The sequence below is a fragment of the Oryctolagus cuniculus genome, chromosome 2 (assembly GCF_051225735.1).
Source record: "Oryctolagus cuniculus isolate XC-2025 breed Fujian yellow rabbit chromosome 2, ASM5122573v1, whole genome shotgun sequence".
NCBI classification, from domain to species: Eukaryota; Metazoa; Chordata; class Mammalia; order Lagomorpha; family Leporidae; genus Oryctolagus; species Oryctolagus cuniculus.
This window is the reverse complement of record NC_142868.1, coordinates 203,714,685-203,786,773: the sequence shown is the minus strand read 5'-3', so window position 1 is coordinate 203,786,773 and position 72,089 is coordinate 203,714,685. Positions and strand designations below refer to the sequence as shown.

The 72,089-nt window shown below is 42.7% G+C and overlaps 1 long non-coding RNA gene across 1 annotated transcript; it reads right to left on the bottom strand.

The window, feature by feature from the left end:
- Positions 1-48,126: 48,126 nt before the first annotated feature.
- Positions 48,127-68,474, bottom strand: LOC149128220 (uncharacterized). Its single transcript, XR_016229704.1, has 4 exons — positions 68,375-68,474; positions 50,535-50,667; positions 49,492-49,543; positions 48,127-48,324 (listed from the first exon to the last, which is right to left on the bottom strand). It is a non-coding gene; the product is annotated as an uncharacterized LOC149128220 (long non-coding RNA).
- Positions 68,475-72,089: the final 3,615 nt, after the last annotated feature.

Sequence of the window (72,089 nt, the reverse complement as noted above, 5' to 3'; positions counted from 1 at the left end):
GAAAGGCTACATGGCAGCCTTAATGCCACCTGCTCCTCGTGGTGTCTCCTGTCCGCCGTCCCTAAAGTGAGTCCCCTGTGCTTCCTCACACAGCAGCCTGAAGCCGGTTCTTAGCAGATGAAGTCACTACAAAGGGATGGGCTTTAAGCATGTGCTTACCGTGCTCTCTTCCTTAGAGAGTAAGCTAGCCAAGAGCAGATCCAGCACTTGGAAAGGGACTTGGCGTATCTGGGTGATTTGTGAGTATGTTTATGCAAACAGTGGTTCTTTCAGACATCCAAGGAGAAAGAAGGATGGCGAGCTGATTCCCTGGGACTGGAGTTCGGTGGACACGGTGGAACTGGCCCTAATACCTTCAGAGTTGGTGACAATGAGGCTACCCAAGACAGCAGCCAGTGATGAAGCTCTCAGGGGGCTGCTCAGTCTGGGGATGTGTAAGAGTGATTAGGAGTGAAATTGGGTGTAAAAGAAGGCTCATCACACACATTGAATTGAAGTAAGTAATACGCAACCCCATGTATCAGTTAGGGATAAATCAGGAAGCCCACTGAGTGAGAGTTAACGTTTGGCTTTGTCCAGACCCTTCTCCAGAACTCTGGGCAGAGGGCAGTGGAGGGATGTGCAACTTTTTTTTAAGATTTCATTTATTTATTTGAGAGGTAGAGTTACAGGCAGTGAGAGGGAGAGACAGAGGGAAAGGTCTTCCCTCTGTTGATTCACTCCCCAGATGGCTGCTGGCAGTAGCTATGCAGATCTGAAGCCAGGAGCCAGGTGCGTCTTCCGGGTCTCCCACGCAGGTACAGGGGTCCAAGTACTTGTGCCATCTTGTACTGCTTTCTCAGGCCACAACAGAGAGCTGGACTGGAAGAGGGGCAGTCGGGACTAGAGCTGGCGCCCATATGGGATGCTGGTGCTGCAGGCAGAGGATTAACCTACTGTGCCACGGCACCGGCACCAACTGTGGAACCTCTGCCCAGGATGTTTCTGCCCTGAGAACAGCCCTCCCCACCACGCAACGCAAACCAGCAGAGCTGACATCATTTGGATTCAAATCCTGCCTGACATGTGAACGAACGGACCTCATTGTGGGGCTGTCTGGCCCTTTGCCCCTTGTAATTCTCCAAATGTGGAAGAAGTCCCTGCAGCCTCCCCTGGCCTTCCTGTCCAGGATGTGCCAGAAGCTACATGGAGCCAAGCTGAGTCTGTTTCCCTGGTTCCAAAGCACCAGGCTTTCCATCCTGACCCGGGCCTCGGCCCCTGTGATCACACCTGAGTCTTTTACCACACATTCTCTTTCCTGCCCTATCTGCCTGCCCAGGATCTCAACATCACACACACTCCAGGCTGCCCCCAGACTGGGCTCCTGCCTCTTCTTGTCCTCCCCAGCTCCAGGGGAGGAGCAGGCCCCTTCTCACTGCTACTTCTTGCTCCCCAAGGCTGACACTACAGTAAAACTCTATAAAGCCCCTCTAAAAATATGGAAAAATAATTTCAATCAAATTCAATATATTTGGAACTGCTATGGGGCCTGGGAAACTCCCTCCCCCAGGGTGAGGATTTACTAGGTTTGTTTCCCCAGCTCAGAGCAGATGCAGGCAGTCCTGAGGTCTATGGAAGGAGCAGCACACCAAGAAGCAGGGCCAGAGGCTCAGCAGCAATGGCTTCAGGAAGGGAGCACGAAATCCGGTGTGGAGTCACTCTGCACAGCACCTGAACGTCCCAGGATGGTGCAGACAGACCGAGAGTGGAATCCAGTGTGGAGTCACTCTGCACGGCACCTGAACGTCCCAGGATGGTGCAGACAGACCGAGAGTGGAATCCAGTGTGCAGTCACTCTGCACAGCACCTGAACGTCCCAGAATGGTGCAGACAGACTGAGAGTGGAATCCAGTGTGCAGTCACTCTGCACAGCACCTGAACGTCCCAGGATGGTGCAGACAGACCGAGAGTGGAATCCAGTGTGGAGTCACTCTGCACGGCACCTGAACGTCCCAGGATGGTGCAGACAGACCGAGACTGGAATCCAGTGTGCAGTCACTCTGCACGGCACCTGAACGTCCCAGGATGGTGCAGACAGACCGAGAGTGGAATCCAGTGTGCAGTCACTCTGCACGGCACCTGAACGTCCCAGAATGGTGCAGACAGACCGAGAGTGGAATCCAGTGTGCAGTCACTCTGCACAGCACCTGAACGTCCCAGGATGGTGCAGACAGACCGAGTGTGGAATCCAGTGTGCAGTCACTCTGCACAGCACCTGAACACCCCAGGATGGTGCAGACAGACCGAGTGTGGAATCCAGTGTGCAGTCACTCTGCACAGCACCTGAACACCCCAGGATGGTGCAGACAGACCGAGAGTGGAATCCAGTGTGCAGTCACTCTGCACAGCACCTGAACGTCCCAGGATGGTGCAGACAGACCGAGTGTGGAATCCAGTGTGCAGTCACTCTGCACAGCACCTGAACGTCCCAGGATGGTGCAGACAGACCGAGTGTGGAATCCAGTGTGCAGTCACTCTGCACAGCACCTGAACGTCCCAGGATGGTGCAGACAGACCGAGAGTGGAATCCAGTGTGCAGTCACTCTGCACAGCACCTGAACGTCCCAGGATGGTGCAGACAGACCGAGGGTGGAATCCAGTGTGCAGTCACTCTGCACAGCACCTGAACACCCCAGGATGGTGCAGACAGACCGAGAGTGGAATCCGGTGTGCAGTCACTCTGCACAGCACCTGAACGTCCTGGGATGGCGGACACAGACCAAGAGTGGAATCCAGTGTGCAGTCACTCTGCACAGCACCTGAACACCCCAGGATGGTGCAGACAGACCGAGAGTGGAATCCGGTGTGCAGTCACTCTGCACAGCACCTGAACGTCCTGGGATGGCGGACACAGACCAAGAGTGGAATCCAGTGTGCAGTCACTCTGCACAGCACCTGAACACCCCAGGATGGTGCAGACAGACCGAGAGTGGAATCCGGTGTGCAGTCACTCTGCACAGCACCTGAACGTCCTGGGATGGCGGACACAGACCAAGAGTGGATTTTCTGTTCCTTTTTTCAGAGCGCGTGCAGGCGTTCAGCGTACATTTACATTTCAGAAAACCCAGTGTTCCTTTCTGCAACAAGAAAGCAGGCCCAGATCTTACAATCGACTCCTGAATGGGAATCATGTCTCCTGCAGGGCCCAGCAAGAGCAGCATCCGGAAGCTAGCTCTGCAGTCAGGTCATCCAGAGGCCAACCTCAGGCACACAAGCTGCTGTGGTTCAAAAATAGACTGCGCCAGCCATTCCCAGAGCCAGACAAAAGTGGCGCTAATCACCGTCTCCACTTCCTGTGTTTTCCTGATTCATGGAAGCAACTCTGCAATTGTGTTCAACTTGTAGCAAAGCAGACATATTCATTCTCTCTTCAGGCAGAATTACCTGAGCACCCTCTGTAGACTGGCACATCCCTTCTATCTTTTCCAGGCTGCCGGATGAGTTTATACGCAGGGAACACACAATAACATGGCAACAGAAAAAGGATAAAGGGTAATTAACTGCTGCTCACTCCAGTTTATTATGCATCTTGTTTTATGCTTTTTCCTTACAGAAAGGAATTGCTATAAAAGCACAGTGGGGCCCAGCACATTCCATAAATTGTCCCCTGAATTGTGAAGGTCAAAATTGAATGTGATGAGATATTATATCATCTAACAAAGGTCCCTAAATCTCACTGGAATACACTGACCACCCAGAAAATATGTATTCATGTAAAAACAAAAATACCATGCCCTCATTAGGTTATTATCCAATTATTTCAAAACAAGATTTATCACCTAGTGCAAATGACTTGTTATAATATGACAAATTTATATCTGTATTTATTGAACAGTTTCTTATTAAAGGAAAGCTGAAAACTCTGATAATTACAATACCTACTATAAAACAGAATAAATCACTAAAACCAGCTTACTGAGTCTTAAACACTGATTAATGTTCAGATAAGAATCTGAATTTTGACATTCTCTCATGCCATGAAAACACAGGAGCACGTAAGCATGCAGCCTCTTTGTCCTTTTGGACTGGAGATTCCTCATATTTCTGTATGATTAAGCCCAGTGTCACGTTCTTGGAGGCTTTTGGTAATAAAGATCTAGGTCCCTCACTAAAAACCTAGGAATGCTATTCTCCACATGGAAATCCTTAAGATACATTTGATAAACTCAGTTGAAATGAGGGGAAACCTAGAGGTTTAATCAGCAATTTTGCAAAAAAAGAAAAAAAAGCCGCAACTTTTCTTCAGGAGAGGAAGATGAACGGGTTTCCTGAGAGATGACCTGGGAACACATCCATTAATGTAGCTCCAACCTGACAGCACAATGGACAGTCTGTGATGAAAGAAGCAGGCCAGCGCAGAGACCCAGGCGGGGGCCAGCACTAATAGCACACACATGGACCATCTCTGGGACAGGAGAGGCAGGCCAGTGCACAGATGCAAGCTGGGGCCAGCACTGACAGCACACGCATGGACCATCTCTGGGACAGGAGAGGCAGGCCAGTGCAGAGACCCAGGCTGGGACAACTTCCTGGCTGTGACTCACTGGATGCACACATGGGGAAGCCAGGGCACTGCTCCTCACCCCAGTCTTCCCTGGGTAAAGCAGGGGCTTAGCTGCACCTGGGCTCATGCGACGCTAGAGGCTGACATTCGGAAACTCTTGCAGTGGTGCCTGGCACTTGTGTCTATGGCACCTCTGGCTACTTCATGTTTCCACCAATCCATGGAGGCCAGGGGCCACATCCTACTGAAGGCAGCACCTGTGGGTACTCTTCTGTAACCTGCAGGTTCACAGATTAGAAAATCATATGCAGCAAACAGCAAAGTCCTGACCACTTGGAAGTGCATAGTGGGGCTTGACAGGAAGCCACTGCAGGGCCAGCACTGCTAATGACAACAGAAAACCCAGCTTGGTGGCTCCAGCCCGTGGCTGCTGACACATGCAAGGCACAGCAGCAGTTCCCACATGCAGGAGGAAAGGATGCGTGTTTCTTGAACTTGTCAAGAACTCTGGGAAAACAGCTTCCTTTCACAGATATGTAAAACTGAATTTAGATCACACCTGGAAGCCACCACATACAACTCTGGCCATTGGTCCCGGGATCCTTGGCAGAGACCAGGCCACAGACAGGCAGGAGTGACCTCCCACCCCCTCCAACACAGCCACGTGTTCTGTAGGCAGGAGGCCCTGCAGGCTCCCAGGGTGCAGACAATCTTTCCCATTATGTCCAATTACTCAAACTGAGGTGGTTTGTTTATTAAGCAGTGTGAGTGAGTAAGGAGTTTCAAGGCTGGGTTTTGTCTCCAGAATCCCAAAGTGGAGCAAATCCAGAGCAGAGGAAGAAGTCCAGCTCAGCCTGTGCCCCTGTTGGCCTCATACAAGACACTGGAAGCACCCAAGACTCCCTTCAAAACGGAGACAACAGGAGCCACAGCTCCTTCCCCATTCTCCTGTTCTACATTAAGAAATATTCAAGCCAGAGAATATTGTGGGAATTTTGTGGCTCGATCCAGGTTGGTGTCCATGAATCTAAGACTGACAAGAGCAGACTCTACAGTAAGAGGAGGGAAGTTTTTTTAGGCAGATTGTAGGAAAGAATCCCAGCTGTGAGGGGGGCTAGCAGAAAGACATTCAGTGTTCAAACTCTCAATTTTCAAGGGAATTTGGGGCAATAATCCATTGGTCCCTGTGTTACCAGGCAAAGGGAAATTTTTGTGTGTCTAACAAGGAACTTTATTTTTCTTGTTCATTGAAATAGGACGTTCTGTGGTTTGTCGCACCCAGGTCTTGACATCCTGTTTTGCACAACTAGTACATGCAGGCAGAGGGCTGTGAGATGGAGATCTGAACTAAGATGGAGTTAGGCTTCTTTCTCTTTCTTACTTCCTGGCTCCAGGGTCCCTCTCAGCAGGATGAAAACAAAGAACACCAGAGGCAATATGGCCTCCTCCCCATCATTCCATGGAAGGTCACAGCTTAACTAACCCTCCTGGCCAGAGTGTCTTGGATGTGTTTCCTGTCTCTCTTCCTCCCCTTCAAGACCCTTATTCTCATGAGTGTCTCTTTCTATCTTTATCCCCTCACAAGGCTATCTTTCAAGATTTCTACTTAGTTCTGAAATTTTCTCAGTTTATATACACCCTGAGTAACTTATTTACCCATAGTTTCAACCACTACAAAAGGCCCTAAACATCCAGAATATTCGGGCTGGCCTAGCTCAGTGGGTTAAGCTGCTGCTTGTGACTCTGGCAGCCCATACTGGAGCACCACCTTGAGTGCCAGCTGCTCCATTTCTGATCCAGCTCCCTGCTAATGCACTGGGAAGGCAGTGGAGGATGGCCCAAGTGCTTGGGTCCTTGACACTCACTTGGATGAAAATGCAGGCTCCTGCTTTGGGGGTGAACCAACGGAAAGAGGAAGACCTTTCTCTCTGTCTCTCTCTCACTGTCTAACTCTGCCTGTAAAAAAAAAAAAGAAAGAAAATCCAGGCTCCTGACTTCAGCCTGGCCCAGCCCTGGCTGTTGTGGCCATTTGGAGAGTGAATAAGCTGATAGAATCTATCTCTGTCTCTGTCCTTCCCTCTCTCTATAAATCTGCCTTACAAATAAATCTTTAAAAAGTTTATGCTGGATAATAACAAAGCCTTACCTCACATTTTGAAGAAGAAAACAAATATATGAAATATATTTCCATGTAGAATTTCATACCTAGCCAAACTATCAAATGACTATGAAAACACATAAAAGAATTTACAAAATTTCAAGGATTCAGAAAATTTTACAATCATGTTTTGTTCCTTAGGAAGAAAATGAAGAACATATTTCAGTGAAACACTGCAGTAAATCAAGAAAAATTTAGGCACAATATTTAGAAAGCACTAACTCTAACACTGGGAATTTATAACTAAGAGTCTGCCTGACAGCTGCACTGTAAGTCTTAACAAAAAAAAACAGCAGAGGGGCCAGCACTGTGGTGTAGCAGATAAAGCTGCTGCCTGCAGTGCCAGCATCCCGTATGGGCGCCAGTTCAAGTCCTGGCTGCTCCACTTCCAATCCAGCTCTCTGCTATGGCCTGGGAAAGCAGTAGAAGATGGCCCAAGTCCTTGGGTCCCTGTACCCATGTGGGAGACCAGGAATAAGCTCATGGGCTAGAAGAAGTTCCTGGGCTCCTGGCTTCAGATCAGCCCAGCTCCAGCCATTGCGGTCATTTGAGGAGTGAACCAGTGCGTGGAAGACCTCTCTCCCTCTATGTCTCTCTCCATCCATCTCTCTCTCTCTCTCTCTCTCTCTCTCTCTCTTTCTCCTTCTTTCCCTCTATTACTCTGCCTTTCAAATAAATAAGTAAATATTTTAAAAATAGAAGAAATTGGAAAGGAATACACAAGTCTGGAAAGAAAGCATCAGGAAATGAAGTGACTGACAGTGCTGTGAAGATCACCTCAGGAAAATCATTGCAAGTACGAGACAACTGGATCACTGGGAGAAAGACCAAGGGAAAAATACGGAAGTAATGAGGCATGCAAAGTTCAACTGTTGCTGCCATGAACATCTGCATGATCACGTATTGTCAGTTAAACTGTGTCCTCTCAGAAGATGTGTAAGTACTTCTGAAGTGATCATATTTGGTAACAGGGTCTTTGGAGATGCCATCTTGCTAAGAGGACATTAGGATGATCACCAATCCAGTATTACCAGTGTCTTCACGAAGAGAAGACAGAGAAACATGGGAGAACAACACCTGAGGACATAGGCAGTGACTGGAGCTAGATAACTGGGATCCAGAAACAGCAAGGATTGCAAACAAACAGCAGAACCTGGGAAGAGGCAACGAAGTTGCTATGTATCAATTTCAGAGAGTATGTGGCCCCACCAACACCTCGATTTTACATTTTAACTACCAGAATTATGAATTAAAAAATTTATGTTTGTATAAAAGATACAATTTGTGTTTTGTTACAGTATCTCTATGAAACTTATATGTAGTAAAATCAATATTTACTAACTTAAATAAAACTTATTATGTAGTCATGTTGGTAGAGACACCCAGGGATTATGATGGAAAACTGCTGCATCCTTACCAGTCATAAAATAATTTATAGATAATGACTAAATTTGAGAAGACACAGCTGTGTAATATTAAATAATTTTATTCACTGAACACCTGATATTTGATATCTAGCATATTTATGTGGAGACTACAATTCAGAATAATAATAGAAAACATAATCTAATAATACATGCATAATTTACTGTATGGAAGATACTGGTCTAAATACACTATATGCATTAATGCATTTGTGGTCTAGCGACTATAACATATTATTATCATTATTTCCATTTTCCCTGGGCAGAAACAGAGAAAAGACAAAAAACTACGTGGAAAAATTCAGATTCAACCCACACACTCTTTGGCAAGTCTTTGCTGATAATCACTACAGTAGACTGCCACTAAAACAACTGGGGAGACATGTGACAATGAATACAAAATAAATTGCCTCCAAAACAGTTTGTAAGGATACAGGTTGTTGGGAAACTCACTTGTGGGTGATTACACAGCTGTGCTGGAAAACTGTGGACATAATCTATTAAATTTATGTTCATAAAAGAAGTAGTGGTGCTATAGACCAAATGGATCTAATAGATATCTACAGAACTTTTCATCCTGAACTTAAAGAATACACATTCTTCTTAGCAGTGCATGGAACTTTATCTAGGATTGACCACATACTAGGCCATAAAACAAGTCTCAGCAAATTCAAAAAAATCAAAAGCATACTATGCATCTTCTCAGACCATAATGGAATGAAGCTGGAAATTAGCAACTCAGGAATCCCTAGAGCATATGCAAACACATGGGGACTAAACAACATGCTCCTGAATGAACAGTGGGTCATAGAAGAAATTAAAGGAGAAATCAAAACTTTCTGGAAGCAAATGAAGATAACAACACAATATATCAAAACTTATGGGATACAGCAAAAGCAGTGTTAAGAGGAAAGATTACAGCAATAGGTGCCTATATCAAAGAAAGTGAAAAGGCACCAAATAAATGAGCTTTCAATCCACCTCAAGGATCTAGAAAAACTACAGAAAACCAAACCTAAAACTAGTAGGAGAAGAGAAATAATTAAAATCAGAGAAGAAATTAACAAAACTGAATCCAAAATAAAAGATTACAAAAGATCAGCAGAACAAAAAGCCATTTTTTGAAAAAATAAACAAAATTGACACACCATTGGCCCAACTAACCAAAAAAAGGAGAGAGAAGACCCAAATCAATAAAATTAGAGATGAAAAAGGGAATGTAACAACAGACACCACTGAAATAAAAAGAGTCATCAGAAGTTACTAAGAAGAGTTGTATGCCAGCAAACAGGGAAACCTATCAGAAATGGATAGATTCCTGGACACATGCAACCTACCTAAATTGAACTATGAAGACAAAGAAAATATAAACAGACACAAAACCAAGTCAGAAATTGAAACAGTAATAAAGGCCCTTCCAACAAAGAAAAGCCCAGGACTGGATGGATTCACTGCTGAATTCTACCAAATGTTTAAAGAACTAACTCCAATTCTTCTCAAACTATTCAAAACAATTGAAGGAGAGGGAATCCTCCCAAATTCTTTCTCTGAAGCCAGCATCACCTTAATTCCTAAACCTGAAAAAGATGCAGCAGAGAAAGAGAATTACAGACCAGTTTCTCTGATGAACAGATGCAAAAATCCTCAATAAGAATCTGGTCATTTGAATTCACCAACACATCATAAAGATCATCCACCCAGACCAAGTGGGATTTATCCCTGGTATGCAGGGATTGTTCAATGTTCGCAAATCAATCAATGTGATACACCACATTAACAAACTGCAGAAGAAAAACCATATGATTAGCTCAACAGATGCAGAAAAAGCATTTGATAAAATACAACACACTTTCATGATGAAAACTCTGAGCAAATGAGGTATAGAAGGAACATTCCTCAACATAATCAAGGCAATTTATGAAAAATCCACGGCCACCATCAAGTTGAATGGGGAGAAGTTGGAAGCATTTCCACTGGCATGGTACCAGACAGGGAAGCCCGCTCGCACCATTGCTATTCCGGACTTCTAAGACCAATCCCATTCACAATAGCCACAAAAACAATCAAATACCTTGGAATAAACTTAACCAAAAATGTCAAATATCTCTATGATGAGAATTACAAAACTTTAAAGAAAGAAATAGAAGAGGATACCAAGAAATGGAAAAATCTTCCATGTTCATGGATTGGAAGAATCAATATCATCAAAATGTCCATTCTCCCAAAAGCAATTTATAGATTCAATGCGATACCAACAAAAATATCAAGGACATTCTTCTCAGATCTGGAAAAAATGATGCCGAAATTCATATGGTGGCACAGGAGACCTCCAACAGCTAAAGCAATCTTGAAAAACAAAAACAAAGCCGGAGGCATCACAATACCAGATTTCAGGATATACTACAGAGCAGTTATAATCAAAACAGCATGGTACTGGTACAGAAACAGATGAATGGACCAATGGAACAGAAAAGAAACACCAGAAATCAATCCAAACATCTACAGCCAACTTATATTTGATCAAGGATCTAAAACCAATTCCTGGAGCAAGGACAGTCTATTCAAAAAATGGTGTTGGGAAAACTGGATTTCCACATGCAGAAGTATGAATCAAGACCCCTACCTTACACCTTACCCAAAAATACACCCAACATGGATTAAAAATCTAAATCTATGACCTGACACCACCATAAAATTATTAGAGAACACTGGAGAAATCCTGCAAGATATAGGATCAGGCAAAGACTTCTTGGAAAAGACCCCAGAGGCACAGGAAGTCAAAGCCAAAATTAACAATTGGGATTACATCAAATTGAGAAGTTTCTGTACTGCAGAAGAAACAGGAAAGTAAAGAGGCAATGAACAGAATGGGAGAAAATATTTGCAAACTATGCAACTGATAAAAGATTAATAACCAGAATCTACAAAGAGATCAAGAAACTCCACAACAACAAAACAAACAGCTCACTTAATAGATGGGCCAAATACTTAAACAGACATTTTTCAAAAGCTGAAATCTAAATGACCAACAGACACATGAAAAAATGTTCAGGATCACTAGTTGTCAGGGAAATGCAAATCAAAACCACAGTGAGGTTTCACCTCATCCCAGTCTGAATAGCTTTCATACAGAAATCAACAAACAACAAATGCCAGCGAGGATGTGGGGGGAAAGGTACCCTAATCCACTGTTGGTGGGAATGCAGACTGGTAAAACCATTATGCAAGACAGTCTGGGGGCACCTCAGAATTCTGGATATAGTCCTACCAAATGACCCAGCCATCGCAGTCCTCGGAATTTACCCAAGGGAAATTAAACTGGCAAATGAAAGAGTTTTCTGCATCTCCATGTTTATTGCAGCTCACTTCACAATAGCTAAGACATGGAATCAACCTAAATGCCTGTCAACCAAAGACTGGATAAAGAAATTATGGGATAGCTACTCTATGGAATACTACACAGCAGCTAAAAAAAATGAAATCCAGTCATTTGCAACAAAATAGAATAATCTGGAAAACATCATGCTGAGTGAAATAAGCCAGTACCAAAGGGACAAATATTATATGTTCTCCTTGATCTGTGACAGCTAACTGAGCACCTAAAAGGAAACCTGTAGAAGTGAAATGGACACTATGAGAAACAATGACTTGATTAGTTCTTGTCCTCTCAAGGAACAGCTTACTATTTTATTCTTTTAAGTATTTTCTTTTTCTATTTAATACCATTCGTTGAACTCTTTAATTAACAGAAAATTATTCTTTGGTGTTTAAATTTAACTGAAAATTTATCCCTGTTAAAAAATAAGAGTGGGAATAAGAGAGGGAGGAGACGTGCAGTTCGGCACCTGCTCCCTCGGACTTACCCCTAATGGTAGAGATAGAAACTTGCCATGGGACTCCAAATTCCATTAAGTTGGCAGGTACCAATGCCATCTTACCAGTTAAAGTAATCAGTTTATGTTCATAACTGGTCATAAAGATAGGATTAATTGTCAAAGGGATCACATAAATAAGACCAGTGTCTGCTAATAATAATTGATAGAATTAAAAAAGGAGAGAACGACCCAAAGTGGGAAGTGGGATACACAGCAGACTCATAAAATGGCAAATGCCCTAAACAGCACTCTGGCCTCAGAATCAGACCTTCAGGAATTTGGATCTGGCTGAAGAGCCCTTGAGAGTATTATAGGCATGGAAAGCCAAGACACTCTGGCAAAAATAAAAGAGACCTAAATGAAAGATTTCTGTGAGATCCCAGTGGAAAGAACAGGCCATCAAAGAAGGAGGTACCTTTCTCTGAAGGGAGGAGAGAACTTCCACTTTGACTATGGCCTTGTCTAAATAAGATCAGAGTTGGCGAACTCAAGAGGCTTCCATGGCCCTGGCAGCTCATGACAAGAGCCTTGGGTGATTACTGACATCATAAATAAGAGTGTCAACTGTTAAGCCAACAATGGGAGTCACTGTGTACTTACTCCCAACGTAGGATCTCTGTCCTTAATGTGTTATACTATGCGAATTAACGGTAGAACTAGTATTCAAACAGTACTTTATACTTTGTGTGTCTGTGTGGGTTCAATCTGTTGACATCTTTACTCAGTATATACTAAGTTGATCTTCTGTATATAAAGATAATTAAAAAATGAATCTTAATGAAGAATGGGATGGGAGAGGGTATAGGAAATGGATGGTTTGTGGGTGGGAGGAACTGCTATAATCCAAAGTTGTACTTTCAAAATTTATATTTATTAAATAAAAGTTTTCTTCAAAAAATAAAAATAAAAAAATTTTAAATGGGCGAAATAAAAAGAAATAGTGGTGGAGCCGGAACTGTGGCACAGTAGGTTAATCCTCTGCCTGCAGTGCCCATATCCCATATGGGCACCCGTTCTAGTCCCGGCCGTTGTTCTTCTGATCCAGCTCTCTGCTATGACCTGGGAAAGCAGTAAAAAATGGTCCAAGTGCTTTTGCCCCTGCACCAATGTGGGAGACCCAGAAACTCCTGGCTCCTGCCTCCTGGCTTCGGACTGGCTCAGCTACAGCCATTTTAGCCACTGGGGGAGTGAATCAGCAGATGGAAGACCTTTCTCTCTGTCTCTCCCTCTCACTGTCCATAACTCTCAAATAAATAAAATCTTAAAAAAAAGTGGTGGTATATGGAGCTCAAAACATGAAAAGTTGAATGAATATGTACATCTGTGGCAAATCATATTATGAAAAGCTATACAGCAAGTAAAATTAAAGAATTATAGTCATGTCAGTGTAGTTTAAAGATTCCAGGGGACATGGCAGTTTCTACCTTACGCTGTGCTTGTACATGCTGAGCAATTCAATTTCCTAACAGAAGAGACACCTGTACTCCCACACTGATTGCAGTACTGTGCACAAGAGCCAAGCAAGGGGATCAATCAAAGTCCATGGATTGGTGATGTGTAATGAAATGTGATACGTATGCATGATAGAACAGTGCTCAGCCTTACAAAAAAAGGGATCTTGTCATTTGTGGCAACACGGTAGAACTAGAGGACATCACCTTAGGTGAGATAAACCAGACACAGAAAGACAAATACCACATGTCCTTTCTCATGCATGGAAGCTAAACACACTGACTTCAGAGTGGAGAGCGGTCAGGAAGTTAGGAGGATGGCAGTGAGGTGAATAATGAGTTTCAAACTCACTTACAAGGAGGAATTGCTTCCAATGGCCTACAGCACACGAGGGTCACTATGGCTCACAATACTTCACTACATATGTGATGAAGAACTATGTGCTTGAAGGTTGTCAATGTGAAGAAAGGGAAAACACTGGGGCTGGTGTTGTGGCTTAGCAGGTTAAGCCACCACCTACAACAACAGCATCCTATATGGGCACCAGTTTGAGTCCCAAATGCTTTGCTTCTGATCCAGCTCTCTGCTAACACACTTGGGAAAGCAGCTGAGGTCGGCCCAAGTGCTTGAGCCCCTGAACCCACATGGCAGACCTGGAAGAAGCTCCTGGCTCTGGCTTGGCCCAGCCCTGGCCATTGCAGACACTGGGTGAGTGAACCAGAGGATTTTAGGTCTCTCTCTGCCTCTCTCTCTCTCTCTCTCTCTCTCTCTCTCTCTCTGGCATTGAAACAAAGAAAGAAATCTTAAAAAAAAAAAAAAAGCTAAACACTTAAGGAGATGGAAATGCTAATTACCCCAGTTTGATCATTAAATACTGTGTATATACATCAACTTATCACAATGTACACCATAAATACTCAATTATTATGTATCTATTAAATCAATTAGTTTAACAAGACTAAGCTATGTTTGTGAAAACTCATATTCCAAAGTAATAACATTGTATTACATACTTGAAAATTGAGTTGATATTAAATGTATTCACCTGAAAAAGATGAGGCAATGTAAATGGCCATCAGCTTGATTTAATCCTTGTATAATAGTTAGATGAACAGATCGTAATCACATGTACCTAAAACACATAACAATTTCTAAAAACAAGAAAAGGAGAGGATAAGAATTCTCATAGAACTGTATTAGGCCCTTCCCAATAACAATAGAAGCATAAACTGTGGTTTATTTCAAAAACAGAGTGCTGTACAGTGAATATATATGGGAACAAAGTGACTCTCAGAAACAACATAAAGCCAGGAAAAAAGACCAGATGATATTTAATTCCATATATATTTAAATAAATACACATATATGTATGTGTGTATTATATATGGGAGTGTTGTGTCTCTCAACCTTAGAGACAGCTTCGTATTTGAGAGCATGTGATTATTAGTTCAAGTGTGCACCCTGAATGCATCCATGTTCTGTACACTCATGTGACAGTGCACTTGGAACTGAAAAGCCAAGAAATGCAACTCCCTGCCCCGTAAAGAGTCACTCTATGCCATGCAGCAGTGCAGGCACACTGTAGCCAACACACACTTTGTAAATGGACAGGGTGTTTCAGTGTGCCTCAGAAGACTGGGATGAAGAGCATCGTGGCACTGCCTGTCTGCAGCTGCACCTCCCGGGTCACCTGCTTAACCTCACCTCTTTCCTCATCAGCACTATGGGGAGGATAGTATCTCAGGGGACTCTGTGAGTATTTGAGCAGGTAGCAAATGTAGCATGCCCAGCAAGAGCCTAACCCAGAGCAGGCACTCATGGGCACATGTCACGCCTCAAGGTGGGCACCATTTCCTTGCAAAATGATGCCTCATACTCTTTCCAATTGCTATGCACCAGTCACTGACTTGCAATATTCTTGACCTGAATGTGTTAAAAAGTTTTATTTACTTTAAATGCAGAGCTCCAGAGAGAGAGACAGAGACAGAGACAGAAACAGAGAGAGTCATCCATTTGTTGTTTCATTCTCAAAATGGCTACAACAGCAAGGACTGGGCCAGGTAAAAGCCAAGAATTCCATTGGTCTCCCAAATGGGTGGCAGGGCCCAATCATTCAGGCCAACTTCTGCTGCCTTTCCAGGTGCATTAGTAGGGAGCTTTGTTGGAAATGGAGCAGCTGGGACTTAAACCAGTGCTCACATGGGATTCCAGCATCAGAGAAGGCAGCCTAATTGTCTTTGCCCAACATCGGTCACAATTAGAATCTTTCTTTTTTTAATTTTTAGTTTTCTTGAACTCTTCGTTTGCTTCTTCCAACAGAGTCAGTGGTTATGTGTCTGGAGGCTACAAGTTGTTTACTCCCACAAGGATATGTTTCCTCCTTGCTAAAATTAGATGAAAAATAGCAGTTTTCCTTCTGTTATTCTTTTATATTACACCCCAAAATACAAAGAACTTACTACTAGTACACATTTTTTCACTCTGGCAACAACTGTAAAATGCCTTTTTGTAGGGTCCAAAACAATGCAACAGATTTTCTTCTGAGCCAGCCTCTTGGTCCTCCCTCTCCTCTGCTTTTCCCTAGTGTTTGTGCTTAGCATGCAACATGAGCAGGCAACAGTTAAAATTTGTTTGATCTTTAGGACCCAAGACCAGGATCTTCTTGGTTTAGTCCATCTTTTCTTCCATTTTTTCTCCTTTCTCAGATTCTTCTCTGTTGAATCACTCTTGATATCCCTATATTTGTCCATTGTTTTGGGAATCCAAATACACTGTTCTTCCAATTTTTAGCAGGGGTTTTTGCCTTGTCTTGATTTTCATTTGGCTCCCCATGTGACAAAGAGAAAGGGAATTCCTAATTGACCCCTTCTCCAGGTGAGATTTTTCTCCTTGGAGTACATGAAGGGGCCCACAAAGGAGACCAGTTAGGGGCAGGGGTAGATCCTGAAACACAAGGAAAGGGGATACCTAGGACTGTGCATTTCCTAGTCAAGGGTAATTTGTTCCCCAGGAGTCCTTGTCAACGTTTGTACTTACTTTTGGTCAATTGCCACTAGTGGGAACAGACCACAGACACTGAAAAACATCCCACAACATACAGGAGATTCACTGGTGGTGAAGAATTATCTGGGAACCCAATGCCAACAGTGGTGAGTGCTGAAGTGGAGAAAACCTGATTAGAGGATCACAGGTCCAGGGGAGCAGAGAGCGAGGGGATTATGAGATTTTAGGAACAAAATGAGAAGCACAGGTAGTTGGACAGGTCTTTAAAATTTTGTAGCTGTTTCCAGAAGAATAAACTTGGAGTAGATGACACATATGTCAGAACAAGATACATGTGTCCAGAGAGGGTCCTGAAGAAGTTATATGTGTGTTCATCAAGGTAACCTCCTTTTGCCAACTCATACGTTTTTTCTTTCCAAGTTTAGAAATCAAATTTTAGTTTCTTTGAGATATTAACACCATATTGAGATAGTTTTAAGAGAAAATCATTTGTATGGTCACCTCCACTGACTTTCACAATTAGCCAATCCGCTAAATCCTGGGTGACCCTGAGTAGAGAATAGAGACCAACAACAGCCCCAGTGTTATGAACTCTGGCACGATAAGCATTTCCTTGTCCCTCTGAAAAAGAAACTGACATGCCGCTTGCATGGTTTGTTGTACCTGAAGACAGGCTTCCAGTGATTTTAGCTCTTTCAGTGGTCTCCAAGTTTTAAGAGTTTCTGCCCCAATGCACTTGAACTCATTTACCCATTCCCTGAGACTGCTTATACTGATCCTAATGGTTGCAGCTAAGTTGTCTGCAACCTTGTCAGGAGAAGGCAGGCTCAATTCTTGCATCTGAAATTTCCTTTTTAATGTAGGCATAATATGGGAAACAACTGCTGCAATCAGAAAAGGTGCCCCCTGGAGGGGGAGGAAAGAGGGCTTTATATTGCTATCCCACACAGTAACAGGATCTAAGCCATGGGTGAAGTCTCTCTTATACAAAGCTCCAGCCTGTTACAGTTCTTGCATTTTTCTCCCCCAAGGCTTATCTTATCCTTATTTTCAAGGGTCAGAAAAATCATTAATCAAAGATAAAATTCCAGGTTAGAAGAAAATGCATTTAGGCTGGTGCCACAGCTCACTTGGCTAATCCTCCACCTGGGGCACTGGCACCCCAAGTTCTAGTCCTGGTTGGGGCGCCGGAGTCTGTCCCGGTTGCTTCTCTTCCAGTCCAGCTCTCTGCTGTGGCCTAGGAAGGCAGTGGAGGATGGCCCAAGTGTTTGGGAGGCCAGGAGGAAGCACCTGGCTCCTGGTTTCAGATCGGTGCAGCACCGGCCGTAGCGGCCATTTAGGGAGTGAAAAAATATTACATCTGTATGTATTATTGGGGGTAGGAAAGAGATACATAAATTTGTACTGTGACATTACATGCATTTAAGTGGAGAACTGTCACTTTAGGTTGTCTACCCAACATTCCTTCCTTATTGATTTCTTATGGGTAGAGCCATGATTTTCCTAAGTATGTATTTACCTTTTAGGTTTAAGCCACTCATGAGGAACTCAGTTCCCTTACTAGTGATAGGTTTACATTTGAGCATCTGACCCAGTTAGGTCAAATCAGTTCCAAGAGGAAGAAGATACATTTTAAAATGGAATTTAGCCCTGCTTGGCTAAAACACACAGGAAAAGTAGGCTCTTGCTCTTCCTAAGGTGTCATCATGTTGGGATGGAAAGTCTGGCCTGACAGCAACCTTGTAACCATGAGGACAGGTAAACCAGGTGCTAATGATGCAAACTAAGAAAGATCAGAAGTTCAGAAGGTTTTTCTCAATGGTATGGTTCAAACATTGAATTAACCAAAGTAGTAATTTTACTTCTGGATTTCTTATTTTTAAGGATAATGTTTAAGTTACTTTGAGTCAGGATTTAAATTTAATTCCATCAAAAATCAGACTAATGAAATAATTTTACATTTTTTTTTTCACAAAAAAAGTACATCATCTTCGTTTCCAAAAGGAATACTGGGCTTAGAAACTGTGCATTGGTGAGTCAGAGGGAACTGGTAAGCACTGGAAGAGACGTCCATTGGGTTCAACTTCCAGCACTTGGAGTGTCCTTGAGCAACATTCCTTTTAACGCCACTATGCACAGGAGGTACTGGCACTGTGCTACACATGTAACATGAGTGCTATTATTCACTAATTTCACAGTTCACTTCAGATTTGTTGAACTGTATTCAAATAGTATCCATTTTTATCCTTACAAGTACATACAATATTTCATTGTCAATATTAGTCTTTTTTGTCCCTAGTATTCTGTATAAATTCTACATATTTTTACATACACCCTGATTATTTCTTGGTCGATAGGCATAAAAACTATAACAATCTTCAGTAAATGATTAAGAACCCTATTATATATTCTGCTATGCACACAAACATGAATCAAAACAAAAGAGTGAGAAACATAAGAGAATAACATTCAGCAATTTATTTTTTAAGATTTATTTATTTTATTTGAAGGTCAGAGTTACACACAGAGAGAAGGAGAGGCGGGGGTGGGGGTCTTCCTCTGATTCACTCCCCAACTGACCACAACAGCCAGAGCTGAGCCGATCAGAAGCCAGGAGCCAGGAGCTGCTTCTGGGTCTCCCATGTGGGTGCAGGGGCCCAAGCACTTGGGCCATACTCTACTACTTCCCCAGGCCATTGCAGAGAGCTGGGTCAGAATTGGAGCAGCCAGGACTCGAACCAGTACCCATATGGGATGCCGGCATTGCAGGCACTGGCTTTACCCACTACACCACAGCACCAGTCCCTCAGCAATTAATTTAATATATATTTACATCATGCCTAATACTATTTTAATCATTACTGACATATTTGTCTAGTGTTTGGAAATTATAATTTTTATTCAGTTTAAATTTTAAGCAGATTAATACACCAAGCACCATGCCAGATACTGAAGGAACTTAAAAAAAAAAAATGCACAACCCACTTGGCCAACTGAAGTAATTCCCCCAAAAAGTTCTACAAGAAAGTTCAATTCTAAGACAAATACCAGTAATGCTAGAAAGTCACATCCACAAACTACTTTGACACTCACATAAGGAAGGAAAAAAATTATGTGATATAATAAAATCATTCTGATGTACGGCACCATGGTATTATTTATTTTCTCCCAACTTTATTTAGGCACAAATGAAAAAATTATAAAATTGAATATTTAAGATTTACAATGGCCAAAATCAAGCTAATTAACATATCCATCCCCTCACATCACATTTTGGTGTGTGTGTGGGTAATGAATGATATTAGAAATCTATACTCCTAATGGTGGAGTTAGAAATGTGCCAGGGGATTCCAATTCAATCCCATCAAGGTTGCATGTACCAATGCCATCTCACTAGTCCAAGTGATCAATTTCAGTTCACAATTGATCACATAAACAAGACTCGTGTCTGCTAATACTAACTGATAGAATCAAAAAGGGAGAGAACGATCCACCATGGGAATTGGGATACACAGCAGACTCATAGAATGGCAGATGTCCTAAACAGCACTCTGGCCTCAGAATCAGCCCTTAAGGCATTTGGATCTGGCTGAAGAGCCCATGAGAGTATGATAGGCATGGAAAGCCAATACACTCTGGCAAAAAAAAAAAAAAAGAGGACCAAAATGAAAGATCTCTGCGGGTGAGATCCCAGTGGAAAGAACGGGGTCATCAAAGAAGGAGGTATTTCTCTCTGAAGGGAGGAGAGAACTTCCACTTTGACTATGACCCTGTCTGAATAATATCGAAGTCAGTGAACTCAAAAGGCTGCCATAGCCTTGGCAACTCATGACTAGGGCCTAGGGAGATTACTGATGCCATAAACAAGAGTGTCAATTTGTTAAGTCAACAACAGGAGTCACTGTGTACTTACTCCTCATGTGGGATCTGTCCTTAATGTGTTGTTCAATGTGAAGTAATGCTATAACTAGTACTGAAACAGTATTTTACACTTAGTGTTTCTGTGTGGGTACAAACTGATGAAATCTTTACTTAATATATACTAAATGGATCTTCTGTATATAAAGATAATTGAAAATGAATCTTGATGTGAATGGAATGGGAGAGGGAGTGGGAGATGGGAGGGGTGCGAGTGGGAGGGAAGTTATGGGGGGGGGGAGCCGTTGTAATCCATAAACTGTACTTTGGAAATTTATATTTACTAAATAAAAGTTAAAAAAAAGAAATCTATACTCCTAGTAAATGTCAAGTATGTAATATAGTGTTATTACCTACAGTAACTATGCTGTCTATTGGTGCTTTCTGTAAGCCCAAAAGTAATAGATCTGAGAAGTCATTAATGAAATAATCTTAAAGTATATAAACATAACTAGTTTATTTTCATGATTTTTAAAATCTATTCAATCTTAAAGAGTACTGTTCCTATTTAACTTGCAAATCTTGAAATTTTCATATGGAACCTGACAAACTCCAAAATAATTCTCTAATTAAGGAATAGAAATTCCTTAATTCCCTACTAGTGAATAGAAAATAATTATTTTATTTTTTTCTTACATTGCTTTTGCCATTTTTACCTATGAAGAGCTAGGCAAGAAGCTTGATTGATATCTTTAGCTTTTTTTCTATTCAATAACATTCTTTCTTTTAAGATTTATTTATTTTAGTTGAACGGCAGAGTTACAGAGAGGAAGAGGCAGGGGAGAGAGAGAGAGAGAGAGAGAGAATATCTTCTATCCACTGGCTCACTAGAGAGAGAGAGAGAGAGAGAGAGAGAGAGAGAGAGAGAGAGAATATCTTCTATCCACTGGCTCACTCCCCAGATGACCTCAATGGCCAGAGCTATGCCGATCCAAAGCCAGAAGCCAGGAGCTTCTTTCGGATAGCCCATGTGGGTGCAGAGGCCCAAGGATTGGGCCATCCTTTACTGCCATCCCAGGCCATAGCAGAGAGCTGCATCAGAAGTGAAACAGCCAGGACCCAAAGCAGCACCATTACGGGATGCCGGCACTGTAGGCAGCAACTTTACCCACTATGCCACAGTGCCAGCCCCAGTACATTCCTTTTTTAAAAAGGAGTTGAGAAAGTAACTTTTCTTACAATTGAATTAACTCTTCATGAAGCCATGCTATTAAGCAATATATTTGCCTGATTCAGGATTTGCACTCTGAGTAACTTATGTGGCCTCGATGATTAAAGTGATCAAAACCATGGAATTTGAAATGAAGCCAAATTCCAGACTTCAATCTTGTATCTTTCAGTGAGCTTAGAAAATGGGCTGAATTTCCAGAAGTCTTACTTTTCTCTCTTTGCAATATAAAAACAAACATTACCTATACTATAAATATAAAATTCATCAACAAAATGAGAGAAAACTAAACCTAGAAACAAAAAGTATATATGACTGCCTGGGACTTGTTCTAGGAATTCCAGGTTGATTCAACAGTGAAATATGTTGTGTTGGGGGTCATGTTGTGGCATAGAAGGTAAACTGCTACCTATGATGCTGGCATCCCACATGGGTGCCGGTTTGTATATAGCTGCCCCACTTCTGATCCAGCCCCTGCTAATGCCTTGGGAAAGCAACTGAAGATGGCTCAGGTGCTTGGGCCCTTGCAACCTACAAAAGAGACCCAGAAAGTTCCTGGCACCGGGCTTCTGTCTTGTCCAGTCCTGTCCACTATGGCCATTTGGAAGGTGAACCAGCAAATGGGAGATCTCTATCTGTCTTCCCTTCTCTTTCTGTAACTCTTTCAAAATAAATAATTTTTAAAAGAAAATCTGTTATGTTACTAAAGGGTAAGACAATATATCAATAACCAAAGAAAAATAAAACAGATGACAAAATCACTACCCTTTCATGATTAAAAAGCCTTCCACCACTAGCAGTAAAGAAAATGTTCTCAGCTTGGTAAAGGCATTGATGGAAAGCTCACATCTAGTGTTACATTTAACTGTGAAAGAATGTGTCCCACTAACATCAGGAGCAAAGAAAGGACATTCACCCTCACCAGTTATAACTGGCTATGCACTGGAGGAAGTTCTGACCAGGGCATTTAAAAGAAGACAGAAATACAAAGCCCCAGGTTGGAAAGGACAGAGTAAAACCTATTTGTATATTTGTATAACACATCACTTTTCACACTTAAAGTACTACTAAAACCACTGTTAGAATGAGTGCAGAGGTTCATCAACATCAATATTCCAAATAAATGGTATATCCATATCCTAATCATGAAAAATACAAAATTTATAATACCTTAAAAAGAGTAAAATAATCAAATAAATTTAACAAATGTAAAATATATTCTGAAAACTATAAAACATTGTTGAAAGAGATGAAAGAGACCTAAAGAAATGAGACAATATCTTCTGATCATGGATGAGAACACTAAATATTGTCAAGATTACAACAGTCCTCCAATCAATCTACAGGTTCAATAACACCTGTCATAAAGTCTGCTGCCATTTTTGCAAAAATTCTCAAGATGATCCTCAAGTTCATATGGAAATTCAAGGATTCCATAATAGTCAAAACAAAATTTAAAAATACAAGATGAAATAACTCATGTTTCCCAATTAAAACACTGCAGTATGGGCACCCAGTACTTAGCATAAGGAAAGACATTAATAGCGATGGGGTAGAGGCGACAGGAGAGAAATAAAGCTTCATTTTTGTGAATCAATTTTTCCTCCAGAAACATTTTATTTAAGGAATACAAACTTCATACATTTCATAATTACAACTTTATGGGGCCAGTGCTGTGGTATAGTGGGTAAAGCTGCTGTCTGTAGTGCCGGCATCCCATAGGAGCACTGATTTGAGACCTGGTTGCTCCACTATTGATCCAGCTCTCTGCTGTGGCCTGGGAAAGCAGAAGAGTATGGCCAAGTCTTTGGGCCCCTGCACCCACATGGGATACCCAGAGGAAGCTTCTGGCTCCTGATTGGCGCTGCTCTGGCCATTGAGGCCAATTGGGGAATTAACCAGCAGATGGAAGACCTCTCTCTCTCTCTCTCTCTCTACCTCTCTACCTCTCTACCTCTCCTTCTCTCTGTAACACTTTCAAATAAGTAAATAAATCTTTAAAAAATCAGGGATGTCAACTCTCACCACTGCTATTCAATATAGTTCTGGAGGTTCTAGCCAGAGCTATTAGGCAAGAAAAAGAAATTAAAGGGATACAAATTGGGAAGGAAGAACTCAAACTATCCCTCTTTGCAGATGACATGATTCTTTATTTAGGGGACCCAAAGAACTCTACTAAGAGACTATTGGAACTCATAGAAGAGTTTGGCAAAGTAGCAGGGTATAAAATCAATGCACAAAAATCAACAGCCTTTGTATACACAGACAATGCCATGGCTGAGGAAGAACTTCTAAGATCAATCCCATTCACAATAGCTACAAAAACAATCAAATACCTTGGAATAAACTTAACCAAGGACGTTAAAGATCTCTACGATGAAAATTACAAAACCTTAAAGAAAGAAATAGAAGAGGATACCAAGAAATGGAAAAATCTTCCATGCTCATGGATTGGAAGAATCAATATCATCAAAATGTCCATTCTCCCAAAAGCAATTTATAGATTCAATGCAATACCAATCAAGATACCGAAGACCTTCTTCTCAGATCTGGAAAAAATGGTGCTGAAATTTATATGGAGGCACAAGAGACCTCGAATAGCTAAAGCAATCTTATATAACAAAAACAAAGCCGGAGGCATCACAATACCAGATTTCAGGACATACTACAGGGCAGTTGTAATCAAAACAGCATGGTACTGGTACAGAAACAGATGGATAGACCAATGGAACAGAATTGAAACACCAGAAATAAACCCAAACATCTACAGCCAACTTATATTTGATCAAGGATCTAAAACTAATTCCTGGAGCAAGCACAGTCTATTCAATAAATGGTGCTGGGAAAATTGGATTTCCACGTGCAGAATCATGAAGCAAGACCCCTACCTTACACCTTACACAAAAATCCACTCAACGTGGATTAAAGACCTAAATCTATGACCTGACACCATCAAGTTACTAGAGAACATTGGAGAAACCCTTCAAGATATTGGCACAGGCAAAGAATTTCTGGAAAAGACCCGGGAGGCACAGGCAGTCAAAGCCAAAATCAACTATTGGGATTGCATCAAATTGAGAAATTTCTGTACTGCAAAAGAAACAGGAGAGTGAAGAGACAACCCAAAGAATGGGAAAAAATATTTGCAAACTATGCAACAGATAAAAGGTTAATAACAAGAATCTACAAAGAGATCAAGAAACTCCACAAAAACAAAACCAACAACCCACTTAAGAGATGGGCAAAGGACCTCAATAGACATTTTTCAAAAGAGGAAATCCAAATGGCCAACAGACACATGAAAAAATGTTCAAGGTCATTAGCAATCAGGGAAATGCAAATCAAAACCACAATGAGGTTTCACCTCACCCTGGTTAGAATGGCTCACATACAGAAATCTACCAACAACAGATGCTGGCGAGGATGTGGGGAAAAAGGGACACTAACCCACTGTTGGTGGGAATGCAAACTGGTCAAGCCACTATGGAAGTCAGTCTGGAGATTCCTCAGAAACCTGAAGATAACCCTACCGTTCGACCCAGCCATCCCACTCCTTGGAATTTACCCAAAGGAATTTAAATTGGCAAACAAAAAAGCGGTCTGCACCTTAATGTTTATTGCAGCTCAATTCACAATAGCTAAGACCTGGAACCAACCTAAATGCCCATCAACGGTAGACTGGATAAAGAAATTATGGGATATGTACTCTTTAGAATATTATACCACAGTAAGAAACAATGAAATCCAGTCATTTGCAACAAAATGGAGGAATCTGGAACACATCACGCTGAGTGAAATAAGCCAGTCCCAAAGGGACAAATACCATATGTTCTTCCTGATCGGTGACAACTGACTGAACACCAAAAAGGAAACCTGTTGAAGTGAAATGGACACTATGGGAAACGGTGACTTGATCAGCATAGCCCTGACTGTTAATGAACAACTTAATACATTATTTTTTTCAGTGTTCTACTTAATATGACTGGTTTAATTCTGTAATTAATACACAGTTATTCTTAAGTGTTGAAAATTAACTGAAATGTGATCCCTGTTAAACATAAGAGTGGGAATAAGAGAGGGAAGAGATGTATAATTTGGGACATGCTCAAGCTGACTTGCCCCAAATGGTAGAGTTAGAAACATACCAGGGGATTCCAATTCAATCCCATCAAGGTGGCATGTACCAATGCCATCTCACTATTCCAAGTGATCAATTTCAGTTCACAATTGATCATAATGAAAGGACTAAGAGTCAAAGGGAGCACATAAACAAGTCTAGTACCTGCTAACACTAACCGATAGACTAAATAAAGGGGAGAGTGATCCAACATGGGAAGTGAGATACTCAGCAGACTCATAGAATGGCAGATGTCCTAAATAGCACTCTGGCCTCAGAATCAGCCCTAAAGGCATTCAGATCTGGCTGAAAAGCCCATGAGAGTATTTCAGGCATGGAAAGCCAAGACACTCTGGCAAAAGATCTCTGTGAGTGAGATCCCAGTGGAAAGAACAGGTCTTCAAAGAAGGAGGTACCTTTCTCTGAAGGGAGGAGAGAACCTCCACTTTGACTATGACCTTGTCTAAACAAGATAAGAGTCGGAGAACTCAGAGGGCTTCCATAGCCTTGGAAACTCATGACTGGAGCATAGGGAGATTACTGATGCCATAGACAGGAGTGTCAATTGGTAAAGTCAACAACAGGAGTCACTGTGCACTTACTCCTCATGTAGGATCTCTGTCCTTAATGTGCTGTGCATTGAGATTTAATGCTATAACGAGTACTCAAACAGTATATTTCACTTTGTGTTTCTATGGGGGTGCAAAGTGTTGAAATCTTTACTTAATGCATACTAAACTGATCTTCTGTAAAAAAAAAAAAAAAGAAATTATCAATTCCCAACTTGACTCTCACTGGGATTAAATATGACAATAGGTCTGATCTGATTTCATCATCATTTAAAAAAATCATCTATTATTTTTCACTTTATGTTTCTGTGCAGGAGCAAACTGTTGAAATCCTTACTTAATGTATACTAAGCTGATCTTCTGTATATTAAGATAATCGAAAATGAATCTTGATGTGAATGGAAGGGGAGAGGGAGTGGGAAAGGGGAGGGTTGTGGGTGGGAGGGACGGTATGGGGGGGAAGCCATTGTAATCCATAAGTCGTACTTTGGAAATTTATATTCATTAAATAAAAGTTAAAAAAAAGGTAAACACAAAAAAAAATTGCAACATTAAGAACATGGTGATTCTTACCACTGTACCTGCCCTCTCACCACTCTTCCTCCTCCCTCTCCTATTTGATTCTTACTTTATTCTATGATCTGTTTTCAATTAGCTTTATACACACAGGATTTACTCTATGTTAAATAAAGAGTTCAGAAAATAATATGAAAGGAAGAAAACACTGTTCCTCATCAGTTGAGACAAGGGCTGCTCAAAGTCATTGCTTCTCAAACTCTCAATTTCTATGGATGGTCTTTTGGGTGCTCTATTAAGTTATCACAGGTCAGGGAGAACATATGGTATTTGTCTTTTGGGGACTGGCTTATTTCACTAAGCATGGTGTTTTCCAGTTTCATCCATTTTGTTGCAAACAAAACAATTTCATTTTTTCTACTGTGTAGTATTCCATTGTGTCCATATCCCCATAATTTCTTTATTCAGTCTTCATTTGATGGGCATTTGGGTTGATTCCACATCTTAGCTATTGTGAACTGAACTGCAATAAACATGGGGATATAAATAACTCTTTCAGGGGCTGGTGCTGTGGCGTAGTGTGTGAAGCTGCCACCTGCAGTGCTGGCATTCCATATGGGCACCAGTTCAAGTCCCAGCTACTCCACTTCCAATCCATATCTCTGCTATGGCCCAAGTCCTTGGGCCTTTATACCCTCGTGGAAGACCCAGAAGAAGCTCCCAGGTCCTGGCTTCAGATTGGCACAGCTCTGGCTGTTGGAGCCAATTGGGGAGTGAGCCAGTGGATGAAAGACCTCTCTCTCTCTCTCTGCCTCTCCTTCTCAGTGTAACTCTGACTTTCAAATAAATAAATAAATCTTTAAAAAATAACTCTTTCATATGATTTAATTTCCCTTGGGTAAATTCTCAGGAGTGGGATACCTGGGTCATATGGCAGGTCTACATTCAGATTTCTGAGGTATCTCCATACTGTCTTCCACAGTGGCTGTAGCAATTTACATTCCCATCAACAGTGGATTAGGCTACCTTTTTTCTCACATCCTTGCCAGCATTTGTTTTCTGATTTCTGTATGAAAGCCATTCTAATGGGAGTGAGGTGAAACCTGATTGTGGTTTGGATTTGCATTTCTGTGATGGCTAGTGATCATGAACATTTTTTCATGTGTTGGTTGGCCATTTGCATTTCCTCTTTTCAAAAATGCCTGTTTAAGTACTTTGCCCATTTTGTAACTGGGTTGTTTGTTTTGTTGTTGTTGAGTTTCTTGATCTCCTTATATATACTGGTTATTAATCCTTTATCAACTGTATAGTTTGCAACTAATTTCCTCCATTCTGTCAGTTCCTGTTTCACTTTTCTGAGTGTTTACTTTGCAGTGCAGAAACTTCACAAATTGTTGTAATACCATTTGTCAATTTGGGGTTTGATTGCCTGTGCTTTGAGGGTCTTTCCAAAGAATGTTTTGTCTATGCCCATGTCTTGCAGGTTTCCCCAATCTTCTCAAGTAATTTTATGGTATTGTGTCATAGATTTATGTCTTTAATCCATTTTGACTGGATTTTTGTGTCAGATGTAAGGTAGGGGTCTTGCTTCATACTTCTGCATGTGGAGATCCAGTTTTTCCAGCACCATTTGCTGAAGAGACGTCATTTCTCCAGATAGTGATGTTAGCTACTTTGTCAAAGATAAGTTAGTTGTAGATGCATGGACTGATTTCTGGTGTTTCTATTCTGTTCCATTGATCATCCTTTTTTTTACCAGTACCAGGCTGTTTTGAATATAACTGCCCCATAGAATATCTTTAAATCTGGTATTATGATACCTATGGCTTAGTTTTTATTGTGTAAGATTGCTTTAGCTATTCGGGGTCTCCTGTGTTTCCATGTGAATTTCAGCATCACTTTTTCTACATCTTAGAAGAATGTCCTTAATATTTTGATTGGTATTGCATTGAATCTATAGATTTTTTTCAGTAGTAAGGACCTTTTGGTGATATTTGATTCTCCCAATGCAAGAACATGGAAGACATTTCCCACTTTTTTATGTTCTTCTATATCTTTTACATTTTGTAATGCTCATCATAGAGATATTTGACATCCTTGGTTAATTTTATTCCAAGGTATTTGTGTTTTTTGTAGCTATGTGAATGGTATCGATGTTAGTTCTTTCTCAACCATTGGACTGTCTGTGTATACAAAGTCTGTTGAACTTTTGTGTGTTGATTTTATATTCTAGCACTTCACCAAACTCTTCTATGAGTTCCAATAGTCTCTTAATGAAGTCTTTTGAATCCCCTATATATAGAATCATGCCATCTGCAAATAGGGATAATTTGACTTTCTTCTTCCCAATTTGTATCACTTTGATTTCTTTTTCTTGTCTAATAGCTCTAAAACTTCCAGAACTATATTGAATAGCAATGGTAAGAGTGGGCATCCTTGTCTAATTCCAGATCAAAGTGGAAATGCTTCCAACTTTTCACCATTCAATAGGATGCTGGCCATAAGTTTGTCATAATTGCCTTCATTGTATTGAGGAATGTTCTTCTATACACAATTTGCTTAGAGTTTTCATCATGCAAGGGTGTTGTATTTTATCAAATGACTTCTCTGCATCTATTGAAATAATCATATGGATTTGTTCATCAAATTTGTGAATGTTGAACCATCCCTTCATACCAGGGATAAATCCCACTTGCTCTGGGTGGAAGATCTTTCTGATGTGTTGTTGGATTCGATTGGCTAGCATTTTTTTGAGAATTTTTGCGTTTATGTTCATCAGGGAAACTGGTCTATTCTCTTTCTCTGTTGCATCTCTGTGAGGTTTATGAATTAAGGTGATGCTGTTTACACAGGAAGAGTTTGGGAGGATCCCCTCACTTTCAGTTGTTTTGAATAATTTGAGAAGAATTATATTTAGTTCTTCTTTAAATGTCTGGTAGATTTCAGTAATGTAGCCATCCGGCCCTCAGTTTTTCTTTGTGGGGAGGGTCTTATTACTGATTGAATTTCTATCTTGGTTATTGGTCTCTTTAGGTTTTCTGTCTTCATGGCTCAGTTTATGTAGGTTGTATGTGTCCAGGAATCTACTTATTCCAGCCTTCCCAGTTTGTTGCTATACAGCTCTAATAACTTCTGATGATTCTTTTTATTTCTGTGGTGCTTGTTGTTACATTTACTTTTATATCTATAATTTTATTGATTTGGGTATTCTCCCTCCTTTTTTTTGGTTAGTTGAGCCAATGGTGTGTCAATTTTGTTTAGTTTAAAAAAAAAAAACAGCTCTTCATTTTGCTGATCTTTTATACTAGTTTTTTGTTGTTTCAATTTTACTTAATTCTTCTCTAATTACTTCTTTTCTCCTATTAAATTTTGGTTTGCTGTTGTTTTTTATGTCCCTGGGAATCATTGATAGCTCATTTATTTCGTGCCTTTCCAATATCTTCCTGAGTTGTTTATTTCCAACTTCATTCCATTGTGGTCGGAGAAGATGCAGGGTATAATTTATTTTTTTTTTAATTTGCTGACACTTGTTTTATGGCCTAGCATGTGGTCTCTTCTAGTGAAAGTTCAATGCACTGGTGAGAAGAATGTGTATTCTACCTCTTCTGGTAAGTCCATTTGGTCTAGGGTGTTGATTAACTCTGCTGTTTCTTTGCTGATTTTCTGTCCATTGCTACTTGTTCTGTTCTGTTCATTGTAATGTCCATGTTGTTCTGTCCACTGCTGAAAGTGGGATCTTTTAGTCCCCCATTACTACTGTATTGGAGTGTACGTTTCCTTTTAAATACACTAACATTCCTTTTAAACTGGCAGGTGCCCTGTAATTAGGTGCATATATGTTTATTATAGTCATATCTCCCTGTTGAATTGATTCCTTAATCATTACATTGTGCTCTTGTCTCTTTTAATAGTTTTCATGTTAAGTCTATTTTATCTGATAATAGGATGGCTACATCAGCTCTTTTTTGGTCTCTGTTAGCATGGAGTATCTTTTTCCATCCTCTCACTTTCAGTCTGCAGGTATCTTTGTTGGTGAGATGTGTTTCTTGCAAGCAGCAAGTAGATATGCCTTTTTTTTTATCCATTCAGACGGTTTGTAATTTTTAACTGGAGAGTTGAGCCATTTATATTCCAGGTGACTACTGATAAGTTAACAACTTTGCCCTGCAATTGATTCATATATATTCTTACTGTTTACTTTGGATTTCCTTTGTATTTTTACTGAGAGATTATCTGCCTTCACCTTCTTTCACAGTGATGAATATGTTTCTGTGTTTCTGTGTGTAGCACATCCTTAAGCATCTTCTATAAGGCTGGACAAGTGGTGACAAATTCAATTTGTTTATTATGGAAGGTTATTATTTCACTTTCATTCACAAATGAGAGCTTTGCAGTATTCTAGGTTGACATATTTTTTCTCTTAAGACTTGGAAAATATCTTTCCATTCTCTCCTAGCATGTAAGGTTTCTGATGAGAAATCAGGTACGAGTCTAATTGGACATCCTCTGAAAGTAATCTGGTGTTTCTCTCTTGCACATTTTACAATCTTTCCTTTATGATTTACTGTGGAGAGTCTGACTAAAATGTCGTGGTGAGATCTTTTCTGGTCATGTCTATTAGGAGTTCTATGTGCCTCTTGTATCTGGACATCCATTTCTTTCTCCAAATTGGGAAAGTTTTCTGTAATTATTTCCCTAAAAGATCTTCTAATTCTTTCTTTCTTTCCACATCTTCAGGAACTCTTAAGACCCATACATTGGGTAATTTGATAGTATCCCATAAATCTCTGACACTGTTTTTTAGTTTTCTAATTTTTTCTTTTTTTGGTCTGACTGTAAAATCTCTAGAGATTTGTCTTCTACCTTGGATATTCTTTCTTCTGCTTCAGCCAGTCTGTTGATTAGGCTTTTAACTGCATTTTTTATTTGTTCTATTGAATTCTTCATTTCTAAGGTTTCATTTTGATTTCTCTTTAAGATCTCAATTTCATGGAAGAAATTTTATTTCATTTCATGTACAGATTTTAATAGTTTGCAGATTTGCTTCTATTTACTTCTAAGTAATCCAATGATCATTTTTTTTTAATTCCACTTCTAGCATTTCTTCTGTCTCTTCATCTTCACATTCGAGTACTGAAGTGCTATGTTCTTTTGGGAGTGTTATTTTGTCTTCCTTATTCTTGTTCCACAAACTGTTATGTTTATCATTCAGCATTTGTGGAGATACCTGTCAGTTTCTTTTTTCTTTTGTTTTTTCCCTGTGATGGCTTTTATCTTTGGACTATTCCTCTGTGGCTTAGTGGAGTGTCCACATTTTCATTGAATACTGAGTTGTGTGCTGCATGTGGCCAGAGAGCTCTGTTCAGTGCTCCAGGGTGAAGGGAATATCCAAGCTGACACCCACGTTGGGCATGGTCATTATTTTTTTTTTATCAGAGAGGCAGTTTGTTGAGCTCTGTTGGTGCAATCTCATGCTCACCTCCTCTACCCAAAGGAGACCAGAACATGGGCACTAGCCCCAGTGGGTACAATATTCATCTGCACTGCAATAAGAACCACCCAAAGGATCTGTGCATTCCTTGGTGTAAGATCCTGTAGCAATGACCCTCACCAAGCAATCAGGGAACCCTGCCTGAGTGTGTGGAGCCATCCACAGTGACTGCCCAAAGTCCCAGCCACACCCTGCGCCCTCCTATGCAGCCACAATGCTTTCAAAATCCCAGCATACAATCCTCCCATAGTCACAAGCACCCAGCTCCCTGTCAAGAAACCCAGCTAGAATCAGGCATCTCCACTTGGCTGGTTGCTGGGTGTACAGACACAAGCTGGCACAGCAGTTAATGCACAGTTGCTACCTACAGTGCTGGCAACCCATATGGGCAACGGTTCAAGTCCCAGCCATTCTACTTCTTATTGAGCTCTCTGCTATGGCCTGAGAAAGCAGAAGATATCCCAAGTCCTTGGACCCCTGCACTCATGTAAAAGACCAGGAAGAAGCTCCTGGCTCCTGGCTTCAGATTTGGCAGAGCTCTAGCTATTGTGGCCATCTGGGGAGTGAACCTGTCATTGGAAAACCTCTCTCTCTCTCTCTCTGAAACTCTCTTTCAAATAAAATAAATATTTTTATAAAAAGGGGCACCCACCCTCTTTCCACTTGTTACAGGTTGCTGGTGCAGGGTGGTCAGGGAGAGAGAAACGTGCCCCTTTCTTTTCTACTCTAGTTTGGCAGGTATACTGTCCCCCACAGGGCTCCAAGCCAGACTCGCATCAAACTCTTCCCACAGCTTTATCGCCAGTGATTTGGGTTGCTGCAGTTTGGCCTCACTTTACTCTACAGAGCTGGTGCTGAGGCTCGCAGCTGCTGGGGTCCTGAGTTGTGCACATCCACACCCTCCATGTAGGTCCACAGTGTCCCTCTAATTTGTGTGGCTTCCTCTGTAGTTTTCTCCCTCAATCTTCCCTGAGACTGCACTCTCTTTACTTTTTTTAAACTATCTTCCCCTAGCTAGAGCAGTAAGCTCTCTCCCTATACCACCATCTTCTATCTCCATGAACTGATTTTTTAAATTTTTTTATTTTTTCATTTTTTTATTTTTTTCATGAACTGATTTTTTAAAAATGGATTTCATTTTTACAGATTCAAAAAGTTCATAGATAAAATTCTAAGAATACAATGGTGCCAAAACATTTCAATATTGGATGAACTATCTTCTCAACAGAAGGTGTTGACAAATGAATATCCGTCTCAAACTGTGCAGGAAAAGTTAAAGACCTAACTGTAAGAAGTAAAACTGTAGAACTCTTAGAAGAAAATAGGTGTGTATCCTTGTAACCTTAAATTGAACAATGTTTTCTGTGTATGTCAACAAAAATACAATCAACAACATAAACTGATGATAGACTTCTTTTATATTAAGTTATTCTGTGCTTTGAAGGATCTAATTAAGAAAGTGAAAGAAAACTCAAAGAATGGAAAAAGATATAAGCAAGTCATGTATCTTTCAGGAGACTAATAACAAAAACTCAACAAAAGAAAAATAACACACAAATTGGCAAAGAATCTAAATAGGCATTTATCCTAAGAAAACATACAAATGGCACAGCATGTACATGAATAAATGCTGAACATTAATCATCAGTGAAATGCAAATTGAAACTATTCTGTGTTACCACATCACACCCACTAGCATAGCTATAATAAAAATGATATAAATTGTGACACACAAAAGAGGAACCAGAATCCTCCTACATTGTTAGAAGGAATCTGAAATGGTGTGGTCACTTTGTAAAACAGTCTGGCTGTTCCACAGAAGGTTAGACACATGACCCTCCAGTTGTAATCCTGGGCACATACCCAAGAGAAATAAAAACATTATTTCCACATATAAAACAGCATACGAATATCTATAGCAGGTTTATTTCTAAGAGTAAATACACGGATGGAAACAATCCAAATGTCCATAGATTTTGTCACAGGTGTCTGTCCGTTCCATTCTACATGAAATATTATTTGGCAATAAAAATGAAGTACTGTTAGACTACAATATCTAGCTACCTTTAACACACTAGGCAAGATGAAAGAAGTCAGTCACAAAGACCATTCACTAGTAGCTCAATGAGGTTTGGGGATTAAGAGGAAATGGAGAGTGACTGCCAGTTGGAAGACACATGATTTTGGTGGGTGAGATAAAAATGTTTCTAAAATTGTGGACATGCACCACTCGGGACACCCACATCCCCTATCAGAGTGCCTGTTTCAGTACCTGCTCATCTGCTTCCAAACCACTTCTTGCTATTGTATATCGAAAGGCTCAATCACTTGAGACCCTGCCTTCCAATGGAAGACAAAGATGGAGTTCTAGGCTCCCAGCCTTGGCCTGGCACAGCCCAAGCTGTTGCAGGCATCTGGTAAGTGAATCAGGGATGGGAGCTCTTGCTCTCTCTGCTTCTTCTTCTTTCTCTGTCACTGCTCTTCAGATAAAGAAATAAACCTTAAAAAATAATTGTACAATATTGGTTAGAACTTGTGAGAAAAAGCATCAATGGGAAGTATTGTGTCCTACAACTAAGTGTGATGCTAGCAGTGGCTTTCCATAGGTGCCCTTGGCCAAGCTGAGAAAATTTACTTTATTCTTAGTTGTGTAGGTCTCTTTATCATGGACAGGTGTCGAAATTTGAAAAAAAACATATTTTTCTTTATCTAGTGAGATAATGTATTTTGTTGTTTTTTATTCTAGTAATACAATATATCATATTACCAAATTTCCATGTGTAAAATCAACGTTGCATTCTTTGGATAAATCCCACTGGGTCATCATCTCAGTATTGTTCTGAGATGTCTGAGTAGGACAAGTGAATTTGAAAGTTATCAGCATAAAAATGGCATCAAAAAGTCCTTAGGATGAATGAAAATATCTGGGAAAAGAGCATATGGAGAGATGAAAATCAAGCCCAGGTCTGAACCCTGAACCATTTCTTGAATATGGATTGGGTGAAAAAGAAGAGGCAGCAAAACAGAATATAAAGTATCTAATTAGGCAGGCAGACACTCAAGAGAATATGATATAGGGAAGGACATAAAGAGTGCTTCAAGAAATGTCAGCTCTGTCAGGAGAGACTTAGCTAGGTTGAGGGAGAGAGTTGAGCTAGATGAAAATGGAGAAATCATCATTGAATTAGGTAACACAGAAATCACTGGAGACCAGAACAGGATAGTATCAATGGCCAAGTGGGTAGAAAAAAGACAAATATGTGTTGAAAAAACAATGCAGGGGCCCATCCACATTCTTCCTGTGAGGATGTTGCTTTCAACATTCTCAACAAATACTATTGTTTTTATATTGGGATAGTCTGTGAATGATTTGTGGTCTGGAATATAAGGGGACTAAAAATATTTCTGATTGAGTAAATAAGTAAACAAAAATGACTGTATATTAAGTTTTTACGAAAAGTAACTCAAAATATGTTTCTACTAAGTCTTAATTTTTTTCCTAAAATGTCAAATGGACGAAGTGAGAGGTACTGTAGAGTAAGCTCAAGACCTTAGATTTAGCTACTGATAGGGATAATGTCCTTGTTGAAAATGTTTCCACTTGAGACAATGAGAAATATAAACATATGTATAAATGTACATTAATCAAATTGATGAAAACCTGTAGGATCTATGTGAAGGATCAGTACCGGGCATTGTAAAAATATGATAAGTCAGTTGGCTTAACAGGCAGTCAGGTTGGTCCCAGTGAAATTCAGGGTGCAAAATGCTTTCTTCTCCTAAAAATTATCTTTAGCAAGGTTAAACACCTGCCAAGAAGAACTCCAATTCTTCTCAAACTATTCAAAACAACTGAAAGACAGTGAATCATCCCAAATTTTTTCTACAAAGCCAGCATCATCTTAATTTTTAAACCTGAAAAAGATGCAGCAGAAAAAGAGAATTACAGAGCAATTTCCTTGATGAACATAGACACAAAAATCCTCAATAAAATTCTGGCCAATAGAATCTAACAACACAACAGAAAGATCATCTACCCAGACCAAGTGGGATTTATTCCTGATATGCAGGGATGGTTCAACATTTGCAAATCAATCAATGTGATACACCAGATTACCAAACTGCAGAAGAAAAAACATATGATTATTTCAATAGATGCAGAGAATGCATTTGATAAAATACAACACTTTTTCATGATGCAAACTCTAAGCAAAATGGGTATAGAAGGAACACTCCTCAACACAATCAAGCAATTTATGACAAACTCACAGCCAGGACCATATTGAATGAGGGTGTGGATGGGACATTACTGACTGTTGCTAGGACTTATAGCACCAAAATCCTTTGTCTCAGGACTGGAGGATGTGAACTAAACACTGCTCCAGTCCTGCAGTGTGACTACAAGGTATAGACATTTTTCACTGTCAGTAATGGATCTGGAGAGTGGAATGCAGGCAGGTTTTATCTAGGCACCATCAGGTATATTCCAATGGGTTTGAGGAAGTCAGTACTGATTGTTATAGTCCAGGTATTGCAAGATCCAATGGTGTCATACTCATATCTCCAAGGGTGACAGCCCTGTGTGTGGTAGCCACCTGCCTGAAGCATAGTGAGATAGAGCACTCCCAATAACCATGATCGGTATAAGTTACTCCAAAGACTGTAATACCAATGTCAACAGTCCTAGTTCTACAAGGCACAGATGGAACTGCCCAGTTCTCACGTGGCATGCAAGGATGATGCTAGGATTTGTGTCTGGTGCTCCCAGAACCATGAGCTAGGTGGTGCAAAAGGAAACTTTGTCAGGTCAAGTCCAGAATTTTTATGGGCTGCTGCTGGTGCTATCCCAAGAAGCTGAGGGGAATCCCCCAGATCAGACAGTGTGAGTGTGCAGGCTCTGAGTCTTACGCCCCAAACTCCCAGTTGCAGGATGCAGCGGGTCTGTTCTTCATCCAGGAAACTCTTTGACTCTGGCTCTGGTCACTTCTGGTAAAAGTACAACTGCTTGCTATTCACTGATTCAGAACAAAGTTCAGCTTCAACTCTACATAGTCAATTGGGTCTGGCACTTTGGAGGGCATGGGGGAGGCAATGTGGCTTCACTTTTCAGAGTAAAGTAGTTTCTCAAACCCCAGTCAGCTCCCCGAATGGACTTGAAGTGAGTGGCAGAGAATGTGGAATTCTCTCTCAGTTAAAGCTGACAGTGACAGGGCACCACAGCAACCTTCTGTAGCCTTGTTTTGGCAACAGTGCTTCCCAGCTGACAGCCATCCACACAGATGCAGGGGTAGCTGGTGGCATGGCCAGTCCTGGCAGTGTCTTTGCCCTCTTTCCTTGCTGTCCCAGAGAGACTCTGTTCTGTCCATTCTCTACTGAAACTTTCTCTCAGTCTCCTGGGAATGTGGTCCTTCCTTTGTTTTTCCGGTATCTGAGGTCATCTTGGGTCCTCTAATTCTTGAGCTCAATCTATTGCTATGGGTTTTTTTCCTCCAACTGCATGTATTCCGAGTTCATCTATTGACTATCCAATCTTGACAGTCATGCTTTCAATATTCTTCAAGAGTTCTATGCATTTGATCATGTCCTGTTCTTGTGTCAGGAATGCAACCTCTTTCCCTGTCGCCATGAGGCTACTTTTCAACCTGTGACTTCAGGGTGAGTCTCAGTCTCTCTCTCTCTCTCTCTCTCTCTCTCTCTCTCTCTCTCTCCTGCTTTTGTTCTCTTTCATGTTGCTGGTGTTTATCAAGTCCTTGGTGATGCATTTTTGTGTGCTGCTTTTCTGTCTTCACTCCTGGGTGTTTCATGACTGAAGGCCCAGAACAGAACCCACTGCAGCAGGAAGGAGAGAACTTTACTGTCCAGACCTTCTCGGTGAGGCTACTGGGATACTTATACAATTTATGGTCAGTTAGATTAAGAAGGGAGCTAGTAATGTGCTTATTTCTCCATCTTAATTTCATACTCACCTTTATCTTTCACTTTTTAAATATCAACAATTGTAAGAAATTTGAGGAAGTCCAAGAATTTCTTTTGTTTGTAAAAAAAAATTCAAAATTCCCTGAGTAGCAGATAAAATATGCCAAAAATATCAATATCCATGGGTAAAACTGTACTTCCTTTGATTCAAAAATTTCAAAGTCAGGCTCTTTATATTTTAAAAATATCAGTATTTTTGGGGCCAGCACTGTGGCACAGTGGGTAAAGCTGCTGCCTGCAGTGCTGGCATCCCATAAGGGCACTGGTTCAAGTCCTGGGTGCTCTACTTCTGATTCAGCTCTCTGCTAAGGCCTGGGAAAGCAGTGGACAACAGCCAAAGTCCTTGGGCCCCTGCACCTGCATGGGAGACCCAGAGGAAGCTCCTGACTCCTGGCTTCAGTCGGCACAGCTCCAGCCATTACTGCTATTTAGGGAGTGAACCAGCAGATGGAAGACCTCTCTCTCTCTCCTCTCTCTGTGTAACTCTTCCAAATAAATAAGTAAATTTTTGAAAAACAAATAAGTATTTTAGTATTTTATAACAAAAATAGCATGCAGATATTATATGAATTCTATTCTATCTCCTGTATTTACAACCACAATGACTTGCAGTTTAAAGTTTATATCGATTTAAATACGCCAGAGAAGTGAAAAAAATTCATGGAAGCTTTTCCCATAAAAATCAAATTGCTTTTAATTTACTTGAGCCATTTTGCATTTCTTCAAATCAAATATAAAGAATTGTGCACAGGGCCTCCTCATCAGTAGGCTTCCAAAGTGAAGGTCATCCCAGAGTGACCACAAACTGAAGAGAAAATGAACTAAAATCACAGGGGTATTTGTGTTCACATAAGTAGCTAAGAACCGGGTTAAGATTTGCAACAGACTTGTAGACACATACAATAAAACTAGAAGATTCACCTATGGGAGTGTCGCATCGGTGATTAAAATAGAATATCGTACTAGAAATTCAGGACTTTCAGCAGCATCTTATTTCAGATTCATGCAGACAAAAGCCTTCCCTGTCTGAACTTACGTCCTTTGTTTCAATGTCTGCTGTGACCACAGCCCCAGAGTCAGAAGGCGGGTTGCCCCATCTTTAAGAATTGCTAATCAGGTAAAAAGAGCAAATCTTAGACTCTGAAAGACTGCTCTATCTGGGGTAGCACTATTAGGCTAGGAACAGCCACTTAAATGTCATGGATCGAGCCCTGTTGCTGAATAGAGCTTTGTCTGAGTGTCTTTTATTCAGCTGAGTCCCACACCCCCAGAGACTGGCAGTAGACAACTGAATATTAATCTCCTTAGTTTCAGATATTTTCCCTACAGCAGGTCCAAGGCAGGAACATGCAGTGCCAACATTGGTTCTTAACATGTATTACGTGATTTGGTACGCCAGCATTAACTGGTTAAGCAAAAATATTGTCTAGATTATCTTTATCAAGAACATGTCAAGTCATTCACTTCTATTATCATGCAGTATTCTGAAAGAAAGCAACTGTCAGTTGTCCCATTTTCCAGACAGATGATGAGGTTAAAAAATGATGCGGGGGGGGGGGGGCAGGGGTCCAGCGACATGGTGCACTAGGTTAATCCTCCGCCTATGGTGCCAGCATCCCATATGGGCACCGATTCTAGTCCCGGTTGCTCCTCTTCCAGTCCATCTCTTTGCTGTGGCCTGGGAAAGCAGTACAAGATGGACCAAGTGCTTGGGCCCCTGAACCCGCATGGGAGACCTGGAAGAAGCACCTGGCTGCTGGCTTCGGATCAGCGCAGCGCCAGCCATACTGGCCATTTGGGGAGTGAACCAACAGAAGGAAGACCTTTCTCTCTGTCTCTCTCTCTCACTGTCTGTAACTCTACCTGTCAAATAAATAAATAAAAATATTAAAAAAAAAAGTGATGGCGAAGGGTAAAATGTTGAATGCGACGATGGGTATCACTTGGAAAAATGAAGTCCCATGTACCTCCAGAGGCCAAAGACACTGGATACTAACGAGTAAAGGCTGCAAGGAGCTTTCAGTAACACAAAGGAGGCATAGGAGGAGAGGGGAAGAAGCCAAGACTGACCCTTTCAGAGATTCAGATGAACTTCCTGCACAGCCTCTCCCAGGACCACTTTGGTCCTGAGATTTATGTAACAGTGCTTCCAAAGTGCTCATCTTGGATTCCTAGTGCTGCCCCAAAAAGCACTGTGCCCAGGAATTAACAACAGGAATTAACTCTCTCACAGGCCTGTAGGCACGGACATCCAAAATTAAGGTGTGGTAGAGCTGCACTGCCTCCAGCACCTGCAGAGGACCCTCCCTACCTCTTGCAGCCCCTGGAGGGGGTGACCCTCGTCACCCACGGCTGCATCATCCTCACGTTCTAAGGGACTAGGTATTAGGACTTCAGCACACTGAAAAGCAATAATTAACACAAAATGCTGTGGTGTAAAGTATGTTCTAGAAACATCAATTTGCCACTTCTACTGCCTATGCCCTCGCAAGTAGCCTGAGGATGGCAGCAACTAGTTGCTGTCTAATCTTGCAGCTCTCTCCTAGCCCTTCACACAGGAATGTGGCACCATGTGGGCTTGGGTTTGGCTGAGGGGGAGTCAGGGTGACCTCCCTACCTGAGTTGTTATGCTCTCGCAGTTGCAACCAATCCTGTGGCTCAACAAGGGCCCCTGCCGACCCTAGCTTGGCTATGAAAGTGGGAGAGGACTACCCATCCCCCACTTTGTCACTAGCTCATCTAGATGTCTTCAGACGTGCTGTAAAACTCAGTGCATTTTAAAGTCTTTCTCCTGATCACCTTGCTTATGGCGGTCTTCTTTAACCAATAGGAAGGAAGTTGTCAAAATGAGGGAAGATCATCGTTCTGAAGCTTGCTAACTGGTTTTTTCCAAAGACTTGAGGCCAAGTGTAAGCTAGCCTTGATCCTAAGCAAAGGGCTCTCCACAACTGCAGAGTCTGAGAGCCTAAGGAGAAATCTCTCTCTGCTGCCCTCACTGTGGACTCAGGATGTTTCAGCAGGCAGCTGAGGTCTCCTGGCTTTGGGCCGCTCCCTTACCCAACTGGAGTCTGGTAAGAGACAGAGAACAACTGTGTCTGTCACCCACACAGCCCTCCAGAGCTTTCTCAGGTTCACCTGCAACTCTAAACCCTGAGCTGGCCTTTGGAGCTGTTCAACAGCCCACCACCAAGCTATACTTCTGCTGACTTAAATCAGGTTGCCAGCTAACTTCTTCCAGGCCTCCGATGAGTCACTGTACTTCTTTCACATGTATGAACTATTAAGGATTTTCTCATTTTCACTAAAATCCCTTCTTTTATTTATGAATACACTGACATGTATTTTAAGTTATATAAATATATGGGAAGACAATTTCTATTTTACTCTTTTTGTGATTGATTCCAGTTTTATTAAATATTAGTACAAGATATGGTCTTAATAACATTAATTTTGGGGATATTGACCAAAATTTCCTTTGTGGTTCAATGGTTATTTTAAGATAAGTGTTCTATGAATATTCAGAAAGTAAACGTTAGGGCTGGCACTGTAAATAGCTGGTAAAGCTGCCACCTGCAGTGCCGGCATCCCAAATGGACACCTATTCTAGTCTCGGCTGCTCCACTTCCCATCCATTGCTCTGCTATGGCCTGGGAAAGCAGTAGAAGACAGCCCAAGTCCTTGGGTCCCTGCACTCACGTGGAAGACCTGGAAGAAGCTCCTGGCTCCTGGCTTTGGATCGGTGCAGCTACACCCATCACGGCCAATTGGGGAGTGAACCAGCAGATGGAAGACCTCTCTCTGCCTCTCCTTCTCTTTCTGTGTAACTCTTTCAAATAAATAATTCTGGAAAAAAAAGAGAAATGATATGCTTTCATCCATTGGTGATTATATATCCATAGGATCAATATAAGATGAGGCATCCTAATTTAACACAAAATATTATTTTCCCTAGTTTTCTAGACTTGTCTATTTTTAAAAATAGTGTGATTAAAAATCTAGCTAAGTTTCTAGATTTTTTTCCAGTTATGTTTAGCTTTATCCAGTTTTATTAACAAGTGAGATTACATTGTTAGAAGCATGCATATCTGGGGCTGGTGTTGTGCCAGAACAGGTAGAACTGCCGACTGCAACAACGACCGACACTCCAAACGGCTTCTGGTTCACATCCTGGCTGTTCCACCTCTAGTCCAGATCCCTGCTGATGGCCTGGGAAAAGCAGAAGATGGCCCCTGCCACCCACATAGAGGACCTGGATTAAGCTCTTGGCTCCAGGCTTTGGCCTGGCCCAGAGCTGGCAGTTGTGGCCATCTGGGTAGTGAACCAGAAGAAGTTCTCTCTCTCCCTACCTCTGTAAGTCCAAGTTTCAAATAAATCTTATTTTTTGTAAAACACACATTGAATTGTAATAATTCTATGAGATTTAACATCTATCTTATACCTAATAGTGCTCCATGCTCCTTGTACTTTTTCTTATATTAATACTATTGTAACTCTTTTCCTTGTTTACATTTGCTTGACCTAGTTTTTTAACTTTAATAAATATAAATTTCCAAAGTACAGCTTAATGATTACAATGGCTTTTTTCCCCCATCTCCCGGTCCCTCTCCCATTCCATTCACATCAAGATTCATTTTCAATTCTCTTTATATACAGAAGATCCATTTAGTATATATTAAGTAAAGATTTCAACAGTTTGCATCCACATAGAAACACAAAGTGTAAAATGCTGTTTGAGTACTAGTTATAGCATTAATTCACATTGAACAACACATTAAGGCCAGAGATCCTAAATGGAGAGTAAGTGCACAGTGACTCCTGTTGTTGACTTAACAAACTGACGCTCTTGTTTATGGCATCAGTAATCTCCCTAGGCTCTAGTCATGAATTGCCAAGGCTATGGAAGCCTTTTGAGTTCGCCGACTCTGATCTTATTTAGACAAGGCCATAGTCAAAGTGGAAGTTCTCTCCTCCCTTCAGAGAAAGGTACCTCCTTCTTTGATGGCCCTGTTCTTTCCACTGGGATCTCACTCGCAGAGATCTTTCATTTAGGTCTTTTTTATTTTTGCCAGAGTGTATTGGCTTTCCATGCCTATAATACTCTCATGGACTCTTCAGCCAGATCCAAATGCCTTAAAGGCTGATTCTGAGGCCAGAGTGCTGTTTAGGACATCTGCCATTCTATGAGTCTGCTGTGTATCCCAATTCCCATGGTGGATCGTTCTCTCCCTTTTTGATTCTATCAGTTAGTATTAGCAGACACGAGTCTTGTTTATGTGATCCCTTTGACTCTTAGTCCTTTCATTATGATCAATTGTGAACTGAAATTGATCACTTGGACTAGTGAGATGTCATTGGTACATGTAACCTTGATGGGATTGAATTGGAATCCCCTGGCAAGTTTCTAACTCTACCATTTGGGGCAAGTCAGCTTGAGCATGTCCCAAGTTGTACATCTTCTCCCTCTCTTATACCCACTCTTATATTTAACAGAGATCACTTTTCTGTTAAATTTAAACACCTAAGAATAATTGTATGTTAATTACAGAGTTCAACCAATAGTATTAAGTAGAAAAAAATACTAAAAGGGATAAAGTATTAAGTTGTACATCAACAGTCAGGACATAGGCTGATCAAGTCACTGTTTCTCATAATGTTCATTTCACTTCAACAGGTTTCCTTTTTGGTACTCAGTTAGTTGTCACTGATCAGGGAGAACATATGGTATTTGTCCCTTTGGGACTGGCTTATTTCACTCAGCGTGATGTGTTCCAGATTCCTCCATTTTGTTGCAAATGACTGGATTTCATTGTTTCTTACTGTGGTATAATATTCTAAAGAGTACATATCCCATAATTTCTTTATCCAGTCTACCGTTGATGGGCATTTAGGTTGGTTCCAGGTCTTAGCTATTGTGAATTGAGCTGCAATAAACATTAGGGTGCAGATCGCTTTTTTGTTTGCCAATTTAAATTCCTTTGGGTAAATTCCAAGGAGTGGGATGGCTGGGTCGAACGGTAGGGTTATCTTCAGGTTTCTGAGGAATCTCCAGACTGACTTCCATAGTGGCTTGACCAGTTTGCATTCCCACCAACAGTGGGTTAGTGTCCCTTTTTCCCCACATCCTCGCCAGCATCTGTTGTTGGTAGATTTCTGTATGTGAGCCATTCTAACCGGGGTGAGGTGAAACCTCATTGTGGTTTTGATTTGCATTTCCCTAATTGTTAGTGATCCTGATTATTTTTTTATGTCTCTGTTGGCCATTTGGATTTCTTCTTTTGAAAAATGTCTATTCAAGTCCTTGGCCCATCTCTTAAGTAAGATCAATCCCATTCACAATAGCTACAAAAACAATCAAATACCTTGGAATAAACTTAACCAAAAATGTCAAATATCTCTATTATGAGAATTACAAAATCTTAAAGAAAGAAATAGAAGAGGATACCAAAAAATGGAAAAATCTTCCATGTTCATGGATTGGAAGAATCAACGTCATCAAAATGTCCATTCTCCCAAAAGCAATTTATAGATTCAATGTGATATCAAAGACATTCTTCTCAGATCTAGAAAAATTGATGCTGAAATTCATATGGAAGCACAGGAGACCTCCAATAGCTAAAGCAATCTTATATAACAAAAACAAATCCAGAGGCATCACAATACCAGATTTCAGGACATACTACAGAGCAGTTGTAATCAAAACAGCGTGGTACTGGTACAGAAACAGATGGATAGATCAACAGAACAGAACGGAAACACCAGAAATCAATCCAAACATCTACAGCCAACTTACATTTGATCAAGGGTCTAAAACCAATTCCTGGAGCAAGGACAGTCTATTCAATAAATGGTGCTGGAAAAACTGGATTTCCACATGTAGAAGCATGAAGCAAGACCCCTACCTTTCACCTTACACAAGAATCCACTCAACATGGATTAAAAACCTAAATCTACGACCCAACACCATCAAATTATTAAACAATATTGGAGAAACCCTGCAAGACATAGGCACCAGCAAAGACTTCTTGGAAAAGACTCCAGAAGCACAGGTAGTCAAAGACAAAATAAAAAATTGGGATTGCATCAAATTGAGAAGTTTCTGTACGGCAAAAGAAACAGGAAAGTGAAGGGGCAACCGACAGAATGGGAAAAAATATTTGCAAACTATGCAACTGATTAAGGATTAATAACCAAAGAGATCAAAAAACTCCACAACAACAAAACAAACAACCTACTTGACCTATTTTTTAAAAAATTATTTGAAAAAATTTTATTTGAGAGGCAGAGATACAGAGACAGAGGAGAAGGGGGGAGGGGGAGAGGGGAAGGCTAGGGAAGAGAGCAGACAGAGAGGGAGAGGGAGAACAAGCAAGCTCCCCATCTATGGTTCACTCCTCAAAAGCAGTTTGGACTGGATGAGTGGTAAACCTGGAGCCTAGAACTCCATCTGGGTGCCCATGTGGGTGGCAAGAACACACTCAGCTGAATCATCATCACTGCCTTCTGGGGTGTGCAGCAGGAGGAATCTGGAGGAGGAGCCAGAGGCTGGCATCAAACCCAGGTACTCTTATAAAGCACATGAGCATCTTAACTGACATCTTAATAACTGGGCTAAACACCCACTATCTATTTTTAACAGTTCATAGTTTAGGTGTGTTATAAAATGCATACAGAAAATATTATTTTTAAAATTTATTCTGGAACTCTCCAATTGACATAAAGTCATTAAAATGTTTATATTATCAGTGATCATTTATATATTTGACTTATTTTTATCATTTCTGCTTTATATTTACTATGTTCATTATCTTTTTCCTTGGTTACTGTTACACAGGTAAAGTTACTATTTTTTCATTGCTGTTATTCAACTATCTATTTCTGTGGCTTTTATTTTCATTAAATATTAATTATGTTCTTAACAGTGTCAAAATATAATAAATATTTCTGACTCTGTGTGTTTGATGAGTGTGCGTATATTTGTTTGAAAGGCAAAGAAACAGAAAGAGAGAGCTCCCATCTACTGGTTTATTCCCCAAAGGCCAGGGCTGGGTCAGGCCAAAGCCAGGAGCCAGGAACATAAAACAGGCCTCCCCAAAGGTGACAGAAACCCAATTATTTGAGCCAGCACCTGCTGCTCCAGAGAGTCTGCAATAGAAAAAAGCTGGAGTCAGGAGCGGAAGCCAGGACTCAAACCCAGGCACTCTGAAGTGGGGCTGAGGTGTACTGACAGGCATTTTAAGCACCAGGTCAAGTGCCCATCCTTTATTTTATTATCATGAAACAAAAAACTTCTGAATTGTCTTCATACCAATCTTGTTTATATACTCCCTCACTTTGCCATTTATTAGTACTTTCCAATAATATTTTCAAACTTTCAAATGTTTGTCTTCTTTTTTAATCATCATTCATCATTTAGCAAAGAATAAAGCTGAACACCCATCTCCCAGCATATGCTAAACTCCCAGAAGTAAACACAGGTGAAAGGTTTACGATGCTGGCCTTTGTACAGGCAAAATCACAGCAACAGAAGTAAACTAACAGGGGGGCTGCACCAGAAAGCTTCTGCAAAGCAGAGCACTCAACAAAAGGTAAGTTATATAATGGAGGAAAATATCTGCAAACCATATATATGATAAGAGATTAACAACATATAAGGAACTCATACAACTAAATAGCAACTTAGACAAAACCCAAAAACAAATAACCTCACTAAAAAAATGGACAAAGGACCTGAATGGGCATTTCTCAAAAGAAGACATGCAATGGGGAGCAGCTATATGAACAGGTGCTCAAAATCACTAATTATAAGAGAAATGCCAAGTGAAGTAATGAGGAGATGCGCCTCACACCTGTCATGATGGCTACGGCCAAGATAACAAGTCTAATCAAGGGTGTGGAGAAAAGGTAAATGTGCCCATTCTCAGTGGCAATGAAAATTGGTAGAACCATGTTGGAAAACTGTATGAAAACAGAAAACTCAATTTCCCTCTTTTGAAAACAGAGCTAATATATGATTCAACTATTCCACTACTGTTCATATAACTAAAGAAAATGAAATCAGTATCTCAAATTATTATTCACAGAGGCAAGATATGGAATCAACCTAACAGTCCATCAGTGAACAAACTGATAAAGAATATGTGGTATATACACACTGGAATATTATTGTCTTAAAAAAATAGATACTGCCACATGCAGCAACATAGATAGACCTGAAAAACATGACGCTAAGTGAAATATGCCAGTAAAAGAAAGAAGAATATCACCTGATCTCACTTACATAAATGATCTAAAAGAATGCTGAATACACAGACCCAGAGAGTAGAACAGTGGTTATTGGGATGTGGGGGGTAAGGGGTGGGGGGCAGGTTGGGGGGGATGCAGGTCAAAACATACGAATTTGCAGCTAAGCAGGATAAGTAAGTCTTACAGATACCATGCACAACAGAACTGTAGTTAATAACACTGGAAATTTGCTATTGTAGATTTTGGGTACTAATACTTTACAAAAAGGAAATACTGAAGGTGGTAGATATGTTAAATTGCTTACCTGTAGTGACTGTTTCACCACAGATATATTTCTCAAAATGTCATCATTTCTATCTCAAATTCATGAAATAGAAGAAATCACTCCAATTTTAGCTATTTATCTGTTTCTCATTGCTCCTTCTACCCTACTCCTTCCTCATGAGGTCAAAACTTCCTTTTGTTAAAAGAGCCTGCATAGCCTTAAGAAGTTTTTTTCCTGTCAATACTTATGTGAAAAACATCTTCATTGCATCTTTGCTTCTGATAGACACAAAATTTCAAGTGGATGCTTATTTTCCCTCAGTATTTTGAAATTACTCTTCCACTGTATTAGATAATCTACTTTTTACTGCTAAAGCTGATAAAATGATTTTTGTGTAACCTCACTGAAAGATCTTGGCATATCCTCAAAGTAGGTAAGTGAAAAACATTAAATAAGGGTGAATGGAGCATTTTTTAAGGTGGCAATTTAGTGATGGATACAGTGTCTTATCTTGCTGCTGTTGGTGTTGTCAGCAGACCTCCTTCTTTAGCTCCTCTCAGTGCTCTGGGTGACAGTCACCTTGGCACAGGTCAGTCCCTTGGGTGGCTAGAAGAGAGAAGTGTATCCCATTATCATCTGAAGTGGCAACATGGGAACACTAAGGTTTTTTCAGTCCTACGTGAGTCAGCTCCATATCTCCCCATGGGGTTTACTGAGGCTGATCAGACTTGACTCACAACGTGGCCTTGGCCTCTGACCAAGCTCCTGATCCCCAGCCTTCTACAAGAATTTTCCCCAAGGGCCCACTAAGAACATCAGGCTGCTACACTCCATGTCAAAGGCGGCTTACTGCAGAACCAGCCGGTGAAGCTTGGTGCCAGGAATGGTTACAGACAACAGTAATGGTGATAAGAAGGGGGTTGGAAGCTAGGTCGTCTTTGTGTAGCTTGAAATGAGGAATGCACTGTGGTTATAGGTGACCTCCAGGAACAAGGCTGTAGTTCAATGGCTTGAACTCCCACTGATGGTGAAACAGAATGTTTCATTGCCAGAAGAGAAATTTGACAAAAAAGGGACAAACAGTAACAACCAAAACAATGGAGTTGGGGAGCCATTCTGTAAGGTCCATAAATGCTTTAAAGCTGATGAGGAGCTGAGAGCTATTAACATGGTGTGAGAACCAGGTAAGAAATAGAGGGAAGAATGCCAAGAGGCTCTTGTCTCCACTAGAGATGGGCAGAAAAGGCTGGGACACAGACTTCAATGATTTTCTAGTGATTTTTTAACAAATTACCACCCTCTTAGTGCCTTAAACAATGTGGAGTATTACTCTATGATACTGGGAGATCAAAACTAAGAAATGGGTCTCAATGGGTTAAAAACAATGTAGTATGTTTCTTCTGAGAATGGCGAGCATGATCCATTCCTTTACTTTGCCCAGCTCCTAGAGCTGCTCCCTCCAAATTCTTTGCCTCACTGTCCACTTCTTCCATCTTCAGAATCAGCAACACTGTATTACTCTGATCAATTTCACACAGACATATCCATCCATGATTCAATTCTTCTGCCTCCCTCTTCCAATACTAAGAACCCTTGGGATTACAATGGGGCCACCAAAAGAATCCAAGATAATGTCCCTATTTTAAGGTCACTGGTTAGCAACTAAGGTGGTAGGCTTAGTTACCACCACCAATTTGCATATAATCTACCATATTCACAGAATCTGGACAAGGATGTGGATACCTTTGTGAGGACGATAGACATAGGACTTACTTGTCAGAGTAGTCAAGTCCAAAAAGACATCGAGCTTCCAACCAACCCAGATCTGCAATGCCAACATGAGGATTCTTGTTAAGAATAGAACCCTTAGCCAGCGCCACGGCTCACTAGGCTAATCCTCCACCTGCGGCGCTGGCACACCAGATTCTAGTGCCAGTCAGGGCGCCAGATTCTGTCCCGGTCGCTCCTCTTCCTGTCCAGCTCTCTGCTGTGGCCCTGGAAGGCAGTGGAGGATGGCCCAAGTCCTTGGGCCCTGCACCAGCATGGGAGACCAGGAGAAGCACCTGGCTCCTGGCTTCCGATCAGTGCAGTGCGCCGGCCACAGCGCACTGGCCACAGCGGCCATTGGGGGGTGAACCAACGGAAAAGGAAGACCTTTCTCTCTGTCTCTCTCTCTCACTCTGTCCACTCTGCCTGTCAAAAAAAAAAAAAAAATAGAACCCTGACACATGGGATGGAGGCATTTCATTGAGAAATCTCTGAAATCTTGGATTTTCCATGTTCCCAAAGAGTTTAGTCCTGCAGAACTGTTCCAGCCCTACTGTTAACAACAGCAAGCACTCTCCCATTTAAATCACAAATACGGCCCCCTGGCAAGACATCTTGCATTCGTTTCAGGATGTCCCCAAATATCCCTACAGCCATTAGATAATGACTGAGGCCATGTCAAGACTGTGATGACCTAGGTCTAACAAATAATGACAAGATTCAGCCAATGTATGCTAATGAAGCCAGAAGAGATCACGTGGGACTTAACTCTGAGGACACTTGATCAAGGGGACCTGGAAAAAGCTTGTGAAAAGAATTTAGTCATTTGGAAGTGGTAGGAGATGCAAGATCCAGCATCCTGGCAAAGTAGTAGAAGATAGGGTAAAATTGCTACCAGGCTATTTTCAAAGAGCAAGGGAAAAACCAATGGCCCATGTTAAGTGAGCTGGAATGCCACAATTCCATGGCAGGCAGTGGAAGGAAGCCCTGAGAGATCCGGGGAAGGAACCCACTGAGACTGATGTGCTACGTAAGAGCAGACCACTCACCAGAAGGAATGCACAAGAAGAGAGGCGCCAACCTCACAAAGGCTTTCAGTGATCGTTGTCTTGTATGGACCACAACTGGTGGTGGGGGATGTAATTACAGGATTAGGTTCACTATTTCTAGAATGACAAGAATCTGCAAAAATAAAAAAAAAAAAAAAAAAAAGAGGCCAGGTGGTGAGCATCATGATCAGAAGCCAGGTGGATGCAATTAACATCATGACTGGCAATGTTCGAGTAGCAGCCAATGAGGCCTGACCTTCAAAATTATGAAAATGGTTTATAGAACAGAGCACTCCTGGGAACCAAGTAGACAGGCAGCCAATCAGGGCACTGCTTGGACCATGAGAAGAGCTCAAGCCTAGATGATCTGGAAGCTGGGAGCAGCAACCTCCTTGTGCAGATTCTAGACTTGAGTCAGTGTTTAGATTAAAGAGACCATGTTCCTAGGAGAAAGGATCCTGAAGCACCAGGACCAGTACATACTGTGTTGATTCCCCCAGCCATTCCAAAAAGGGAAAAAGGAATGCCCAGCTGGGTTCAGAGCTAACAACAATACCTGGGGGTCTACTGTTTAATTTTCACTCTTCTTGTAGAAATGGGACATATCATGTCAGGTAATCAACAGAATCTTGCCTGAGGTCCAGCTGCAGTAGATGCACTGGTCCAGCAGATTCCCCAACTCATAATTTTCCAAGTCTCCTAATATTTATTTGGAAAAGTCATATAGGGCAGCCGTTATGACCTCCACACTGGGGCTTTAGCATGATGGGCCACAGACACAGTAACAGAAAAACAAAGCAGAAGACCTTACAACCCAGACGAAACAGTAAATAAAAGCAACATCTCATGACTGGCAGGGATCAGTGCCACTTAAGGAGGCAAAGTAAGCCAAGGCAGTGATTCCACTGTGTCTCCACAAATCACCAGTCTGCTACTGGAAGACAACAGTAGCACCTCATGAGCTTAACGAAGTCTGACTCTAACTGCAGTGCTGTGCCAGTGACAGACTATATTAATGCGACTGCAGGTGCTTCATAAGAGACCCCTGATTAAGCAAATGTGCCCCTATCTCTGTCAGGAAGGTAAAGTAGTGACTCAGCTCATACCTGAGACTGGGTTTTTTTTCCCAGAAACCTTTTATTTAAGGAATACAAATTTCATGCATTTCATAAGTACAACTTTAGGAACATAGTGATTCTTCCTACTGTGCCCACCCTCCCACATCTCTATTCCCATTCTTATTTTTTACTAAGATCTATTTTCAATTAACTTTATGCACATGTGATTAACTCTATACTAAGAGGTCAAAAAATAGTATTAAAAAAACTGTTCCTCAACAGTTGAGACAAGGGCTGCTCTGCTCAGACTGAGTGGTTTTTGACCACAAACTTTTTTTGGTTCACAGTTCTGGAGGCTGTGAGGGACTGGCAGCTGTTAAAGTTCTTGCTGCATCATCACATGATGTGAGAGGACGAAGAGAGAAGGCAGGAGCTGAACTCAACCTTGTGTAAAGGCACCTATCTCTCACACAGGGATGGAACCCTCATGGCTGCATAACCTCTTAAGGGCCCCACCTGTTAATACTATTACAATGGTAATTAAACATCAGCATGACCTATGGAGAAAACATGTAGTCAAACCACAGCACTCTGAAAGTTTCTATTTACAAGAATTTGACAATCCCACATATTTACACTTTTCATTTAGATCTACATTATCTCTTCTGCCTTCTGCCATGATGTGTCATATTAACCAAGGCCTTATGTTGTCACGTACATTGCGCCAGCAAGAAGTAACTAGACCTTTGCCTGTCTTAGACATTCACATGCACTCCAGTATGTGGTAGATAAACCCTACAAAAAATCAGGAACACGCCACTTCAATGACACTTTGAGGGGTCAAGTGGTCAGGGCATCTTATCCAAAATAAGGGAAAAGATTGTGACATCCTACCTCCATCACAAGAGAAGTATCTAACTTGGTGGATCTCTGGGTTTTACAGCAACATGTCCCATACATCACAATACTGTCTCATCCTATATCCCCAGCAATGCAAAAGAATCCCAGTTTCAAACGGGGCCCTCAGAGAATAGTACTACAGTTCCAGGCTATGGTGCAATCATGACTTAGCATGCTTCAATAAAGACTTGCAACCGGGACTGGCACTATGGCTCAGTAGGTTAATGCTCTGCCTGTGGCACCAGCATACTATTTGATTGCCGGTTCTAGTCCCAGCTCCTCCTCTTCTGATCCAGTTCTCTACTATGGCCTGGGAAAGCAGTAGATGGCCCAAGTGCTTGGACCCCTGCACCCATGTGGGAGACCTTGAAGAAGCTCCTGGCTCCGGATAGGCTCAGCTCCAGCCATTGTGGCCACTTGGGGAGTGAACCAGCAGATGGAAGGCCTTTCTCTTGTCTGTCTGTCTGTCTCTCTCTGTAACTCTACCTCTCAAATTAATAAATAAAATCGTTTAAAAAAACTTGCACCCTATGATCCAACAGAGTATATAGTATGAGAGGTACTAACTGGCAAGAGATCAACACCATGATCAAATCATGTTATCTTCTGGTGTTTTGCAGTAACACCATTTCATATACAGTGCAGAAATACCACTTTTTGAAAAATAACACTTGTAGAGAAAAAGCATCTTACCATGGAGCCCCAAATGACCAGACACCTCAAATTTCTCATCATGATCTACATGCCAACAGATTCACCAAATTTTATAACTGGACTGGCTTTTGTACAGTGGAAGAGCTTTGGCTGAAATGGGAATCAGAAAGACTAGAGGGTGCAAGAAGATGCATAAGCAAATCGTCTTGGGCTGGTGCTGTGGCACAGGTTAATCCTCTGTCTACAGCACTGGTATCCCATGTGGGTGCCAGTTCTAGTCCCAGCTGCTCCTCTTCTGAGACAGCTCTCTACTTATGGCCTGGGAAAGTAGCAGAAGATGGCTCAAGTCCTTGGGCCCCTGCACTCACATGGGAGGCCTGGAAAAAGTTCCTGGCTCCTGGCTTCAGTCAGCACAGCTCTGGCAGTTGCAGCCATTTGGGGAATGAAGCAGCAGATGGAAGACCTTTCTGTCTCTCCCCCTGTCTGGAACTCTACCTCTCAAATAAATAAATAAAATACTTTTTCAAAAAAAGCAAATGATCTTGACTCCCACACTATCATAACAGCATCAGTCCTGCAATTCATATGGCTGTATAAGCAGCTGACAGAGGGAAAAAAAACCCACACTGATTTACAGATGAGGGAGCATAAGATGGCAACGGGAGGGGCTACATTACAGTATCACTCCTGGGAGGCCATGAAGGGTGGTGGGGAGCTTGGGCTGGTTCACATGGGAGTGGAAACAGGCATGACATCATTGTGTTACAGTTTAATGCCCACCTGATACTGTTCATGATGGAAGAAACAGGTGGACAAAGTTCCTTGGCCAACCTGAGGTAGCCAATCACTGTTAGGCACCCTCCTGGGGATGGTGTGATAGGCACATGAATGAGAAACCCATGATGGCAAATGTGGAAGCTTCCAGATCCAACAGCATGAGCATATCTGCCATGCTGACCTAACTACAGGTACTTCCATCTGTGCAGCCAGCCCTCCATAGAGACCCATGCCAAACCCCAGTTTATTGGGATGGACAAACGGACACTTGGTGGCACACTCAGTACAGGGTGTCCTTTATTCTCTAGAAGGAGTACAGTCCATTTGGATAGGAACCAACATTACTGCAAGCATAAATCGGGCTTTCCTGTCTGCAAGGTGTCACCTGTACCACTATAAGAAGTCTAGATCATGGGCTCCATGTGTGCACAATCCCACTTCATGTTGGGTCAGACCAGCACACTCCCTTCACACTGAAGGCAAAGACGTGGGCCCAGCATAGTGTCACACACATCATCTGTGGCCTCCTGGCCTACTTGCACTTGAGAGTGACCTGCTAGAGATACAGACAACAATTTTCAAGGCTGCATACTGTTGGACTTGACACTTTTAATCAAAATGCTTACACAGTGCCATGGGAAGAATATTTAGGTTTGAGAATCAGAGAATTAAAGCAGGAAGAGATCCATCCACCATCACTCCCAGTGACAGCTTCTCATTTCTTCAACTTGGGGCTCTAGGTGGACAGAGCTGCTTCCAAATGGAGACTGCATCCAAGAAGGGAAAGTAAGTACTCTGTTGAACATAACACAAGCTACAGACACTGCTCCTCTGTGTCCAGGGACAGACAACATGAAGCAGACTGGCCATTCTCCAAAGCAATGGACCCTGACCTTCAAGTAGGGAGGAATACAATGGGAATCCAGTGGTCCAAACTGGGGCTTCTCAGTTCTCCCTTGCCCAACAGTGATGATAAGTGGACTAGTAAAGCAGATTGTAAGGGCAAAAGTGACCAGGAGTTTGGTTTCAGGAGTAAGGACCCAATCCTACTCCTAAAAGTTAACCATGATGAGAGCAGCTGTGAGTGAGGGAAGCCTAGACTGAACAGTAGTCTCAGTGATAACCCTAAGGTCAGCTGCAGTGGTGGGCACTCTAGTCTTCCAAATAGGGCCAAGGCAGGCTGCATGGGACATGGAGATACGCCCTCCACGTCCCTTCCAGGAGGCTCTGCTGCTAGCTGCTAGAAGCTGGTAGCAAACGGATTCCGGCTCTCGGTACATCAGGTGCTTCCCTGTGGCAAAGATGTGTTCTGTCCACATACGCACCCATCTGGGTATGGTCACGTTCAGTAACTGCTACAAGGGCCTCACCACTCCAACTCAAAGGGTGCCGATTCCAAGGGCTCATTTTAGCTCCAGGATGCCCACTGGAGTTGTTGGCCCAAGACTGGGTTTTGGATCCACATGGTAAGCACATGGAAAGCCCAGTACTGCTTCCTTCTTTTCCCTCTCCAGGTATACATCCCCACAGCCTTGTGAGAAAGAAATCCCGTGTGCGGGCAATAGCCATGATCTTTTTCACTGAGGAATGCTGGAAGCGTTTTTAGTAAAATTAAGCATAAAAATGAACTTGACACCTCCGATTGTGTTAGCCAATGGAAAAGATTATAATTAGCCAGAAAAGACAAAACCAAAAGGAAGAGGAGGCATTCTATTTGCTAAGGATACAAATTCTTACCAGGAAAACTAAAGTCCAGTGAAAATTTTAAATAGTAAGAAATGTCAAGGAAACTAAGTAAAAATTAATTTAGTGACATTAATACCCTCTATGTGACCAAAACAACTGTGTACACAGCACGGTGAAAAGGCCTTGTAAATGTCAGCGTTTCAACAGGAAAAAGTGATGGGTTGGATGGAGTTTGAGACAGAACGTGATGAGGGGTGGTAAAGGGAACTCTGTCAAACAAACCAGCAAGGGGCTCCAAGGTACAAGGAAGGAGAAGTCACCCCAAGCCCAGACCTGAAGGGCAGGATGAGAGAAAGCACTGTGAGAATGTTGCTGTCACAAGGCACAGCTCCCAAGAGCTGTGGTCACAGAGAGGCTAAGTCGGGGATGGGGCCAGGGAGAAGTACAGGGACCTTTCTCTCCTACCCTGCGGACACTTGTTCATGACCCCTATTTTCCAAAGTCAAACACCAACCAGAGTGAGGGCGTTGGGTAGCAGATGACTGGGGTATGGTGTGGGCCCATGGCTGGGCACACAGAGCAAAATGTAGAGTGGCTGGACAATCACTATGCCTCCCATTCCCACCTGTCTCAGAAGCTATGATACAAAGAACTGTGGAACAGCAAAGTTGCTAGGGTGGTATAGCAACTTCATGACCTGAAAAACTGAAAAATAGGACTGAGGAAGCTAAAAGTCGGGCCACATTCTTGGTTATGAAGAATCAGTATCAGTATGGTTCTAGTTTCTGATTAATGGTCATGAACAAAGAAAAAGATTTAAAAACATCAAAACCAATTTATAGTTATTTGATATAATCAGGATACCATACAAAGTGAGATCTGGGTAGCTCAGTAACTCAATTATGGAAAACACTATTACTTCACATTTATTGAATGCTTCTTTTTGTAAAAAATACTTATGTTTATGTATTTATATTATTGTTCATATATTTTACATTTATATATCTTTTACATTATATATATTATTTATTTTTATATATATATATATATATTTGAAAGGTAGGGAGAGAGACAGAATTTTCTATCTGCTGATTCATTCCCCAAATACCCACAACAGCTGAAACCAGGGTCTCAGAATGGATCTGGATCTCCCATGTTAGTGGCAGGGACCCAAGTACCTAAACCTGCTGCCTCCCAGAGCATGAATCAACAGGAAGCTGGAGTGGAAAGCAGACCAAGGCTGTGATAACCATGTGGCATCCCACGTGGCATCTTAGCATCAGTGCCACATGCATCCCTACTGAGAGCTTCCTTGTAAGAGCAGCGTTCTGAGTATTTGACATACACAGACTAACAGTTATCAAAACAACTCTAAAATGTAGCTGCCATTATCATTCCCACTTCACCGTGGATTAAATTGGTACAAAGGGTAGCTAAGTGACTGCTCAGGATGAGGGAGCTCAGGACTGGCAGAACTGGAATTCAAAGTAGGCAATCAATTTCCAAAATATGAGCCCATGATGTTCTGCTGGTATTGAAAACGATACACTATTTTCTCAATACTTTAACAAAATAAATTGTAAATTGAAAAAATGATTTAAGCTTAAAACAAACAAAATGTGATTTTTATTATCACTCTTTTTTCTTTAAAGATTTATTTTATTTATTTGAAAAGCTGAGTGATGGGAAGAAGCAGGGAGAGGCAGACAGAGAGATCATCTTTCTGCCAGTTCACTCCCAAAATGGCCACAATAGCCAGGATTGTGCCAGGCCAACATGCAGTTCTCGACAAGTACTTCACCCATCCTCTGCTGCTTCCCAGGTACATTAGCAGGAAGCTGGACTGGAAGTGGAGCATCATCCGGGAATTGAACATGTGCAATGATAAGGGGTACCAGTGCCGCAAGTAGAGGCGTAACCATATGTGTCACTATCCTGGCTCCATTATTAGCATTTTTCTTGAGTTTTGATGGAGAAGACCTTCTAAAGTCTGACACCAGAGAACATTTAGCTATTATTAAAATCACAGACAAGGCTTACATCCCTTTCTGCATCAGGGACACGCACAAATGTGTGCAGAGACAGATGATGAATAAGTGGGAGAGGGGTGGATGTAAATCTGTAGACAACTGGTGGCCAAGGGCCCACAAGTGGCTCTCAGACATAAAAAAAAAAAAAAAGCTCAATCCTTCCCATGACACAAAAAACATGAAACACAGAAACACAACTACAGATGGATATAACTCTTCCCACCAGCAGAGTGTGAGTGTTTTGGTCGCACCAAAAAAATTTTCCCAAAATGAGTATAATGTCTAAAAATTGAAGTATACTCAAACTTCAAGGAAGTAATCATACCTCCTACCTTGTACAATTTAAAGTTTGATGAAAGTGTTTAGAATAAGTAAAAAAAAAAAAAAAAAAAAAAAAAAAGTCTGACAAACATCAACACTCAGGGATTTCAAGAATTTGTTTAGAGGTCCTCCTACCTCCTACTCTCAAACAACAGGGACGCTCAGAGGTTCCACCCTCTGCAGATGCGCACAGGTGCCATTTTTTGCGATTCCCAGCCCAGGTACAGCAGGCTCATTACTCAAAGGCTTTCCAGCTCTGGCCTTCTCAATCAGGGTCAGTGTGCACATTTCCACACATTCAGATTTTTGTCACTCCTGTCTCTAGCTATACTGAATAGTTTAGCACAGACCATTTAAAATTATTCTGGCTTCTGAATTCCCAGGACTACCCATAGCTTCTTGGCCTTACATCTCTGATGCTCACAAACTGTAAGCTAATCCACTGCTTCTCCGGATCCTAACTTTCAGGCAAGAGAAAACTAAGTTGGAGCTCCAGGAATGATTTGCGCACCTCACAATCATTGAGCACAGTCAAACCAGACCATGAGACTCTGATGAAAAGTTGTCTTCTTGGAGGTGTGGTTCTGAGGCCAGGGCTCTGCCAGGCACTTGGCTAAGCCATTAGGCATAATTAACACGTCTCAGGGTCTCCTTGTGTGAGGTTACCACTCATGCCCAGAGACCAGAAACAGCCAATCCAGAGCCTTGTTCCTCATAAATACATGTTGACAAACTGATTTAGAAAGAGAGAACATGGAAGTACACACATGATGGCAGGCTTGCATTTTTTTGGGATCTGAGAATTCTGTGGTTTGGTATAGACTTCTGTATTCTGAAGGAAGCAGAAGCATATGATGATGCGGAACCTCATTCGAGATTCTGCTCCTTTCTTCTAACACTCTTCAGTTTATATGCTTACCATACTCTTCCTCTGTGACAATCATTTTAGTCAATGATACAGTATATGCCGATACCACAGGGAAACTGCTGCCCTCTGAACTAGAAAGACAGGTGGACGACAGAATTACAAGCTACTGGAACAAACCTGTGCATGGACCTGCAGGAGTGACAGGACAGGACAGCATGGCCTGTGATGGACAAACTGCCGGAAGCTGGTGTGGACAAGTCTGAGCTAAAAATGCAGGACTCTCATCATAGGGAGCGTTTCATCCCCAGGAGGCCTGGTGGGCTCCACAGTGAAAAGTCCTGAAGCTCCTGATAACGGGAGGGGAAGCAATCGTTTTGAAACATATCAGAGCACAAGGGTCCTCCTGACACCACCACCACGCCGTACCAGAGCCTACTTTGAGTTATCAGAGCTCTGCCGACAGGAGAAAGGAATGCTCCCCCTACAGCCCCTCAAGCCATGGTCACACCACAGGATCACTGGTGAAGGTCACAGCCTAGAGACACAGACCCACTACAGAGAGACCTACTCACTGGACTGAAGAGTGCTTCCATCCCTACATCTGACCGCCACATCACCAAAGGCAACACAAAGTAGTGTCTGTTACATAGTACATCATGTACAAGGAGCTATGAGCAAAGCAATGGAATTTACTCTTACTGCACACCATCTACAGAAATGAACTCTGCACGGATCAAACACTTGAATGTCATCACTATAAAACTCAGAGAAAAAGCAGGGATAAATCTGTGGATTTGGCGACAATTCTTATACATGACATCATTAACAAAGAAAAAAATGTCATTCTCAGAACAGGATAAAACTTTTCCAAATCATTTCTCAGACAAGGGTTATGTATAAAGAATACATAAATAATACTCGTAACTTGATAATAGACAAGTAACCAAACTGAAAACTTGTCAAAAGATCTGGATAAACATTTCTCCAAAGAAGATATACAAATGGTAAATATGCAGACATAAACATGCTGGACACTTTCAGTCATCAGATGAATCAAATCAATCCACAATGAGCTACCACTTCCCTCCTATAGCATGGCTAGAGTAAAACAGTTGGATAATGACAAGTGTCAATCAGCATAGGAAAGTTAGTACCTCATACAGTGCTGGGAATGTGCGATGGTACAGTCTGGCATTCTCCAAAGGGCTGACATGGAGTTACCACATGACCAGCATCTTAACCCCTGGGCCTGTGATTATACTCAAGACAAATGGAAGCACATGTCTTCCATATCCACATACACAAGTTTTAGAGCCTAACTATTCATAAATGCCAAAATCTAGAAATAACCCAAAAGTTTGCTATGTGACAATAGAATAAGGAAATATATTTCCACAAATAGTTTATCATTTGCCACAAAAAAGAATGAAACATTGACACATGATCCAATGTAGGTAAACTTTAAAGCATTATTCTACATGAAAAAAAAAAAAAAAACCAGCCATGAAAGACCACATGTTATCTGATTCCCTTCCTAAGAAACATCCAAAACAGGGAAAGCGCACAGACAAAGGTACGCCCTTGCTTGCTTAGGGAAGTGGAGGTGTGAGGACAGTGTGTGACACCCAGAGTTCTTACTGAGGTGATAGAATGCTCTAAATGCTACGATATAATAGATCCCCTAGCTGTGACTATATTTAAGACCATGGGCCGGCGCCGCAGCTCACTAGGCTAATCCTCCACCTTGCAGCGCCGGCACACCGGGTTCTAGTCCCAGTCGGGGCACCGGATTCTGTCCCGGTTGCCCCCCTTCCAGGCCAGCTCTCTGCTGTGGCCAGGGAGTGCAGTGGAGGATGGCCCTGCACCCCATGGGAGACCAGGAGAAGCACCTTCGGATCAGTGCGGTGCGCTGGCCGCAGCACACCGCCCGAGGCGGCCACTGGAGGGTGAATCAACAGCAAAGGAAGACCTTTCTCTCTGTCTCTCTCTCTCACTGTCCACTCTGTCAAAAAAAAAAAAAAAAAAAAAAAACATGGAACTGAACATTTTCAATGAGTGAGGTGCATATTTTGTGATACAGAGTCATAGATCAATTGTATTTTTTAAAAATGTTTAGATACACGGACCCCTATACACATATATCCCCTGCAGTACAGATACAGCCACATGCTAGAGTACCCATCACAAAGAGACATAAGCTCTTTTTTCCACTGAATCAAGATTTTCCTATTTGAAACTGAGAGGTGATTTTCTTCTTGATGGTTGGCATCTATGAATGATTAAAAATAAAACTAAAATTTGAGAGCCAGACAGATGTGTTTGAACTGAGTCAGAGCAACTTTTGTGAAGTTTGCTATTGTATTAATCTCTTGCCTTTGAATCTATACCCTGGATCAAGGACTATTTACTTGATTTTTAAGATGGCATTTAATGGGGCCAATTTGAAACAATCATCTGTAGAGTTTATTAAAATGAATCTAGAAGCCCCTAAATGAACTTATTCAAAATTGACCAATGCCTATATGAGATGATGGGTGTTGGGGTGATGAATGACAAACACAAAGACCAAAATTCCTTAAACTGTGAAATGTACCTTTACTGTGAAAAATCATTAGATGTTTACTGTGTCACCTTGTGTTGCCAGTAGATGTTTCTCAGTGATACAAATCCCATCTCCAGGGGGTCAACACCCGTGACACAGGATATGATCCTTTAGCAACTCTGGTAACCTGCTTGGTGTGCCCATTCACGTTCTGCTCAGAGAAATGAATGCCAGGCTCTTTTAACTCAGTGTAGGACAGTCATTCATGTCTGTACACCGCAGTTGCTTACTGAACCCTTGCCTGACTGTGGGCCACTTCCAGGAGCTGAGTATACAGTCGTAAACAGCACTGTTTTGTGAAATTATCGTGGAGTAGAGGATTTCAGGGAAACAAACAATAACTAAATAACTAAAAATTATCTGAGATATTGTTATGTGCAGTTGTTTATGTATTTTTTTTTAAATTTGAGAGGCAGACAGGGAGAGGCAAGTAGAGAAAAAGTTCTCATCTACTGGTTCAGTCCTCAAATGTCCACAACAACCAGAATTGGGCCAAAATGAAACTGGAAGCAGAGACCTCAATCCAGGTCTTCCATGTGGGTGGCTGAGACTCAATTACTTGAGACATCACCTGCTGCCTCCCAAGTTCTGCAGTGGCAGGAAGCTGGAGTCAGGATCTGGGATGGGTATCAGAACCAAGCAGTCCAATATAGGACACAGGTGTATTAACAAATATGCTAAATGCTTACCCCAAGGTAAAGGCTCAGAAAGTACCTGGGGTGGGGCTGCAGGTGGAGTTAGGGGGTATCTATATAATATTGAGAGATGAGGGAGGCCACACTGAGGGAGAGATAGGTCTGTGTGCAGGTAACGTGAGAAATCAACTCTTATTTGTTCACACTGCTTCTTTTCCAGAACAGACTCCCAGTTAACTCTGTATCTACTGAAGACTTACTCCAATTCAATTTTGAATTAGGGAATTCATGAGAAGAGTTCATAATTTACACCATGCCCTATATTTTTTGACTCTGTTTGATGTGCCAATAAGAAACCCTTGTTTCCCATGGGTTTAACTAATCACATTACAGTAAAGTCTTGCTAAAATATTTAGTGATAAGGTGTTGCAATCATCCTGGATACTGTCTCAATTGATATTGGCTTCTTCTGTTTTCTCCCCAAAGTGCCCAATAAATAGACAAAGCAAAACTCTCCAAATACTATCCCTTAGAACACCAGACCCAAGAAACACAAATACGTTTTTGAGGAAAACATAGATCAAGTAAGGTTTTCAGAGGTTGATTCAAATGCAGTTGATCTTTGCATTTTGTTCATTTTGTCTTTTCCCTGCTGGGCATTTCAGAGCCTTTACTGCACCAACTGCTCTGGAATTTACCTGAGGAGATGATGGGGTCAAGCTCTTACAGGTTGCCTTGGTGACAGAAACACTGCTTTTAGATCCAGACAAGTTGGGTATTTTGGAAAACAGTGATGTAGATAGTCTTTGATTCATGCCTTCACTTTTTGAAACTCACCTCAGCTGAAACAGAGGCAGCAAGATATTAACAGATGATTGTGCAGCTGTATTTTCTACTTCTGTAAAACAACGACCCCCCTGTCAGGCCTGATGTCATCACAAAGGTGATAACAGAATCAAACAGGAAATTTAAGCATGCACATTTATTATAATCATCTCTTTAAAATAACAGACAGAAGTAGCCTGTGCTACAAGCCTGTCTGGTAAGTCAGTAAAAAGGACTGGATCAGGTGGTCTGTACACAGGCGGCTGCTAAGCCTGACTGGACAAGTGTCTATCAGACAAGCACTGACGGAACAGCTGACCCAGGTGTAGAAAGTCCCTTCCCTCCTGGAGATTCTGTTCTATGAATGAAGCAGATAGCAAGTGAGCAGGCAGGAAAGTAAGGTGAATTTTAATATCCTCAGTGACACAAAACACAGTGAGAACAGGAAAGGATCAGGGTGATGAGAAATGGAAAACATATTTCGTAGGGTTTCTCAGGAAACCTACTTTGAGGAACTAATATCTCACAGCATCTTAGCAAGCAGGTGATGGAGAGGTAGTGAGCCCTGGAAGTGTGTGGAGAGACCACAGAGTGTGATGACCTTGAAACAGGACAAGGATGTAAACAATAAAAATGAAAGTGACATCCAACATGCAACAGTTTTAGGCACAGCATAGGATAGCAATGGGATCCAAGTTTACACTGAGAAAGTAACAATGTCAATGTGTCGCTCCCCCTCTTCGTGGAGGAGCGACACTGAACCCTGCCTAGGCTTCATACCCGAGTCACCGCACCATTATGTCGCGCCCCCTCTTCGTGGAGGAACGACACAGGACCCTGCGCTGTTCCTCTGTCTGCTCGGCCCTCCCCGGGTTTGCTGCTGGCTCCTCCTGGGTTGGCCACCGACCCTTCCACCTCAGTGGAAGGGCGGCTCCCCCTGCCACCTTCCCCACTTCCGCGGGGGAGCGGCACACCGCCGGCCAGCTCTCTCGGGGGCTGCTCAGGTGTTCCTTCAAATAGATGTTCCTGGTGCATGGTGTCTCTCTCCTCCTTTATAGTCCTCTTCCACCAATCCCAACTCTGCTACCCACACGCCGAGTACGCTGCTCTCCTCCAATCAGGATCAGCTCCTGCTGTTTATTGGTTGAACTGGAGGCAGCTGTGTAGAAGCTGTTTCCTCCTCTCCCAGCGCCATATTGTGGGAGAGCAGATGCATAGAATAAGTCTTAATTCCAGTAACAGTCTAGTCCGAGTTGCTCCCCACATCAATGGTTTCATTGATTTTTTTTTTACTAACCAATTCTCTAACTACTGGACTACACTATTGTATAAAACTGATGTAAATCAATAATTTCTATATTCAATTTTTCCCTGAGACATTGGAGGCAGATATAGAGTGTGACTCATGTCTCTGCCAAAAGATCCATCCAATTGTAAAAACAAAATAATGTCATTTCCATCAACATCAACATCACAGCAACAACAAAAATAATATGATTAACAAAACCAGAGCAAAAAGGGTACATGTTCATAACTTAGATGCCAGCTTAGACATGGCTAAGTTGATGTGCAAGGGGTGATATTTGACACAGTGGTTAAGGCACTCCCTTGGAATGCCCACATTCCATGTTGGAGTTCCTGGGTTAGAGTGCTGAGTCTGCTTCCAATTCCAGCTTTCTGCTAATACACAGCCTGGGAGGCTGCAGGTGATGCCTTAAGCCCCTGGATTCCTGCCGCTGATGTGGAAGACCTGCAGTAAGTTCCAGATTCCTGGCCTCGGCCTGACCCAGCCCTGCCTGTTGCAGACATTTGGTGAGTGAACTAGCAGATGAAGATCTCTGTCTATCTCTTTCTGCCTTTAAATAAAATGCGAGTTAAGTATACGCACATTCATCTATTTCTAACCCTGTCAAAATAAACATAAACTAAGACAATAACACTTGAGAAAACTGTTTTCAAACCAAAATCCTTATGGCATACTTAAAACAAAATTGTACCAAAAAAAGCTAAAGTTAAATCCATGAAACAAAAAAAAAAGAGAGAGAGAGAGAGAGAGAAGTTAGACATCATTATTACTGAAAATATCCTCTTGCAAAAGACACCACAGAGGGCATGAAAAGGCACGTTAGATAGGGAGAAAATCTTGTCAAAATGTAGCTGATAATATATTAGTATTCGAAATATATAAAGAACTTCCAACACTCAACACTAGGAAAACACAACAACCTAATGAAAAAAATGATCAAGAGGTCTCAAGAAACAACTCAAAGAAATTGTGAAGATGGAAAACACAAATAACATGCTCAACAGCACCTGTCATTAAGACACTGTGGAGTCTCACACAGCAGGGCATAGTTACACCTGTTAGAATGGGTAGAATCCAAGACACTGACAAAGCCTAAACACTGGCGAGGGCATTGGACAAGAAAACTTAATACTAGTAAGGGTGCAAAACAGGCACTCTCATTCGTGTAGTGGAAATGCACATTGAAATAGCCCCTTTGGCACTTTCTTACAAAACTAAAATACTATTGTTTAACTCTATTTTTTATTTTTTTAAAGATATATTTTATTTATTTGAAAGAGAGTTACAAAGAGAGCAGAGCCAGAGCCAGAGCCAGAGCCAGAGAGAGAGAATCTTCTATCTGCTGGTTCACTCTCCAAATGACTGTAATGGCCAAAGCTGAGCTGATCCGAAGCCAGGAGCCAAGAGCTTCTTCTAGATATCCCACGCAGGTGCAGGGGCCCAAGGGCTTGGACCATTCTCCACTGCTTTCCCAGGCCATAGCAGAGAGCTGGATCGGAAGTGGAGCAGCCAGGACTCGAACCAGCACTGCAGGCCAGGGCTTTAACCTGCTGTACCACAGTACTGCCCACTTAATTCTATTTTTTAAAAAATATTTAGCTGACATGGAGAGTGGTAATGAGAGACAGTGAACACTCCCACCCACTTGTTCCTTCCCCAGATGTCTGCAATGGGTGCGGATGGGAGAGGCTGAAGCCAGAGCTGGGAACTCTGGGTTTCCAGGTCTTGCACATGGGCAGCAGTGACACAGTCACTCCAGCACGACAGCCCCTCCCACAGTCCACACCAGCAGGAAGCTGTAATGAAGCAGAACCAGGACCTATGGGACCTGGGTGTCCTAACTGATGCTTCGCCCACTAGGCCAAACATTTGTTCCTAAACATACTCTTTTTTTTTTTTTAATTTTTTTATTTTTGACAGGCAGAGTGGACAGAGTGAGAGAGAGAGACAGAGAGAAAGGTCTTCCTTTTGCCTTTGGTTCACCCTCCAATGGCCGCAAAGGCAGGAGCCAGGTGCTTCTCCTGGTCTCCCATGGGGTGCAGGGCCCAAGCACTTGGGCCATCCTCCACTGCACTCCCGGGCCACAGCAGAGAGCTGGCCTGGAAGGGGGGCAACCGGGACAGAATCTGGCGCCCCAACCGGGACTAGAACCCGGTGTGCCGGTGCCTCAAGGCGGAGGATTAGCCTATTGAGCCACGGCGCCGGCCCCCTAAACATACTCTTGACATGATTTAACAGTTGTGTTTCTAGGTGTTTTTCTAAAAGAACTGAAAACTTAAATCCACAGAAACACCTGCACATGGATTACATGTTACAGGTACTTCATTCAAGAGTGACAAAACTTGGAGATAAGCAAGATGTCCTTCAGTAATGACAGATAAATAATCCCCACACCTCCAGAGGATGGAATATTATTCAGCACTAAAGATAAATGTGGAAAGACACAGAGGAACATTAAACGCATTCTAAGAAGCCAATCTGCAAAGGGTATAGACTGTAAGATTCCAATTGTGTGGATTCCTAGAAAAGGCAAAACTGTGTGACAGTAAAAAGATCAGTGGTTTCCAGGGGTCCAGGTCAGACGGGGACAAATGAATGGGTGGAGCACAAAGGATTTTCAGGGTGCTGAACTTACCAATATTAAATCATAATGCTGGGTGTGTTGCATATCAGACCCACAGAACTCCGCAACACACAGAGCAAACCCTAACAAACCAGGGACTCTGGGTAATCACAATGTCTCAACATTAACTCCTCAATTGTATCCATGCACCTCACTCACCCACAGGCTACTCACTGCAAGCTGTGGGGGTGGGGCTGCAGGGGCTTGGGGGGAAGGGAGGCATGGGAACTCTATACTGCCCATTCAATTGTTTCATAAACTTAAAAACTGCTCTACCCAGCCACTGCTGTGGCATAGCAGGTAAAGCTGCCACCTGCAGTGCCCACATCCCAAATGGGCACTGGTTCGAGTCCTGGTTGCTCCACTTCCGATCCAACTCTCTGCTATGGCCTGGGAAAGCAGTGGAAGGTGGCTCAGGTCCTTGGGCCCCTGCACCTGCATGGGAGACTCAGAAGAAGCTCCTGGTTCCTGGCCTCAGATCCTGGTTCCCGGCCGTTGCGGTCATCTGGGGAGTGAACCAGCGGATGGAAGACCTCCCTCTCCCCCTCCCCGCCTCTCTGTAACTATGCCTTTCAAATAATTAAATCTTATAAAAAACTGCTCTAAGAGGTCTGCTTTTGAATTAAAAATAAATAACATCACTGTGATTCCAGAAAGACCCTACTGATTTGTTGTAAACATTACTGTAACAACATTTAAAAACTTTTTAATCTTGTGATATTCTCTCATAATACAAAAAGAAACACAGAAGACACGTAATCTCAAAAGGTTAAACTAGTGACTTTATCACATGTCTACCATCTGCATTTCTAGTCACAGCTTTCTACAGTTTTTGTTTTGTTAGTAGTTTCCAAATAAAATCCAAGCCATGCCTTGTCAGCTCAGTGCCAGGTCACGGGAGCTCCAGTGTCGCTCCTGCCACCGCCCACCCCGGCTCTTATTTGCGGTCTCACTCTGGCACTTCCAGTCCTGTAAAGAACCCCCCCACCTCCCCAAATTCTAACCTAAACCTAAACCCGTCCCCCCACCGGTCCCTGTAGCTTAAATCTGACTCGTGCCCTGGGGAGAGGGACCCCGAGCTGACCCCAGCTCCCGGGCCTCCTGGCACCAGCCCAGGAGCTCTGTCACCGTCCGCTCTGCCGTGTGACCCAGCGTGAAGCAGACCAGGCGCCCTGCGGACACCTGCAGTGACCTCCACGGGCTTCCAGACTGGCCTCGCTCACCCGCCCCCGCCCCCTCCCACAGAACCGCCCCGCGACGCCCCCGGGACCCCGCCACACCGAGGGGCTCTGCCGGCAGCCTCCCGGGGCCTGCGACTGCCCTCACCCGAGGCTCAGGCGGTGATTCTAGATTTCCATTCGCGTCCTCCGCGCCTCGGGGGCCCGGATTCCCCCCGTCGGTTCCGAGGCACCCAGCGGAGCCGGGTGTTGGTGCCGACCCCACAAGAATTCACCCCACGGGGAAGGAATAAACCAGGCAGCCGCGGGCCGCCCACGCAGACCGCCCAACACGAGGAGCTGCCCGCAAACTGAAAGAGAAAAACCCAAAACAGTACCTCACGGGGGCGGAGCGGTCCGGCCACACCGTCCACCGGGTGGAGAGGAAAGGCTCGGCCCACAGGCGCCCCGCCGCAGAGAGCGGTCTGCGAATTTCCCGCCTTCTTCGCCTTCTTATAGGGAAGGGGGCGGGGCCCCACGCGGATTGGCTACCCGGGCAGGGTCTGAGCATGCGCCCTGGTCCAGTGTGGGACTGTTGCATCCTGGGAAGGTGGCCGTATGAAACTGAGCGTCGCTCTGCGGGAATTCGAGAGTTCCAGCTGGAACGGTGTCTTTCCTGAGTGGGTACCCATATCACACGCACCAGCATGAAGCCAGTTCCCGGACGCCCGCCCTGCTCCGCCCGTGGTTGTAGGTTCCGGCCGTGGAAACTTGACAGCCCCACTGCGCCCAAGAGGCCTTCTCAGCCTTTCCATGCCCACTCTGCTCCCAGATTTATCCTCCGCTCGTCCCTGTGGCCATCTGTGGGCAGACGGACATGGACACAGTGGGCTGATTCCTACACGTCAGCCCAGCAGACCCAGCCGGGGGCCGGGACCCGGCCGGTGAGTAAGCCGCACCTGCAACGCTGGCATCCGCTCTCAGAGCACCCACTCCTTGCTATCGTGCTGGGAAAGCAGTGGACGGCAGCTCGAGCACTTGGCCCCTTCCCAACCACGTGGGGGCCTGGGTGTGTTCCGGGCTCCTGGCTAAAGCCTGGCCCAGCCCTGGCCATTGTGACTACTTGCGGAGTGAACCAGCCGGTGTAAGATTGCTTTGCCTTTCAAATGAATACATAAATCTTTACAAAAAGAATATCCCTTGAAAGATGCAAATGCTTTGTGCGCCATGCGCCTCACCACAACACAAGATAAGCTTAGGGCTTTGGAGTTTGGAGACAAAACAGCCACATTGCAGTGTGCTGCCTGCCCCACGTCCCATTCATTCTGATGTGTAGAGATCCTCTGTGATGCAAGCCCCCACACTACCCAGCCCTGCATGGCTCAGAAGATCCCCGGGTGGGGCCGGGCTGCTGCAATCGGGTCAGATGCTGTGTGGAGCACTGGCAGCTGCCTGCAGAAATCTCTCACAGAACCTGCAGTGTGAGCAAAACCACATCTTCCCTTGTGTCCTTCGAACACAAACACCCAGAATTCCTCCTGGGTTAGGAAGGACCCAGAATACCCCGGGACCCAAAGTGACATGTAGTGGAAAACACTGGGTGGAATGTGTTGTGCAAACATGTATGTGCATGTGTGTGTGCACATGAGTACTGGTAGATATGCATGTATATGCACACATGTGCATGCTAGTGAATATGTGCATGTGGATTTGGGAAGCACAATAATTGTCCCTAGTCCATGGCTCAGACAGGATCTACCTGCCACCCCAACATCCCTAACAATCAACCTGGTGAGAGAAACCATGCGGGCCTGGTCTACAGACAGTGCCATGTGATGTGCCAGCCCCAGGCCATGTGAGCTTCTGCACATTTCCAGGGACTCAAGGGAACTTCCTGGAGGAGCATGGGAAGCACAGATATGGGACCACCACACTGGTGTCTGCTTTGACGGGAAGGAGACGTGGCCAGAAGCAAGGATGTCCATGGATAGGTGAGCCGTGGTTAACTGTTTGGCCTGACGGTCAGAACGTGGAATGAAGAGGAGTGGAGGATTAGTGGGAAGTCCATGGAGCTGTCTGCAGATGAACCACTCAGAAGCACAGAGCTTGTGAGTAGTCCCTGTCCCAGGTGGTCTCACAGCAACAAGGCAGGTGGCCAGTTCTTCGGAATCACTCCACCTCCCTCCCTCTCCTAGACACCTGTGTCTCGGGAGCGCTTGTCCTGAGAACCCACATTAGTGGAGATGACAGCTCAGCTAGGTGGAGTCAGCAACGTGGACTGGCCTCTCCTCACCGAGCTGGACCCGGTCATTGCTTGTGTCACTTTCTGAGGCTGTAGACATAAGTCACCATTGAGCTTCAGACAACAGAGATTTCTTCCCCATCCGGGGGCCAGAGTCTGAAGCAAGGTGTTTGCAGAACTGTGCGCGCTCTGACGGCTCCGAGCCTCCTTGCCTCCCCCAGCTCCTGTGGTTCCCAGCCAACCTCACCCTTCCATGGCGTGCAGCAGCTTCACTCCAGTCCTAGCTCTGGCCCCTTACCTCTGCCTTCCTTGTGTGTGTCCAAACCCCCCACGATTTCTGAGCACACTACACAGCCCACCCAGACGACTTCTGATTGATTACACCTGCAAAGAGCCTGCTTCCACATAAGATCACTCTCAGACACAGAGGCCAGGAAGCAAGCATGTCTCCCCAGGGGGCACAGTGCAAACCACAGTGTGGTCGCTGCTGACGGCCCACATCCTTAGTGGGAAAGGTCACTACTAACCCCGGACACGGCACCTTTTGGGAGTGTGGAGTGGCCCCTGCAGCTGCCGTCAGCAGCTCCACCATGCTGACGGCTTTCCACAACACAGGAATAGGATGTCCTCATTGAGAGATGCTGGTTCTGCATGGGATTGGCCTGGCATATTTTTGCTCGCACCGCCAGAATCGTTCAGAATCCCTGTCGTCCCACTCTGCTGTTTCCGAGATAAAGTGATGGTCAGTGTGTGTCACCACTCGTTGAGCACACGTCACCACCCACCGTGGGAAGCTCTTGCAGAAGTCACACACTGCCCTGCACCAACGCAGTCACATGCTCTTGGGAGCCTGCTCCCATGGGGCTGGGATGTGTCCCACAGTCTGGGGCACCACTCAGAACCAGCTACCCACACACACATCCTGACACGCAGACCTTGGAGTCAACGACAAGGGGACGGTGATGCTCCTCACAGCAACAGCTAATGACTCTAGAAATTTCTGTATATCTCTGGGCCTTCAGGGTTTCCTGGTTAGACTTCTTCATCCCCTACAGTGAAAAGGCTTCTGCTGATGAAAACCACAGTTCTAAACGGGGAGGTGATGTGGTCACTTGCCATCTGGGACTCTGTACTGTGAAGTTGCTCAGGCAAGAAGGGAGCTGCTGGGATGTCTGGGGGGTTTATCCAAATTATCAAGCAAAAGTCGAGTTGTCACTATACAGTGGGGACAGGAAGAAACATCTACAAGTCTCTGTCAACTCTCTGGAGTATTTGAACCATGTCCACCTGTAACAGGCAATAGATGAGTACAGCAGTTCACAAAGAGAAAGAATAGTGAGGGTTCTGACTGCTCAGAAATAAGGGCTGGGCCACCTCCTGCACCAGTTCAGTGCCACCGGAGGGCAGCGGGAGAGCAGGATGATTCATGGGAGGAGCAAGAACCACAGCCAGGGACTGGCTACAGAAAGGAGGACTGCAGCACTGTGGCTGTTTGCTTCTCTGCTGACAGATGGACAGGTCTGGACACACTGACACACAAACGGACACGCGTGTGTGTGTATAAACATATGCATGTGTGTATACATGTTTGGGTATTTTTACACCTGAACATGCATATGCTTATAGGTAATAGTTTAACACACAGCTTCCTTTCTTTTCCCCTTCATCAGTACTCCTACAATTTCAGCTAATAGCTGTTGAATTTGGCTAATTTTATGACTGAGACAGGATGGAGAAGAAGCAGGTGCTGTGACGACTGAGAATCGGGGTGGAGAAGAAGCAGGTGCTGCCATGACTGAGACAGGATGGAGAAGCTGCAGGTGCTGTTTGGGCTGGAATTCACATCGCCAAGGGACAGAGGTGGTGGCTGA